The sequence below is a fragment of the Varanus komodoensis genome, unplaced genomic scaffold (genome assembly GCF_004798865.1).
Source record: "Varanus komodoensis strain SLA01 unplaced genomic scaffold, ASM479886v1 scaffold4, whole genome shotgun sequence".
In the NCBI taxonomy this organism is placed as follows: domain Eukaryota; kingdom Metazoa; phylum Chordata; class Lepidosauria; order Squamata; family Varanidae; genus Varanus; species Varanus komodoensis.
Window position 1 is genome coordinate 37,492,403 of NW_025335941.1, and position 63,435 is coordinate 37,555,837.

Here is a 63,435-nt window from a genome sequence, read left to right on the forward strand (position 1 = left end):
TTGATGCGGCCCAGCCTCACCCAGACTCTACTTCCAGCAGCCCCCAGGTAAGTTGAGTCTGAGACCCCTGGTTTAGATTATTTGGCAACCTGGATTCTTTTCAGAGCCACTTTATATGAGAGTTGTTGAAGTAAGCAGCAAAATAACTTCCCATGACATCAAGCAAAACAACCAGCTCTTATTTTGTTTTTTCTAGAGCAAGGGTGAACAAGTTTAAAACAAATAATATGAAGCTTATAGAGATTTGAGGGAAGGCACAGCAATATGTAGGACACAAAAACCTCACTGTTTGAGTTCCCTCTTATCTACAGCTTCAGCAGAAATAATGTGCATATTTTCATGCAGTGCTTTGCAGCTATCTGAACTGGGAACATTTTTATATGAAAATAGAGGTTACTGATAACATAAATCACATTCTTGCATCTGCTGACCATACATGCATGTACAGACTACCTATTGTAAGTTTTATGTCAGTACTTGTGTTCGATATGACCTCTCTTTACTTTTCACTTTCTACAGATAACAAGTATGATTACCTTCCTGCAACTGTGAATGTATGCTCAGAATTGGTTAAGCTAATGCTGTGTCTGATTATGGCACTTTGGGTAACAAGAAAAGGTAAGCTGCTTTGTGAGTTTTCACATTATATTTAGCTGTGGGCTAGTCTTTCTCAGTTTGCTATACATTAGGGCATTTTTGGCATCTCTGAAATGCATCTTCTTTGCATTGTCTTCAGTCTTATTACATGAGATCTGTGTTGATCCAGTGTTACTGCACTGAACATGGTAGTGATTTAACATTTCAGTGGTCTGAAGCATCTCAGTCATAGAATATAAGAGCTGTAGTTCTTCTCTCTGGGCAAAACATTTTTCATCTTTGCAGAGTTTTTTAATGGATATATTTTATGAGACTGCACAAAATTCAAGTGGGTCATAGTACAATAAGCTTATAAATACTTATGTAATGTTCTTCCCAGTTTTGTGTCTGAGATGTCATGTGCCTCTAACATACTAATTCTGCCTATCAGTCTACCATGAAACTACGTATATACTTTAAAGGTCTTACAATGGCCTTTCTATAGTACTTGCTAAGTAATTTTATGCTACCTATCTAATAGCTAACTTATTCACAGTATATCTGTCCTTGTAAAATTGATAATCTTTGAAAGGAGGGGCCAGCAGACACTGGAGCAGATATTTTCCTTTTGCATCTGTTGTTTACCTTTGATTATTCTGATTTCAACTAGATTTGCATTAGCAAAGCTCTTTAAGAAGGTATTTTCCTTGTCCCTGCTGTGGTGAAGAGATATGATTGATAATGTCTTTTTAAGTGCATTCATAATGGCATTAAGGAAGAGCATATAAATGCTTTTTGTTTTAGGAAGTAAAATGCTTGCTAGTCAGTTTCACTAGAATACTTCAAGAATCCAAGAAACTATGAGTTGTAAGGTATAGAAAAAGACTTCTGAGAGTGAAAAGATTTAGGGGAAAAATTGTGATATGGCAACAGAGGTGTGCTAGTCAAAGGAATCTGGAAGGAAAGTCCTCTCAAAAATCCTGTTGGGTGTTCACACATCTTTGGATTGGCTTAAAACAGATCTTTGGCTTCCAATCCTGTTTATGCTGTTAGTGGACACTGAAAAAAATATATACTTAATATTATTCCTTCAGATGCAAAGGGCACAGGAGAGGCAAAAGCACAGTTGGAACACTTTATAAATGTATATTTTTCTTTTGGTTCCTTCAGTTTTTAAAGAAAATAAACTAAACTACATCCCCTTTCATATGTCATTTTGAACCTGCATCTTTTTTTCTGGGATTGGCATGGTTTTTTTTGTTTTTAAATTAAGCCTCTATGGCCGTAAGATAATTCAGAATCCCATCCCTGAGGCTGGACAAACCACTGCAGCCTTGGAACTGGGAATCTTTGCTCCTTTTCCACGATTGCAGCTGTTGTGGAAAGAATGTCAGCAGCATCTCTGAGGTTGGGGTAAAGGGGGCAGAGAGGGGAGGAGGTAGCTTGTGTCCTCTGCAGTCTCCTGCCCTCTGATGCTTCTGCAACTCATACTCTGATGCTTCCATGAAGCCATTGATGGAACCGCTCCTCCATGGATTTCTGTAATTTCCACTAAACCCAGTAGACCCAGTTCATGCTTTGTCTTATGATAAAAGTACCAACATTTCATTGGTTTCAATGCTGTCATTTCACTAACAGAAGTGCTTCCATCTGTAGAATCTGAAGTGGGCCATTTCCTCATGCCACACATCCATGTGCTCTCAAATTCTGCTCTGGAGGTTTCCCATCCCGTTAGATCAGATCATGGGGGCATGTAGAGGAAAGAATAAAGGGAAAAAGTCCAATTTGCTATGGGATTCAGTCCACTGTGACTGTTTCACACAAATGCCTTAATGCCTTAAATGTAAGTAATCACCTTGAACAAGCCCTTGGAGAAATTGTTTTTAAGTTGATCTTAGCAGAGAGAGAGTGCAGATTTTATATTTAACTGTGGCCAAGTCTTATCAGCAATTATTCCTATTAGCGTTTAATCATTTCTTTCTCTGCTCTGTGTATCCCTCGTCTAGGAGGATGTTCTCATAGTGGATTTGGCTGCAGTTCATGGAGGCAGTTGTACAGCTACATTAAGTGGTCAATTCCTGCCTTTCTTTATTTTCTGGATAACCTGATTGTCTTCTATGTGTTGTCCTACCTTGAGCCGGTAAGTAGCACATCAGGAATTAGGAAATTTTCTCTTTTCAGGAGTCTCATGGAGACTGAATGAGATCCCTTCCTGCATAGCCTGTGCCAATTTGTTTATTTGCTACATGTATATCCATTGTTTTCCTTCAAGGAGACCAAGATGGCCAGCTTTTCCTCCCAACAACCTTGTGAGGTAGCTTAGGCTGAGAGTTAGTGATTGGTTCAAAGTTACCTAGTGACATAATGAGTTTCATGACCAAGTCAGGACTTGAACCCAAATTTTCCAATCCAACATTTAACCACTATACCTCACAAGCTCTTTCTGCCAAATTATGGTCACATTGGGAAAGAGTAGATGTTCCTTCTTTTCTGCCTCTGTACCTGTCCAGATGAACTAGTGGTTGTGTTGTATTTTTAGGGGAAATTGGACTGAATTGAATTTAACCAATCCCATGGTTTATAAATCCAAGAATAAACACTGTGCCAGGGCACTCTTCAACTTACAAAGAACTACCCTGTATAGTGCCAACCATCTTAAAAGCAGTATATAAATATTCAAAATATAATAAGTAAGATTAAAATTTATTCTAGACATAATGCAAAACTCTGTTTTAAAATTATCTTAATTAGTGATGTGTGAGGAATCCAGTTTGGGGAACAGAATCCATTGGATTTTCTTAGCTCAACTCCCTAGACCCCAGCTTGCTTTTTCTGCCTTAAATCTGACTTGCACTGAATGTTCACCTGGGTTTCCAGGAGGAAGTGAGTCCAACTCTTGCCTATTAGATTACAAATGTGCAGGTATAGCTGACAAGGCTGGCTTGCCCACTCTGCCCTCTGTGCAAGTGAGTTCTGCTTTTTCATATATGTGATTTTGCTGTATTTAGTGGGAAAGGAATTCAGCACAAAGAAGGAACATGCTGGTATTCATGAACTTGCTCTTGATTCAGCTTGTTTGCTAGGCCAAGGCCAAGTGTAGAAAAGAAAAAATAGGCTTTGGCTATTGATATAAAAATGAAATAAATAAGCATTCCTAAAAGTGCAAGAAAGCCAGATTCCAGGCAGATATTTGCATCACTAATCACAGTACAAATGCTGGCATATATGGGAGAGCGAGGAATGTGTTATCTAGATCACTTGGCCTGACCTGCCTTGACAGAGAGATTCCATCTTTTGATCTTGCATTGCTTGTTCGGTATGTTGTATGTATATTTGCATATTTGTATTCATTTGGTAATGCCATTTCATGTCTGTGTGTTCTTTAAATTGGAATTGCATGGTGCCAGATACTGCCAACTTTGTGATGGAGCCTGATCATTTGTGACATTCACACTTCCACATCTGCAAGACCACACACTGAAGTAACTGAATACTTTTAAGCAACAATCTCTGGCCTGGAAAAAATTCAATAGGCAATATTCAAGAGATATCATTATAGTAAAGATGTGGGATTGTTTTATTGTACAAACTCAGGTACAGCTAGATCTGGCAGAGATGGTTCAGAATCTCATTACAGTGCTGATCTAGAATAGGTAAGTATTTGTATGTGGAAAGAAAAGTCTCCATCTACCAATAGACCAAAGAACTTCTTCACTATCCTCTTGTGAACTCATTGACTTTTACAGGCAGCATAATATTGGCACCTTAAATGATAGTTGGACTGCTTACACAAAGATCTGCATCAATTGAAAGAGGCAGTTGTCCATTCTTGAAGCCTCAAGTGCGTTCAAGGGGACAAGAAACTTGGTTGTACTACCCTTTCTCATGGACTTTTCATGGAAGCGTCTGTGAATGGAAGGTCAGCATTGGATCCATGAATCACACTTTCTACATTTCAGGAAAGGTGTGTGAAGATTATGTTTCTTCTTTCCTTTCTGGAAAAGCGTTGCCAGTTTTCATAGCTTTTCTAGAAAGCCAATTCTGAGCAAACTGCTGGAAAGGATGTTAGACTGCCTCCCCCACTCCGCATGCTGTGTGATAAGTCTGGAACACGCTGTTAGTTGACTTTTCTTTTAGAAGAAGAGTATGTTGGATATCTTATTGCCAGACAGGTACAATTTGGCTTGTACCTTTACGCCTCATCTTTTTTTCCCTAGGCCATGGCAGTGCTGTTCTCAAATTTTGTCATCATAACAACCGCTCTTCTATTCAGGACAGTGCTGAAGTGAGTAGCTTAAAAAGTGTGCTTTCATTTGTAAATTCTTTGTTTCCTCTCGGTAATATTTACCAATTTTTTAACAAAGCAGTTGTAAACAAGTGTCTCAAAGTATTTGAAATAACATTCTTACTCTTTATATTTTAATAAACACATCAGTAATATTGACAGATCATGGTTCATTACCAATCACAGTTGTAGGCAACATGGCTACCGTGGATACAGTCCCGGATACCTTTCTTGGCATCTGCCAAGATGTCCTACCCATCTTCCTTAATTTTTATTTTTTTTATTCATTTTCCTATTAGTAGCTGGCACTGGCATGAAATAGGTTTCTGTTGATGCTGAAAACTCGGAGTTCAAAGGAATTCTTGAGTGTTTCCAAGCTCAGATCACCTCTGTCTAGTCTTCAGTCTTTTGGCCAGGATACTTTCCTTTGCTATGCTCATGGCAGCCCAGGCAGTTTCTGAAACTGCTGAATGCTCCCATGACACATGGGTATAAAGATCACTGAAGTAGGCATAATGTATATCAGTAAATTGTAAGACTGGGCTACAAATAAGCCTACAGAGGAGACCCAGATTCTGCCACCAGCATCACAAAAAGGTTTCAATGCAAGCACTGATAAATTCACCATCTATAGAGTTTTAAATGCAGTTTGTCCCTTTTGCCTTTGAATATTGCATACTTAAAAAGTTTTGTCTTTGCATTTATGTACCATAGTGTTGCTTGGTGTACTGGCAGGTGATCTTTTTATGCCTTAATAAGATAGGTGTTTTTTTCCTGCCATCACTTGTGCTCTTTGCATTAACTTGTTTGATTGCTCCATATTTATATGCGTTTGCTGAAAGAGTCTTTCTTCTCTACACACAGACGACAGCTGTCCTGGGTGCAGTGGGCATCACTCCTGATTTTGTTCCTGTCTATTGTAGCCCTGACGACAGGAACAGGAAGCAACAAGCATAGCTTGACTGTGCATGGATTTCATCATGAGATTATTTTCAGCCATTCTAACAGCTGCCTACAGTACACCAAACTGGAGGAAGAGTGTTGGGGAAGAAAGAACTGCACAACCAGGTGGTTCTTCCCTGGCTTCAGTTGGAATGTCACCACTGCCACAGGGGCCTTGAGAACTGTCCGTCTTGGCCTAGGACACCTGCTCATCCTAGTGCAGTGCTTTATCTCTGCTTTGGCCAACATCTACAACGAGAAGATATTGAAAGAAGGTGGCCAGTTCAGCGAAAACATCTTTGTACAGAATACCAAGCTGTACCTTTTTGGGGCAATGTTTAATGGGCTGATGCTGAGCCTGCGTCCTGAAAATAGGCACCAAATTGAACACTGTGGGTTCTTCTATGGCCACAACATGTTCTCAGTGGCACTTATTTTTGTTACTGCCTTCCTGGGGCTTTCGGTGGCTTTCATCTTGAAGTTCCGAGACAATATGTTCCATGTCTTGACTGCACAGGTCACTACTGTAATCATCACCACAGTGTCTGTCTTTGTTTTTGATTTCAAGCCTTCCCTGGAGTTCTTCTTGGAAGCTCCTGTGGTACTTTTGTCCATATTTATCTACCATTCCAGCAGCCCCCACTGCATGGAATACCCTGCTCAGTGGGAGAGGAGCAAACTCAGTGGAGGTGGATGGGAGCGTTCCAGTGGGGTAAGGCTTTGGAAAGTAGTGGTAATTGCTAGCATCTTTTATATGCTTTCTGTTTTGCTAAAAACCCATTAATGCAATGTACAACCATTTAAAATGACATTCCAAATAAAAATAACTTTTAAAATAGTAGAACAACTACATAGCCTAAAAAGCTAGTTTAAAAAGATATGTCCTCACACACTTTCTAAAAGCTAAAAGGTTGGGAATAAATGATAGTTCTTGGAGGAGCAAATTTAACAGTTTGGGGAGAGACCCAGGAGAAAGCCTTTCCATGCATGCCTGAGAAATGGGCCTCTGTGAGCAACAGGGCCTTCAAAAGAGTCTCTCCTTCTAATCTTAATAAATGGACAGGTTCATAACCAAAGAAACAGTCCCTTAGACAGTCAGGAGGTAAGCCATTTAGGGAGCAACCCAGTGCCCCTGAGACTATATCTAAGGAACCTTAACATATTTCAGATTCTCCAGGCCCAAGGTCAGAGACAGTGCTCCAACTTGGGATTGGGGAATTGGAGAACTCTCCCACAGACACAGACACGCACGCCCCACAGCTGGAATGAAAAACTCTTGACTGCCTTATGAGGATGGGCAAGCAACCTCTGAGAGGGATAAAAGGGGGATTCCTTCCCTCCACTTCCAGCTAGGTGGGCAGAAAAACCCGTCTAGAGAAAAATGCAAAGACAAGAAGTCTCTGCCACTTCTCCCGTTCTGCATAAGATTAGCATAAGCCTCTGATTGTGGCCCTGTGACCCATACCTTGAACTGACCCCAGAAAGCAGCTGGGGTGCAACAGATAAGTGCAATTGAGGACAGATGTAATATGGTCGTGGTCCCAAGCAGTGGCCTAGCTCTTTTCTCCAAAGCATTGCATAGGCTAACAGATTTCATCTTGTCACTGCAACTGCTGTGACATATGCAAGAAGCTTTTGCTACAGTGGTTAAAAGAGCATTCTGCCCCTGACAAATGTGTAGCCCTGCTCTTGCTTCCACAAAGGCTTGTGCCAACTTCACTGAAGTAATTTGCTCATAGGAGCAGCAGCAGTACAGTGACGGGAAGCTGCCCTTGTCAGCTGCTGGAATGCAATACAACAGACCCATAACAGCTCTTCCACTGTTTTCTCTGTAACTCTCTTTCTGCCTTGGAAGAGGCCTGTGCAGCAGACCCCTGTTGTAAGAAGAACAGCCATAGCACATACAAGGCCTTGTAAAAATATTCACCCGCCAGTGTGTTTTTTGTTAATTCTTTACGTAACAGTGTACACGAAGTGATAACAATGCCAATGAAATGCATTTCAGTTCCAGCCTGTAATGCCCCAAAATGTGGAAAAGTCTAAGCAGAGCAGGGGGGTATTTCTACAATTCACTGTAGTAGCCTTTTGACCTTGGTGGCACAACTGCTGGTGTTTTGTAGCAGGGGTATGATTAACTCATGCCACTGGAGTGAAGGATCAAGTTGGTTCCTTGTACCACTGCTGGGAGTGTTCTGTATGGTGTTTGCCCTCCATTTCTGTGTCTTTCTGTTACACTTCTTTCAGTTGTTGAGGCAAAGTGCCTATTCTGCACAGAGCGGCATTCTCTGAAACCACAACTCCTTCCTTGACAGGCAGGGATACTGGGTAGAGAATCTGGTCATTTGAACCCAATACTCTTAATTGCTGTCATTTTGAAACAAAGGATTGGAAACATTTTTCAGTCACAGCAGATTTGGAGAGTTTAGTTTTCATGGTGTTAAAAATATGATGCACTCTGTGAAACACCCAATTTCCCTGCAGTATTTCCAATCCTAGATTCTCAGCCACTCAAGAATTTTAGCATTGCATAGTTGCAACAGATTCTAAAAGTGTGTGAGAGTGTGTGAGAGAATGTTAAGGAGCATTTCACTTCCAAATACAGTCACTGTTAACATTAAAGCATATTTTGTTTAGAATGTAAAACAGCCTTCATATTCCATAGCACTGAGAAAAAACAAAATACACTGGGAGGAAGCACGCAATACATTGCAAAGTTAAGCCCACCTAATGGTTTCACTCATTGGACTTAAGGTTACTTACACAGAGTTGAATTGCTACTTTTTATAGAGTTTAAACACTAGGGGGCACTACTGACAAAGCCACTTTGCTAATAACATTTGCATGCTCTTAAAAGGGGTTACTTTCCCATAGAAGGATGTCATTTCCTAAATTCCTCTATGGACAGGATCTTAGATCTCTGCTAGGTTCTCTTCACAGAAGCAACTCTCCAAAACTTGTGTGGATGGTATAACTTTGTCAAAGACTGCCAAATCAGATACGGCATATCAGTTCATATATTTCATTCCTGTATGCCTAATAGCCCAAGGTCTTGGGGCAGTTTACAAAAAGTATAATGCAAAACAATATAATGTCCTCTGATGCTGGACACAGCGGATTTCTCCCATGCCCCTGGCGAGAGCAGAAGGGGCGAGGGGGAGAGAGGGTGCTGCCACTGCACACCTGCTGCACCTGCCTCTGGAGGAGGCAGAGACTCCCAGCGGGGACCTCGTGAGGGGCCTGGCATGTTGGGTGACACACACCGCACTTGTTGGCCTGTCATCACCGCATTGCTGCAGCCCCCCCTTCCCCTGCCATTATCACATTTTTATTTTTGTTTTGTTGTTCCTACGTATTTTTAAATCTGTAAAGTGCCCGGAGAGCACAATGAACGATAGGGCAGTACAGAAGTGATCCATGAAGGGAAACAGTAATAACATACAAAAAGTTAGGGTTTAAATGCTAAAAAAGTATCCCTACACGTTCTTTTCTTTAAAATTCTTGTGGGGCCATTGCAGAAAGTATGTAATGCAGACTTTCAGTATTCTGTTGCTGAAATCAAGTTCTATATAAAACTTGCAATTGTTGTCAGCTGCCCTGAGTGATGTCTAAGCATCCGGAGGATGGAATATTGTGTGTATGTATAAAATACTGACCAGCTATTTGCCTAAAAGAAGAATGAACAGTCCAGTCCATTTTCAAAGTAAAGGAATAGTAGAGATTTAAGAAAGCTCAATAGGACAAATGGGTAAATACTGTAGGATCTATCCCCCATGGAGGACCAGGTTGTATGATATAAGGATGGGAAGAAGGTAGAAAAGCCCCTGGCAGCATGGCCCATGGTCAGGAATGCTATAAGCTGCTCCGAACACCTGGAGATCTACTTTCTGTTCGACCTTTGTGTACCTTACAAAGAAGATACAGGTTGCCATTGTATTCACACTTGCCTAGGGTTAATTCCCATTGAATGCAATAAGACTTACTTCTGAGTAGAAAAGTATAGCATTGTGTAGTTAGGCTACAATCTCACACACACTTGGCTTGGGAGTAAGATGCATTGAATCGGACTTACTCCTTGGTAGTCATGAGCTATCATCCTCAAGAAAATTAAGTATAGCTGCTTGGTTTTATCATTTTGGCACAATTATGTTGAACTAGCTATTTGTTAACAGCTCAGCTGAGCAGTTGTATGAACTTTACAGAAGAACCTTTCAGAGCAAATAATTAAAATCCTGCAATGGAACATTCCAAGGCAGCTGCTTGAATGTCTCCCATTGTATCATAAAATTTCTACTCTATCTTCCTATGTGAAATTCTGTTAAAGATTTTTAATAAGTGGTTACAAGAAGTTGGCAGTAACAACACATATTTATGGATAATTTGGGCACAATACGTATTTTGAATTCATAATCACCATATAAACTTGGAGCCAACAGCACATACCTGGTACCTGATATTTGTCATGCTCAGGTCCAGGGTTTATTTATTCCACCATCTGATCTGATCCATCCTAAGGGGAATAAGCTTGACTAAGATGAATGAATGATTTTAAAATGGTGCATTTACAGGCTGAAACAGAAAATGTCTTGAAAGAAGAATATTGAAGCATAGTTGCTGTGTTAGCAAAAGGTCTTTGTGCTTTGTAGGGCACATATGAATTATCCATTAAAATCAGTCTGCTTACTCTCTTCCCATTCTATTTGAATCCTGGCCATCAAGCAAATTAAAATACCTTACAGAAAATTTGAAAGATCAATGGGAAAGGTGAATCCCACCACTGAGATGAGGGTATATTAAAATGCACTCTTTTACAAATTGTTGTATAACTCTACAGAACTGAAATATTGTGGACAGAACTGTGTCCATTTTAAGGTCTTAGTATAAATTGAAAGCATATACAAACCTAGACAAATGTTACCTTTTCACTGTCTTTCCCTTCTTATTTTCTGCAGGACGGAGAAGAACTTGAGAGACTCACCAAGCCAGACAGCGATCATGATTCAGAAGAGGAGACTTTATAGGAAGGGTCTGGATGCTTGAAGTTCAGACACAACTTGTGAAAAGAATCAAGGTTTACTGTAAGGGAGGTGGGAGTGTGAAGCATTTTCATAACTTACACTGGTTGAATGTTTCCTTTTTTCACTGTGGGATTTTAATTGTTTTTTCATCGAGTCATGCTATAGAGTATACTGTTTTAAAGGTGATTAGACACAATAATGGAGGATATGGTTATTCATGACTACTACTAGCCATGTTGGCTATATGTTACCCCAGGATCAAAGATAGCATGCCTCTGAATGAATGCCAGTTGCTGCAGAGTAACAGTTGGTAAAGTCTACTGGCCTCAGATCCTGCTTGTGGACTTCTCATACCTATTGGGATGGTGAGGGGAAGTGGAATGTTGGACCAGATATGCCTTCTGCTCTTAAGTACTTGACTTCATTAAGAAGAAGCTTTTCTGCAGCAAGAAGGTACATGGTGTGGACTTCAGAAAGGGGTGAATGCTGAAAGGTAGAATTGGAAGCATCACTTTGGACCATGTGTTAAAACTGCTGATTCTTTCCTACTGTTTGAAGAGACTTGACAGCATTCTAGAGCCCACAAACTGTGTTTTAATTTCTTTATGCCACAAATATTTATGAAGCAATGACATGCATTCATGAGTTGGAAGTGCTTCACAAATAATGCACTATCAAATGAGTCTTTGTGCTGTAGGATACCATGGCCAAGCATGGTTCCTGAATATGAATATCTCTGTGAACATACACTGCTGAAAATGTGCTCCTACATGCACAATTGCATTTTTAGATTTACATGTAAAATGTTTTACAGGAACAGTTTGAAAATGTAATAGATGAAGTAGCCCTCAGTACTGAATGAAATCACAATGTATTAGCTACATCGTTATCCAAAACCTTGCAGATTGTTCATCAAAAGCAAGACTGCTGGAATTGTGGATTGTTCGGCGTTAGGGTATTATAGTAGGTATTACTTCTCCATATACTTGAATGGGAGACACATGAACATCTAATACTTCTTTTACTGGGTCAAAATAATTTTCCTCCCTGTACTTTCAACTCAAAGGAGTCATACAGCTGATGGATCTTTAGAAACACTATGTCCAGTTGTGTACATTTGGTGCCATCATGGTAATAGTTGATTTTTTAAAGGATAGTCAAACAATGACGCTTGTTCTTCTAAAGCCACTTGCTTGCACTTCTCTCTCAGTACCCCTGAGGTCCACATTTCATTATTACTATATAGACATTGATCCATTATGGTGAATTTGCTAATAACTTTAAGCACAACACTCTAAAAATATCCTGTTTAAAAAGAAGCAGTCAGGATCCACCAAGCATAAAGTATTTCACATTCTGCAGAATGTTTTGCAGACCTATGCACTTGTGTGTTTTGGTGGTAGGTTTAAATGGTGGCAAGTGATGCATTCCGAAGGAATTGGTAGTAGTATCCTGTGCTACTTAGTCACCCTTTCATGGCCAATAGACTAATGGCAAGACTAATATAATTCAGACAGAGCTACACACAGTGCCCTTTTCTCAGGGGCTCCACCCTACAGCCAATGCAGTTCAAACCTTAGATTGTGTCCCTGATGAGGACTCCAATTCCAGTTATTGCCCTATGAATGTCAACCTTCTTTAAAACAGTGTTGTGTTCCCTGCAAATTCCTTAACAAAGAGCCTTCACAAAGCATATTGCCTCCTTAGTTTGCCACTTGAAAATAGCAAATTTTGGTGCCTCTCCATGATTGAACTGATTTTGCTGTTAGTGTCTTAGTTTGACTTTTGTCCACTGTTTACTTGCTTTCCTCTTTACTGTGTGTATATATACTGAAACTGTGAAAAGGTGCAGTGCAGCAGCCAAAGGGGTTAAAAGATAGAAGGCAGGACAAAACAATACCACAAGGATCAGTTGTGCAGATGCTACTCTCAAAATTCTAACACTGCATTCAGTCCTTTCTGTCAAGATGATTAGATGAGCTGAATAATGTGTAGCTGAACTGAGGTCCAGTCAATTTTTGACCAGAGAAAATGTAGAAAGAAAATAGCATGAATGGGTTTTGTCTGATACTCTTTTTCACAGTATAATGTGGAAATCTCGGTACTGGTAATGCTGAATTGTCATGTGAGGCTTTCAGTCCTTCAATTATACATTTCCTGCCAGTGTTCCTATTTGCAAAAAGAAGAGCAGAAGTACTGTCAGGCACCTGTCTTGTATAACAATTAGGAGCTGGCATGCACAAACATGCTGGAGCAGCAAGCACTCCAGTAAATGGTACTGGGACAAAACTAAGGTGCTGCTACTAATTGCACATATTCTTGTGTGTGAATGGAAAGTCCCAGTTTCACTGGGTAATATTGGCTCATCTGTTGCACTCCTACAATGTTGGGAACTGTCTTAATGGAATATTCCTTTGAACTTGGCTTATACTTTAACTGTTTCTTCAGAAATGCTATTTGAAACAAGGATGTACTGCTTCAAGTGAAAGAACAGCTTTGGATCAGCTGTGGTTTATGTGGACAATGCATTTAATTGTGCTTTAGCTCCTTGCTGGCTTCTGAAGGAATCCATTCCATTGTTTGCTTATATAACAAAATGTGGGTTTTCTGTTGTTATTCAAGTGCATTTGTTGAACTGTGCCTAACAGTCTACTAGTGCCTGGGGTTAAGAGAAATATGGGACCTGTTTGTGCTTAGTTTGAATTGTTTTACAGTGCAGACTAGTATGTCACAGGGCCAAATAAACCACAGTGTACTAACCAAGGGAATGGAATTTGGATTTGTTGTGCGCATGGCTAAAAGTGCTTTCCAAAGCTAAAACAGAACAGAAATCAAAGACCGATTTTCAAAAACCAGGGATGAGCTGCAGATGTATATGCTGCCAATGCCAATATATGAATGTGGACTCCACATTCAGTGGAACCTTGTGAACCACAGCAAAATTCCTCAACAGTTTCCACAAACAACTTACAAGCTCTTGCTCACCACCTCTATTAACACCTTGGATGTGCTGGAATCTCCCAGGGCAAAGGAAGGGTAAAAGCCTGTGTGATACCTTTCTCAAGGAAATAGACCATGATTTCTTCCTTTGTTTCCATCTAGGGCATAGCCCCATATTTTACAATATTATGTGTGTCAGTACACATGGCATGGTAGCTCATGGGTTAAGCAACCTATGGGCTGTCATGCATGAGCAGGTGCAAGTGCTTCCTGCAGCATGCTTTACTCAGTGATCAATGATCAGCTCCTTCATAGGTTGCTGAGCATGTCATCCAAAGCCAGACTCCTGGATTGTTTAGGGACTAAACAACCCAGTGGTCAACTCAACAACAAACCACAGGTTGTTCATCCCCTACCAATCCAGTGGTCCAGGTTCAGACATGTTTAAAAACTTACACCACTCATGGATTTCTGAGTGAAAGCAGAAGTGACCACAACATGTCCATTCTTTTCTGTTTGTGCATCAAAAGCCCATGGATTGTTTAATCTGTGGTCTGTTTATGTTGTGTGTATATTTGTTTTGTATCATAATTGTTGTATGTAAGGGCAAGACCGTGCAATTCAAGGCAAATACATTTTCTTCATGCTCATACGATGGAAGAGGCAATTGCAGAGCTCATGGGTAAGTAAAAGAGGGCTGCTTTATACTTCCTGCATCCATTTCTCACCTGCAAATATCTGCATGGCTGTTTGATTATACATAGGTTTTGTGGAATGACTTTCCCCCACCCCCATGCTGGAAGAAGGCTACAGGGAAAAACAAGTGGGGGGGGGGCGCACTGTCTGAAGAGAATTAGGAGCTGTGGGAAAGCTTAAACATTCTCCTGTCTGCCAATCCTCCCCTTCCTCTAATCCTGCATATTTAGGAAATACCTCTGTGCCAGTATAACATGTAGTTCGGCTTTGGGATAGAAAGAACTTTGTTTTGCTTGGCTCTTCTGGAATGTAGTGAGAAATTACTTGCAAATGGAGATCCCAGATGCTTATTTTCATTAGTGCAGAATAGCCTGTTTAACTATGGAAATGCGTAGTATCAAAACCCCCCTCAACAATCCCACCCATAGTGTCAAAACTGGAATTACTACTGTAGTGCTAATCACATTTAGTGAATTCTGCATGCAATGTGTGTTTTGATTGCTTTGGTCTCCTTACTTGGGCCAATTGTCCTCGCTAGCATGATGTTTCTTGGAAGCATTTGCGAGAGACCATTAGTTTCATAGCACATTTCAGTTCAGGAAGCAAAAAGGAGGGAAACCTTTACTTAAGCATTCCCTGAGAATTTCCTCCTATAAAACATCTACACATATAAATCTGCCTAACACATTTTGCAGGTTAACACTGAACAATTTTAGTGAGACTTTGAAACCATAGATACTTTTTCCCTGACATGTGGATTGTGCATGTGAAAAATGGTCTCTCCCACACATTCTTAGCAGCTGAAAATAACACATTTTCCATTTTGTTTTGGCATTTACTAATGCTGTATGAAAAGTTTGAACCTTGTGTTTTACTGATGGTTCACTGAGACTGAAAATTAGAGGATTCAATAAATACGTGTGGGTGGATTGAGCTAAAACACTAACAAATTGGTTTTGGTACAGCAGATATGGCCACAGGCAAGAATTGGTAACTGTAATGCTGCAGAAGGAAACTGGCTGTGTATGCAGGCCATCTGCAGATCTAACAGTTTCTGAACTGCATGTAACCAGTAGGGGCCATTCCCCTTTTTTGCATAGAACAGTTGACATGGGAAGCAGTTGCCTGCAATCCTCAGTTCCTGCCAAGTAGGTGGTTGTTCTGATCATGACAGGCTGCAGTAGTGGCCTTAGGCTTCTAGCGCAACTCAAGTTAAAGAGCCAGTATAACCTAAACCGGGTCAGAAGAAGTTTTAACATTCTTTCCTTACTAATACATAGTTTGTAAATTAACAAGGGATGGGTCACTGAATGGGAGGGGTGGAATACTTTCCTGCTTACAAGTATAGAAATTCTCCAAAGATTCTTGCTCCTGCACCCTTATACACCAGTAGGTTGCGTTCAAGGAATGTCAGAACAGTACAAGGAGGGGCAGGGTGTGTGCAGAACTATTAAACATGCCAAGTACCCTGTGAGGTATGATTCCAAGGGTCTTTTTTTCTTGTTGATGTGTTAGAGCTGGCCCTTGGTTACTTGGCTGGAGATAGAAGCACACCTGAAGATGAACCTACCAACCCCCCCTCTCCCCCAATGTGGAAGTCTAAGTGACTGCAGGAGATCCTGCTATAATGGTGCATATTCCCAAATGTTAGCAACGCTGGTGAAATGAAACACATTTTCCTTTAGAACTGAGGAGCTGGATAATGTGATCCATGCTCTTATTTCCCAGAAAAGAGGCTGTTCCCAGGGTCAGCCCAAGACATTTTTTCTGCTTGAAGCAAAGCCCAAATAACTTTGGACTTGTGTGAATCAGACACCATTTCTGCCTTCATCATTTTCCTCTTTTGGTGCTGCTGGCAGCAAATCACTGCTTTCATTTCAGACAGAATGAACAAATGGCCTGCTGGACTTGCTGCTGCTGTTTATATAGCATTGGAGGGCACAGCACATATTCTTCATTCCTTAGAGGTAGGAGCAACAAGCAGAAGGAGGGTAAACTCCTGGGATGAGAGTCTGAACCTCGGGTCCAGATCCAGCCTTCTGGGGATCTCTGGAAGGCCCTGTCTTTTTTCCTTGGTCCTTTTTCCCTTTCCTCCTGCCACCAATCCTTTGTGATTTCCTGCCTCTTGTGCAGTCTTTTTCCCCATTTTGAAAGGTTGAATTGGCAGAAAGACCTTTAAATTAAAATGTATAGTTGTTGAGGATTAATGAGCCCTGCCCTCAGCCACTGGAACACAGCCTTTCAGAGATTCTCCCTCCATAAATGAAGTTGGTCCTTGGGCTGAAAGTATTTCTCAACCCCTGATCTATAGAATAAATGATATAACTATTTTGCATGCAGAATAGTTACAGGAACATTCAGTGTGCTCTCACAAAGGGCAGAGTACTTATCCATTTGGACAAGTACTGTCCATCCAGACTATCAGTGGCTTTCCAGGAAGTCCAGCAAAGGGTTTTCCCATCAGTTGCTGTCTCAAATCCTTTTCACTGGAGATGCAAGCCCGGGATTGAACCTGGGACTTTATGCGTGCCAAACAAGAACTCTACAATTCCGCTATGGACATACTCCTGCTCCTCTCTCATTTCTTACCATTGGCTGTGCCAGCCAGGACTGGTGGCAGTTGTAGGCTAAACACCTGGAGGACCACAATTTGCCTCACCCTCCAGATACCAGACTTTCCATAATAAGAGTATCTTACTAAAAATTTTTTAACAAGCTAACAAGATAGTCCTCAGGAGACATTTATAAAAGGAATCTCTTCTAGTATAAGAGACAGACCTGGTAATGTAGCTGAGATTAAGCTTAAAACCAAAACAAAGAGAACTTTGGCTGTTTTTTCTTTCTTTCTTTTTGCTAATTTATTGTGGGCCTTTCACAGCTTCCATAAAGAGCTCTGAGGAAGCACTAATTCTCCTAACCAAAGCAGGAAGGTGAATCGCAGGATGAGATTCTGCCGCCTCAGGAAGTGTTGTTTGCCCCTGCTACACTGTTCCATCGGTCCATTCCTGAACTGAAAGTCTTCATGCTTCCACAGAGAGAAAAAATAATAACTAGTGCTAAAGTAGCCATGTGGTTGCACTGAGACTCTTCCATTGCATTGTTTAATTTTTTAGCCATGTAGGTTTTGCTTATTGGCCATTTATGCATTATAATCATTCTGCCATATTAAGCAGATCATTTTGGATGATTAAGTTTTTGAAATAATCTGTTTGTACTGATTTTTCTGAAAGGATCTCTTCTGTATTCCTTCCTCAAAAGCTACTTTTTGAGAGATACATTTTCTAATATGATACAACATTTTTCTTCAGCAAAAAAGAAAAGAAAATTCACAACTTTCCAATAAATATTTTCCCCTTAGGGTGGAGGAAAAAGCACTTATATGCATGTTAGTGTCTATTGTACTGCTTCTAGCCTGTCTACAGTACACTGTTCATTGCTGGAGTGGGGAAAGGGTGTCCTGTACATACATACCCTCAGATTAAAGGGGTTCTGAAATATAAAGGAGTCTTTTATTCCAGAAGGCTTCATTGATACTAGCTTGCTCTATTTCACTTCATGTATAAAGAAGGCCAACGTCCAATACTTGAATGAACACAGGAAGGAATATGTTCATATGGCCATAAAGAAGGTTTCCAAGTCTGGCCTGTTGTGGCCTGAATGGTTATTAAGATGTAAGCTGAGTGAAGGCACAGGTTAAGTTGCTAATTTCAATAGGGGTATCCATGGTGATAACTTTCATGGTGACGGTAATCATCTTGGTAACCATCCTGATACCCTTGGTGATAACCATGGTATCCATACCCTGCATATTCATCTTCTGGGCATCGCATGCCAAGAGACTGCTGAATGGCCATCTCTTGTCGTCGAAGTTGCATTGAGTCAATCAAATCATATACGATCACCATGGACCACATTGGGGAAGGGTACCAAGATTTGACGTTCCCATCTTTCCCAACCAAGAGCATGGAGAAATATTCAGGGCTGATCTGGAAATAATTACGGATGTCTTTCACCAGATGAGCAGGTAGCTCTTCTCTGTCCACACTGGAGCTCCCTAGAGAAAGTGAGAATTATGAATAATATCAGCATCTGATTATTTATCATTTATTGTCTTTGTATGCCACCCCATAGATCAGGGACTCTACATATTTGCAATAGCATACTCTATTATAAACTTGCAAGCTGTTCTGCTCCAAAAGTACTTTTAACTTAGTGTAGTTCTGTAGCACAGTCACCTCCCCAAATGAACTTTAAGTGTGAAACTTTACGGTAAGTAAGAACAGTATAGCCTTTCCAATACACCTTTGAATCAGATACTCCTGAGTTCCTATTCTTGGATATCCATAGGAATGGAATACTTGGATATCCAAGGAATACTTCTATAGGAATGGCATCTATAAGAAATACTTCCTTTCTCTTTTCTCTTGTTCATGTGTTTATCATTCAGCTCTCTTTGTTCTGTTGAATTATGTACACCTCATTGAATTTTTCCAAATACTTTTTTATGAGTTGTAAAAAAGAGCTCATTTCCCCACTTTTACTACTTATATTACTCTGGGTTATTTTCTACTTGTATATAAGGGGAAATATTGCAGCAGGAGCATTTTTACATTTTTTTAAATCCAGTTGTCATTTTTTAATTTAAAATCACAGCTGGATTATCAATGCCCTCCAGAGACATAGCTGATTAAGCCTTTTTGTTATTTATTCTTCTGATTTCTGGAGATTTTCTAAGGCAACTTAGTCTACGATCTGGTAGTATAGTCTTTTCCAACCTGCTGTCCTCCATATGGGTTGAATTACTCCTCCCTGGCCATGTTGGCTGGAGATGACAGAAGTTTTCGTCCAACACATTTGGAAAATGCCAGGTTGGGAAATACTGTGGTAGTGCATAGTTACCTAGGAATGTTCCATCAAACTCTATGGGACTTATGTCCAAATTTATACAGGATTATGCTGTTAATCATGTTAGATAAATGAAGGAGTGTCAAGAGAGAGGATGATACTAAATATAGAACATTCCAAAGTAAGTTTAAAGAGCTGCAGTAGGGCCATATTTTTGATACTTATGCTTGTCCATTAAGTAGGATTATGGGATGTTCTGGGGTAGACCATCACTAGGGGTCTAATCCTGTCCAGGTTTAGGCAGAAATATAGTCCTGCAATTCTCAGCATTCTGCAGCTCGCATGGGGAATGCTGGGACTCATAGGATTCTTTCTGTCTAAATTGTCACAACATTATACCTTTAATAACTCAAATCTAACTACTCAATACCACTTGTTCCATATACCATGAAGTGTCTGGGATATGATGTGCTGTGGCCTCACGTATGGCTACCAATTTTCTTCTATGGGCTCAGTTCTAGCTTACCTCAAAAATCATTGCTAACCATTATTTCAGATATAAATTTACAACTGATATATTTGGTCTACTTAAAGAATATTGATCCACTGTGCAGAAATACCGCTCAGCAAGAAAGAGACAGATGAGTTCCATGATTTGCAGCTGAAACCCAGAAAGAATTTCTCACCATTGATTGGGTATAGTTCCAGTACTCCACCTATCTCCTCTCCCAGCCCTAGCAGCTTGAGGACAGTAATATGACGCAGACCTGTAAAAGAAGAATAAAGTCAAACACTGAGTTATGGCAGGCTTTTTCCATTAAATGAAAGGCAAGCATTGCTGTAATGCAAATGATAATACATGTTAAAAATGACCTTCCAACTATATAAGCATACAATATAGAGTTGATATGCATTTTAAAGAAATTAACAGATCTACTTATCATCAAAGCATAGTGCTGGAACACATTAAGATCATAAGAAGAGCTATGCTGGATCTGGCCATGGTCCATGTAGCCGAGCATTCTGTTCATGCAGTAGCCAACAAGCTGCCCATGGGAAAGCCAAAAGCAAGATGAAATTGTACCCTCCTGCTCACGTTCCCCAGCAACAAATGCACAGATGATAGCATACCGCCTCTGATATCATAGCAGAGGTACCATATAACTATCAGGACTAGTAGCCATTGACAGTCTTCTCCAACGATTTGTCCAACCCCTTTCTAAAGCTGTCCAAATTGTTTGGCCAGGCTACATCATGTGGAAGTGAATTCCATGGCTTAATTATGCTCTTCCTTTGGGGGAAAATTGGGGAGTTTCTAGATTTTGTTACGGTTCTCTTACCTTTTCGCTTAACCTTCATAATTCCAACACTAATACTAAACATGGAAATAATTATTTCCCAGGAGTCAAATATAAGGCACTTAGATTGCAATCCCATTCATGCTGAAAGAGGAAAAGACCTATAACTCCAAGCATTTGCCAGCCAGCTGTGGTGGCTTGGGAATGCTGGGAGCTGTCACACCTTTTACATCTATTTGTGCATAGGACTGCACCCACACAAGTCTGTCAATTCAAGCGAGCTTCAGTTGGCCTCACCCCTTTACCTTCTGCTCCACCCACCACTGGCATGTGGCTCCTGAGACTGAAACTGAGTTTTGCCCTTGGCAAAAGAAAATTGCCCCAGCTGCCTTCAATGGAGAGCATAGAATCTGTTTCTTGCTGTCTACACTTGCAAGCTGTCCTAGATAAAGTGGTCCTCAGCCTTTCTCCTTAGAGGTTAAAGGGTTTGCTTTTGAATTAGTAAAATAATGCATGTGGATGTGGATAGTTAGATGCACTAAGCCTGGCCCATAAGCTTGATTCATGTGAATGCACAGGAACTTTTGCTTGTCCTCTACAAGAAGAGCAGGTGGCTACAAAACAATGGAATGGTGGTTTATTTCATACCAAAATTGCAAGCTTGTCCTGTAAGGGCTGCAAGCTGCTGTGAATATGCCCAGTCTTCATCATTGGGAGCTGATATCACTAGCAGCCGCCTCCTCCATCGGAATCTGGTGGAAAAAAAAGAATATGTGCTAAGAAAAAGCAGAAGGCAATACCCATCTTTCAGTCAGGATAGTCTTCTGACTAAAGTGGCTTCTGATAGTTTTCCAAAATGAAGAACACCAGTTCTGCATAATATTTGCATAAGCATACTTATATGTACAGGTGTACATTTCAAAACCATAACTAATTTAAACCGAAATAAAATGCCAGTGTAGCTGAGAAGACTGAACAGGAGACCTGTGCATTGTTTGCTGTCCAGATTTTACCTGTTGGTAGGCAATTTCAAGGACCCTGCTGGCTCTCCTTCCTTATGATTCTTTGTCGAAACTAGGCTGGGACTGGGCAGTCCATCAAATCAAATATATGACTATTCCTCTGTCAGAGCTCCAAAACAAAGGATTGTTCCCTGTAAAGTAAGAAACCTGGCCACTCTGCTGTTAGGTTATATCGTATACATTAAGCATCATATGAGAAGATGAAACAATGAAAGCCAATGAAAGAAGAAAATGCCAGATGTTTGCTGCAGCTGTTCTGAGAAGCTGTCATAACAGATGTTATATGTAGCACTGTTCCAATGTTTGTATCCAGACTCCTTTATCCTTTTCCATAGCTTACTTCGAGGTATATGAAAAACCAGGCAAAAGATTGAGGATTATGGGTAGCAAAGTGGTCTAGAGGTTTTCCCTAAATTGCTTCCCACAGAAACTTAAAGACTACTTTACTACAACTACTTCTTGAGGACCAGCTAGGTACATTCTGAATGGAGTTTATTTGCTTTAAGTAAGCACAAATGTCCAATGAGTAAGCAAAGTCACCCAGCATTGGATAGAGCTGAAGAAGTAGTATAGTTCAACAACTGTGGCCTGGAAACATTTGGCTTCTTTAGACATGTTATAAAATGATCCAAGTCCAAGATTTGTTTTGAGTCTTGCTAATCTTCTGAGTTTTATGATATGCCGCTGCTACAACAGTGCTCAGACCTGTGCTAAATGTTTTGTCAAATCCCCAGTCCACTAAAAATAAAGTAAAAACATTTTAAACTGAGTTTAATACTGATGGTGTTAAAGGAAATGAGAGTTAAGTTCATTGGTTAAGGCAGGTTGTGGGAAGGTTGTGTGTAAGGAAGCAATAGTTCTCAAATCCTTTTAAAAATACTATTTTAGTTTTCAAGTTTTCCTGTTTTGCTGCAAAAAGTCCAGATTTCTCAAGACAGGCAGAACTAATGCGAATGATTTTTTTTCTCCATTTGAGCCTTTTCTCCTTCCCTTTGAGATCACTTTCTCTTTGCATTATTCAGGGAAGTGTGTAGGTGGGGACACATTTGAACAAATGAGATTGGAAAGCCAAAATGAAAGGTTATTTTATACTTTCAAAACAAATTCCTATTCCCATAGAATAATCTAAACTAACTTGGTTTAGAGAAATGTGCACCGAGCTACATGGGTGCTTTTGTAACAGGAAATGATCTCTTAAATGGCTACAGATGTTTTTGTCTTACAGACAGTGCCCCTGCTCTCCTGTTCATGTCAGCTCTCCTGAATTTTTTATTTCTTCCTGAAAGCGGGAAGGGAAGCTTCAGTGCCTCTCTGCTTATCTTTCTGCTTAACAGCTAATTTTCCTCCATCCTGTCATATCTCATAGAATCAAATGGAGATAAACAGAGCACAAAAGTGACCTCCGCTTCCCTGTGCGTCTTCAGTCTCTTCCAGCCTTCTTTGTCTGACAGGGAAAACTGCAAGGTAGTGATAGCTCCAGCTTTGATAGGACTCTTCAGTAGGCTCCAGCCGTAATAGGATCCTTCGGTAAGATACTTGTCCCTAAGATACTCAATTGTGAGTTCTCTTGCCCACTTGCTTGTCCTCTTCTTCTGGACCATACCTGCACAGCCACCAAAAGTGCCAGCTGCTGCTTTCTGCCCTTCCCTTCAGTGCTTTCTCCCTCAAAGAGCGCAGGCAAACAAGGAGGAGCAACAGAAGGCCAGGAAGTGGTAGGGGTGGCCACTAGTGCCCCAACTGAGGAATGCGTCCCTTTATTCAGAGGAAATTCTTCTATTTGAAGGGAGTTTCCCATACAGAACAGTCCTCTGGCACCCTGTGTTTGAACAGATGCCACGCACAAGCCTGGTATTACAATAAAGAACGATTAGAAGAAGCTGTGCCTTAAAGCTGTCCATCAACAGCACCTGTGCAGCAAACTGAGCAAGACACACCAGTCACCTGGTCACATTCTTCTGCACTGTTGAGATGTTTGGTTGTTGTTGTTAGTCACAAAGTCGTGTCCAACCCATCGCGACCCCATGGACAACATTCCCCCAGGCCTTCCTGTCCTCCACCATCCCCTGGAGTCCACTTAAGCTCACACTGACTGCTTCAGTGACTCCATCTAGCCACCTCATTCTCTGTCGTCCCCTCTTCTTTTGCCATCTGTTGTTCCCAGCATTAGGCTCTTCTCCAGGGAGTCCTTCCTTCTCATTAGGTGGCCAAAGTATGTATGGTATTTCTATTTAAATTAGATGTGTGGTATTTCTATTTAAATTAGAACAAGTATATCTATTTGTGTGTGTGTGTGTGTGTGTGTTTGTGTGTCAATTTACATATAAAAGCCTATGCAACTATTATGCAAATAAACACCTTCTTTTGTTTACTTTGTATGATTCAGAAGTGGAGGCCTTAATGCTGATGCCCAATACCAGCCTTGCCTCAATAGGTGCAGCTCAGCTACATGTATTAGTTTTTCAAAAAGTGAGTCTTAGCCAGGCCTTGAGCATGTAGCACAGAGGGTTGATTTTAGGACCTCTTAAGTTACCTACTCTTGTTTTATTAAGCTATGCATCCATTTGGGAACAGGCTGAATTAAACAAATGACAAACTGCTTAGCCAAACCTGAGCTCCCACTTAATGTACTCAAACCATTTGGCAATAATCAGAAATACTGTTTTCTTTTACATCTTAAATAATTATTGTAAGAATTGCTGCAATACATTTTTACCATACCATACCCCTGCCTAGCTCCTTGTTACATCCCTTTAGTATTCAAGTAGGCAGAGTGCTGTAACTACTAATGCCGCCTTCTCCAACCTGCTGCAGTTGAGATGTGTTGGCCTACAACTCCAATAATTTCAAGGCAGGATGACCATTAAATGTGTAAAACAGCTTTATGTTTAACAATTTGCCCTATAGCCAGAGCCAACAAAGGCTTCCAAGAAGGTAAGTGTATGGAAGTCCACATAGGCAACTCAGCAGATTGGTGGAGAAGGAACAGATATCTTGATCCCCCTTCTGCCAAGCTGCTTGGTTTCCATATTGGTCATGGAGAAAACATGTCCCTCAGCTGTTTCCCTTTCTCTGCCAGCCTGTGTAGGAAAAGAAAGCTGTTTTTACTAGCCCAAGAAAAGGCTATTTTCTTCAGTGTCATGCTGACCACTTAGGAGGTAGTTTCTTCTCTGCTCCACTGCCAACATGGACATACAGACTATTAGTCTCTTATCAGGCTATTCAATTAAAAAAACAACCTGCAGGCTTGTTAACTTTTGTGGGCTTCTTTACGAGGCTGATGTACAGGGACTATGCAGCAGACTTGAACTTAATGCTAGGGTTCCCAAGGACAGGGAACAGGTGCTATAGCATCCCCCACTTTTTTTTTAAATAAGACTGGCTGCCAAAGCATTTTCATGGGAAAAAGTTGTTTAAAAAACTGCACTTGGGGACAAGACCGCAGTTGGGTCAAAGCCTGCTTCCCATTCTTGAAAGAGAGTGGCTTGGCTTTCACCAACCAGCACCCCGTTGATTATAACAGACAAGACCTCTCAGAACACACAGACTAATAAAATGACAGGCATCTGTCTACCAGTTTTTAACATCCTATAGAACAGAGACAGGGAAATTTGTGGGCAGTAAAAGCTGGTCATTTCAATACTAGTCAGGGCTTTAGTCTGACTTATAAGGAGCTATCCATGGTGCTTAGTCCTAGCCTATAGATTGGTTCAGCATGATGGATAGCTCCTTAGAAGTTCTGACTGTAGCCTGTAGTGGCTATGCCACTCCACTGACATTTGGGCCATCAGATGTTCTTGGTCTTCCATTCTGATAACTCCTGAGCATTGGCCATGGTGGTGGGTCTGATGGAAGTTGCAGTCCAAGCAAAGGTTCCCATAATGTAGTTTGAGGAGGTGAGATTAGACCTGCTTCTCCACTTTGGGACAGGGCACGCTTAGAATGATGCACTGTGGAGTTGGTAAGGGATGGACCTTCTCATCCCTCTTTTTCTGCCTCATCTAACATAATATTTATTAATTACTTTGTCTTAAAATGAAAGCATTGATAGTTGACGTCCAAGGAAAGGGTTGATCTAGTTTTGGCTAAATGGAGACAGTTTAGTTGCCTGCCCAGAGAGTTCTTAACACTGTTCCCTTTGCTGGAGCTAAGGAAAGCTATGAAGCTATCATACAAGCGATGAACAATCAGCATCATTATTTTAAATGGTTTGCACTCAAAGCAGTGACTAAGATACACTGCTGCTCCCCGCTGTTTCATTCATTCAAGGGGAGAGGTAATTATGGAAAACAAAGTAGAACTGCCAATACTGGAAGAGCAGGGAGGCCTTTGTTTCCACTGATGCTGATTTGGCAGTGGAGGGATACCATTATTATTAAATTACATTTTGAGGAATTTCCATTTAGACATTCAATTTCTTTTCCTCATTCTGTGTTTTATTTAAACTATTAGGGATTACTAGTAGAGGCAAACAATATTATGTGGTTCCCCCTTTATAGAAAGACAGACCCATTGTTGTATAGATCAGACATTTGTCTCTCAGTCATAGGTCTTTCTAAGACTCAGGAGGAACACTTCTGTCAATGTCAGTTCCTCATCTTTTTTTCCAGCTTTGAATTTTATCATCCTTCTTCTGCATCATTTGTTAGTTCCTTGAAAATTCAAGTTTACATGAAAATTTGTGCACATTTCTCCTAATATGTGCATTCCTGTACTCCATTTTGCCTAATGTAAAGAATTTTGTTATTTTATTTCACAAATATATGCATCCCCAAATATATGCACCAGTGTGCAAACTTTACCCTAATATACTCATGTGCATACACAGTTCTTACTGAAGAGATAACACTGCAAAATTCAGAAAAGTGTGAATATCTAACCATAACCATGTTTTGATTTGCATATTGGTTCAGAAACTAGGAATGTGCATTAAAATGCAAACTGAAAAAAATCCGTCTACCTTCCTTATTTAAAATTGCCATTAGACGAACACAACAAGATAGAACTGATTCCTCTTCATGCCACAAGCTGAGGAATCCCAGTAGAATGGAGCAACTGCTCTTATCAAGTCAAGTTTGAATAATTGGACAAATCAGATTTAAATAATGGGACAACTTGTGGAGCACAAATCTGATGTATGTGAACAAGTTTCCCCCATTAGCAGACACTCAGTCCAACAATGTCTTCGCTAGCGCAGGGACCTACACTCTACTTGCCTCCGGGTGTTTTGTTTTTTTTTTTCCTCCCAGAAAATGTGTACCTGCTTCTAGAATAGACTTCCTGAACTTCTAGAATAGACTTCCAATGACCACATTGTTAGGAAATGTTGGGAGGTGTATTCCAACACATTGCAAGGCACCGGCTAGTGAAGCTGTCCGAGGCATTCTGTATTGCTGCCTCTACATCCTCTGCCTCCCCAGAGAAGGTTGCCACTATGTTTAAGGACCACTGGTCAAAGGACACTTTCTTTGATCTCATCTGCGGTGCATACAGACACCTCACTATGTCTAAGTCAAATGTTTGGATTGCCTTTTCACCCTAAATTTAGATTGCAAGGAGAGAAAACCAAGAGTGGATTTTTGGGTGAAGAACTTTTAAACTTGGTTTTAACAAAATCAAACATTCTTGGGTCAAGCATGTGCTCAGAGGCATGCTGTTCCTTAATTTTAATTGTATGTCTAAGCATCTGAACACCCTTTTTGCACTTGGCTGCCTATTGCAGACCTCAGGATTCTTGCAAAGGAACAAACCGCATCACACAACCTTGAAGTGTACGCAAACCTTTTTCTAAGTCCTGGCTTGCACATATTTGGGATTAAGGGGCAAATTCTCTTTTTTAGGAATGAACTGCTGAAAATGCTGCAAACATTTGACCAGAATAATCAGCCAATGGAAACAGGTACTCAAAACAAGTGCTAATTTTTAAACCACTTTACATTATTAAGAAGTGCTCTAGCATAGCTTAAGAGCTTTGGGAAATACCTAGACAAAAAGTTTTCCAGGGATTGTTTCTTGTCATCCTTGCAGACAATGCCTTCACGTTTCTGCTTTTCCATATCTTTGATACGTGATTGGAAGGTATCAATCAAATCGAACACAGACTTCATTGCTATGGGCACTTCATAGTATTGCTGTAAAAGGAAGTGTTGAGAAGGAGTTTCACTGCAAACAAATTGCTTGGCATCTGCATTCTGACTGCATATTAATAGTGAAGCCACGTACTGTATATATTGACAGAATAAAACTGAGCGGTCCCAGAGTATGGACTAGAGGTGTATGTTGCAAAGGTTGTGGCTAAAACTAAGCAGGATTAGGCCTGGACAGTGTCTGAATAGGAGAACATACAGGAATTCCGTGCTTGTCACCTTAATTTCCGTGATAGGAGAAAGTTGGAATATAAACATCAGAAATAAATAAAGCCATGCTCATGTGGCCAAAGAGGACACTTCATAGTAACCTTCTCCACTTTGGGGTCCTCTAGTTGTTTTAGATCTCAGTTCTGAGTAGACACAGCTAGTGGTTAGGAATCCTGAGCACAACAGTCCAAAACATCTAGAGCCTCCAAGTTGGAGAAGACTGATTTATAGGACCATTCAGGATATCTCGGTGCTATGACCTGTGACTATGCTATCCACTGAAGTTTCTCATTCCTTATCATGGTCACTTGGTTCCCAACCCATTTGCTTGTCCAAGTGCTAGCACGATTTTTTGCTCCTCACTGTCATGAAATGAGCTTTACTCACACAGCTATCCCTCTTTTCTGGCCTCCCCACTTCAGTGCAGCTCATTATTCCAGTAATTGTGCTGATTGCTTCTTCCTACCTTGGCTCGCATATCCAAGTCTGTCAGCACCATGAAGAAATCATTGTATGTCATCCCGTATTCTTTCCTCAGTTCACTGATGAGTTGTTGGTCCACAAGGTCTGCATCCTCCACCACCTTCATTGGCTTCTCGTTGTCTTAGAAGAAACAAAATGGGCTAAGTCCTGAGCAAACCTCAATCAACTTCTTTGAATGACGGGGAGGAGATGGAAATGCAAAAAGTGTCCTCCAGTCTTCTGTTCTACCAAGATTATCACACTGATTGTCACCTGTGCAACACATATGACAACTCCACAAGCAAGAATTGGAGCATTAATTGTAGTAAGCTACTATCAGGAAAAACTGAAGTGGATATAACAGATGAGAGGCCAATGGGATCTCTGGTGGCATCAAGACAGAAATAGATTATTTGACCCAGGCTGCGCAAATAATATCAGAGTTGGGGGAGAGTCTGTAGCAGAAGAACCACCACTTCCTAATTCTAGCTAGCCTCATGCCAGTAACAGGGTGGGGGCAGCTTGGCTTTTTACCTTTTTTATCCTTCTTGCTCATTTCTGTTAAATTTTCTCTCTTCTTGGTTCTGATAGGAAAAGAACCTGCACCGAGGCTGGTGTCGTTTCCTATCCACCCACCCCTTTCTGGGATCCAAGCCATGTTCCTTTTTGCCATTACCACAAGCAGACAGCTGTAGTGGTAAAGTCCACTGCCATCCAGGGCAGACTTCCTCAGATGCCACCTATAGTGAGGGAGTCCTGCAATATTCTAAGGCTTCCTGGGGACCATAAGATTACACCTTAAGTCACTATTTAGACATTAATCAAGGGTGTGCAATCCAATGGTGTATCTTTTTCACAGCCTTAGGGGGTGGGTTTCTGAATTTAGAATAATTTTAATAGCTTTTACAACTGTAAAACTATAAAAAGCTAGGCAATTCAAATCACTTTTGCAAGGATTCTATGCAAGCTAAAACCAAGAAGCCCAGTTCAGAAACAAAAAAACACAACTTTTGAGAAAATTGGAGAGAGATTACTGTCAGGTTTAGTGTATATGATATGTGTGTATGCATGCTAAATTCCCAGATGTATTTAAAGCTCCCACTGTTTCCTAATTAGAGTTGGTACATCCAAGCTTTAAATTAATTGGGGCCATGTATGTGTGTTTGTTTTCACTTAGACACACATGAAGTTCTTGCCCCTGAATGGAATCTCAAGAAACTATTTATCCTAATGAGCAGTCCTCATTAGTCACTCACAGTACTTAAAAATGAATTCCCTTTTGTAAGAAGGAAAATCCATAAAGAAGCCCAAACCAAATGTAAGGAACTATTAGAAAATGTTTGTGTGGACATTTTTCTAATGAAGAAAGGCAGTATCTCTGTGTTTAATCAAGCTAGATGAATGTTCTCTAAAAGTATTCATTTGTGCTTCATATCTAAGGACATAAACTGTGCCATTGTATCATGTAATTCAATGTAAATAGCACAATTTAAAGCATGCAAATCCTTGTCATATCTGAAGAATTCTGAACTATTCAGATAAATGAGGTTGTAGTTTTAACAAGATCAGTATTTAAGTCTCACCGGAGAGGACCTTGAAGCTGTTATGACATCCACTGTTTATTATTGGTTTAGAACCAGACATAGTCATATGAAAAGTAGAAGTCACTGAGAAGTAAAATTGCATGACGGGAAAGGGACACATTTTGTTTTTGGCTGATTCCTTTTTCTGCCCTGCTGCCCCCTGAAACTATGCTTTTGGAGGACTGTGGGACTGCTAACTGCCTAGTCTGTAAAATAATCTGAACATGTGAGATCAACCCTTCCATGAGCAGAGTGATGTGGACAAGTCAGTCAGTAGATTTGTGCTGTCATGAAAGGGCAGCAAATTATTGTTTGATTATTATTATATTCTATTTTTCTTCCAAAGAAATGGGAGACCTTCTTCTAGGGAAATGGGATTTCCAGCCTCCGATCAAAATAACATGCCTTGCCTGAGATACCAAACTTGGTGGGGGACACAATATATCATTTCCTGTTTTGTCTGGGGTATAGAAATACTGTGGACTTGCTCTGTGAACACTAATCATTTACGTATAATCACAGACGCCTCCTTCATGAATGAGTGGGTAAAAATAATCACACAGGTGCCATTCATGCAAGGTTCCAAGATCTAGGGTCTATGGATGTAGAGGTCTATTTATGAAACTCTCCACTCAAATCTCCATGCTAACACGTCAGTAGGGAGGGCAAGGCCAGAAGGAGCTGAGCATCACTGGGGATGTGGCTAAAGGCACCATCCCCTTTTACATCATTATCATGTAAGAACATTACAGTTACATAATGATCTTTGTACAGATGATTGCAGCTGAGAGACAAATCACCTTTTGACCCTTGCAGTAACCTAGCTGCACTTATCTATTTTCTACTGTTTCATTGGACTGATCAACTAGCACAGAGACACCTCTGGATTTGAATGTGGTATCTTGGTAAAGTGGAGGGCTACCAGAGTCAGCCATGCAGTTACAAAGAATGGGCAGAAAACCACAGAAAAAGTATTCTTTCAAATGTTTTTACCCTTAGTTACCTGGTTCATTTGCCCTAAAAGAAAGAAAAGAAGTTTCTTTAAAAAAAATTAAAAACCAACCTAGTTGGAAGTGGTCAATCTTCATGCGGCTGTTGTTTGTGGTGCCAAAGATGGTGATGACTGAAATTTTTCTAGTTGCCATTTTGCAAAAGCTCTCCAGATATTCGTCTCTCTGTTGCACATACATTGTATTGTCTGCCTTCGGTGCTGTGATCAGCTAGCAAGATATGGGAACAAGTTTTTGATCATTTGAATCAAGTATTCATCTCAAATCTCAAACAGATCTTACACAGCTTCCACAATAGCTATTTCTTGCTGTATGCGAAGCCCTGGGTTACACAGTAGATTTGCCATGCAGTTCCAAACCTCCTGGATGAATTCACACTCTCCTGTCTATAAAAGGTTCATCTCAGTATGTAAGTGAGAGCTAATTACACAGGCCTGGATCCAAAAATCCTTCTGAGCAAGCAAAAGGCACTCCCACTTGTGCATGTGTGTTGCTGGTTTCTTCCTTTTTGGTTGCACTCTGCACAAACCTGGATTAAGGGTCCCTTCACTATTAAAACTACTGTTTAGTAGAGAACAAACGACTGTCCATGGATCAAAATAAATCGGTAACCACCAACTGCAATGGGATCCAGTGTTGGCTCCAGGTTATTGAGGACTCTGGGGCAAGACATTCCCATGACCTGCCTGCTGCAGCAAGCTTTTCAGTGCCATTGTCAGCACCAGCTATTCTTGCTTCTTGACCTGTTTTCCATTATTGATCCCACCGGAAAGGCAGGGAGCCAATGAGCATCTAGGCAGAGACATTGGCTGTTTCTCCTTACCACCACCACTCTTGCAGTCTAGGTCACGGCAAACGGCAGGCAGGTTACAAAGGGGCTCTTCTCAATGAGTCCTTGCTGGCATGTGGGCCCTTAGGTATCCAACAATGCCTATTCTTGGATCTTTGAATCCAAGCCATACTGGGCTTCTGTGACCCTAGTAATCAATAGCTGTCACTAAGGACAACAAATTTCCCTGAGTGGTTTCACATGACATGAGATGCCATTGTGAAATCTCACTGTTATGGGTCTTTTGTGTCATCCAGTTCCAGAGTTCCTGCATGGTAGGATTAGTTTTGTGAAACCACAGAGAGAATCAGCAATCTGTTCTAAGGTTTCCATGGTTCAATGAGGCTTCTCCAATCACCTGGGTGCAGGATCACCAGTTTATCATTCTTTGTATGGAAACACCAGAGTCCCCTGGCAAGAGCAGCTGCAGAAGTGGCTGCTTCTAGCCTTCAATCTCTACTGCCCTTAGCACCCTAGCAAAAGATGTGTCATTGCTTGCTTTATTCCTATTGGTTGAGTGATGTGTCTATCTGCCTGTTTACTTTTGGAAATGAGACAGTGTGAAAATATTCTGAGAGAAAAGCGGGGATTGTGGAAGAACTGTTTCTTTTCATTTACTAAAAATCTCTGTGGTGGCTGAGAAGCATTGCAGACATGCAGGTACACTTGGAAAGAGAGAGGAGCAACCTGCCACCTGCCTGCCTCAGGATCACAATGGACCCATCAGGAGGAGGTTGCTGAGGTCCATAGGCAAGAATACAGAGAGGATGGGGATTTCCCTTGCAGGGGTAGCTGGGATGTGTGGTGGGGCCAGGATAGAACAGGGAGCATGGAAGCTGTACTGCCAGGGCAACTACATGATTGTCTAACCAGCAGGTTTGGGCAAAAGTCCACACACCATGGAAATAGTACAGGGTTTTCAGCCATGTCATGTGAACCTAGCCCCTATGTGGATCCCATGGCAAATATAGTATCTAGCTCAACCTGATAATTTCTATAGAAGAGTTATGACTAACAACTGAGTAATGGCTTAAGTGTACTGCAAGCAGGAATAGGGTGTGTTATGGATGGCTGTAAGGAAAACAATGAAAGTTACAAAAAGAAGTACCTTCAGGGGCATCAGCCCAAGACAAATAAACAACACAAGGCCCAATGGCCCATATCCCGCCAACTAATATTTTCTCAACAGACCTATATCCATTGTGGAATAAGGTATCTGGACAGGACAGACCTCCGAGTGGAAAACAGCCACTGATTAAAATTTGCCATTGTATGGTAAGAACCATACAAACAGAAAGTTTTCATGTCAGTAATGACTAGCTTTCACTTCTCATGTGGCAGCAAAGCAAAGCATTTTCCTCTTATTTATATAGGACTGGGTCAGATTGTAGTGCCTTGCCAGAAACTTGTCTGTTGATTGAGAAGGCATTCAGGCATGATGAGTCTGAGGCAAGGGTCTGAGTAATGCCTGAGAGGTCCATTTAATTATCATTCCTAAAGCAATTATAACATGGCCAAGCAGAGGTCAGTTTCCAGAAGGTAAACCATGTCCAGACACAAACAGAAGAGATGAACAAAAGGAACAGACAGGGTTGAGGCAGCTGGAACCGGCTGAGTAGCAGGGGTGATGCTGAGTCACAGAGAATCTTAGGTCAAAACACCGAAAGTCCAAACCTTCTTGGCTGACCAAGGACATATCTAGGTCTTCCAGCCAATCAAAGATACAAGCTGGTAAATAATGGCCAGCTTGTGACAATGGAACACTGTTCATGAAACATATTTCATGACTCCATGACAGCCTAGTGATGTGAGACAGAAGCTTCTAGCCCCCAGGCCTGGACAAACAAATTCTGACCTCAGGACTGCCAACACTTCATACTCAAAGCTCTGCCTCAGCGAGAAGTGAAAGAAATTACAGTTATTATCTATTCTTACATTCTGTCTTTCCTTCAGGTATTTTGGGACAGTTCTCATGGTTCCTCTGTCTCTTTTATCCTTGGAGCAGCCCGGTGAGGTAGGATAGGCTGAGAAAGCATGACTCCCAGGGTCAGCCCAAGACATTTTACTGCCTTCCTCCCCATATCATGCACAGAAACAGGCCATACTGGCAGCTGACTCCTCCTCCAACACTTTCAGTGGGACCTCATCCTTTACAGCACTGACAGCTGTGGGGTAGTGGGGGGATTGCAAAGCAAATGAAGTGTGACCCATACAGCTCTGTCCTCTGGCACTTTTTATCACTATCCGTTCCCACATCTGTTGCCTGAAGAAGTCATTTCACTCTGCCTAACATTAGGGCTGGTGACTGCCCATGATCACATGCTGAGTGATGTGGTTGAACAGGGATTTCAATTCAAGTCCATCAAGCAACCCAAGAAAACATTTTGATAAGACTCACTATTCTTACAGTGCTTACACTACTGCTCGAAAATACTGTTGCATTACCATTACTAACCAAATACTGTTGGTTAAGCAAGTTGTCCTTTCTTTCTAAAGCTTTTTGTAGGGCTAGTGCCTGATAAGGTTAATAAGGTTCTCATTAATTATCATTGATGGTGGGTGGTAATTTCAGTCTCCTCACATTTGTTTCATAGCCCATAGTAACTATGCTATCTGAATACATACAGTTTGGATCTCCATAAAAATGGGTTGCTAGCTGGTTGGCCAAGAGGTTTCTGCTCAGCTTGGCCAAGGTTGCTTGAGAACTATACTACTTGCCTGATGCCCATGTACTCAACCTGCATGTTTGTAAATAAATACTTTATTATGTAAGGTACCAGGGCACTCATCTTACAAGGACAGTGGCCACAAGCTTCTACTCGCATTCATGGAAGTGATGAATGCAAAAAGGTGTCTGAGAATTTAAAATTATATTTTATATTTAGTCAATCTATAACCTACCATCTCTTTAAGGAGTGCTGGGCAACATATAGTTTTTGTCCTGCATCCTTATAATCCTGTAATGTAGGTAAGGCTGAGAAAGAACACGAGTACAGCAATTGGCATATTCTCTGGAGACCCATTGAAATGAATGGGCCTTAAGTAGCTTAACAATACATAGAACTTAAAATTCTTTGCGCATGCCAAATGCCCAGATTCCACTGCCCCACAATCTACTATGTAACGATTTAAGTCTAGTTCATGTTTCTTACAGGGATAAGACCTTATTGGTCTATAGACAGATCTAGGTATCCAAATATACTGGGTGTTTCACTCATCTAATTTGCATATTACAGTGATAATTGGTTTGTTTTCTCAAAAATTGCTGGGGATGAGCAAAGTAACGAGTCTATTGCTTCCCATGTGCTCATTATTTGACAACCCAAGAATGCCTGCTGCTGTGTTCTTCAGTGATGTGCAAATCTAAAAACTGTTTATTAAATAACTTGGAGTTAACAACAAACCCTGAGTAATTCTTGAGCTAGCTCTGGATTGCCTAACCTATGAACAGCACAAGTTCTACATTTGCACATCACTAAATAACCAAGGATGGGGTGTACCTGGGTTACATTAAAAGCGGAAATGACAAGCAATTGGCTTGTGCTCTCTACTCATCCCCACACTTCCTGGGCTACATAACCCAGGAATTGCTGCCATGACATGTGAATCAGTTTCCATTTCTACTGTTGTAACAGCCCTCACACAAATGAACTGAAATACGTAAAACAAATGGGAGGGGAGGAAGTAAGAATCTGAATCAACAATATATTACAAATGCTTTTCAGTTTCAGATTACAAAGGCAATTGGATAACAATGGTAATTTTGATCCATTTTGCTAACCTCATGGTCAAACTAGTTATGGCAGACTTCCCCCATTTTTAATCCAGGTCAATTCAGACACTAGAAGTTCTAATTCTAATCATGGCTGTGGGGCCAGGAGAAGGAAAGTGAACCCTTTTTGTTGCCTCTGCTCTGTTTTCCCATTCCCAATCTGCATTGTTTCTTTCACTCACTTAGAGCACTTTTGCTCTGTGTGGGTGAAACATACAGCCACTTACATGTTTTGCCTCTTATATATCCATGGAACATCTGACCACAGATCTGCTATCTTGTCTAGCTGTACACACCCTCTTCTAAAATTGCAGCTTTAAAATAACCTTTCTGAAATAAGGTATGTTTTGTTGCTGTTTAGGTTATTGCAGGGAGTTAATTTTAGAACACCTTATATACACATCCTGACTGTGTCCTCTATGAGTATGAATAGAAGGTTCCATCAAGCTTTCTGACTGTACTCCTTCCACACCACAGGGTAGTGAACAAAAGCAATGTAATTGAGCCAAAATAGATGGGCCCAAAGCAAAGCCACAGAGGCCCAAACTGTAGGTGGAAATCAGAGCCAGTGCAAAGGCCAGAGTTTAGAGCTGGCCCCTGCAACTTCCATGCCTTTAACTGGATCCTGATCTACAGATGTTGTCAAGAGGGCTCCAAAAACATCCTGTTGATTTCAGGCTGATGCTAAAGGCACAGGAAGATGCCAGGCCATTTTTTCCTAGTAATTTGGCAACTCTTCTCACTATTAGTAGAGAACTTCACATGGGTCTGAATCATCAACAACTTCTCCCCCCTCACACACAAATAGTGAGACTTTACATTTTTATTCAAGATCTGATTCACAGGAACAGAGGAAGCTGCCTTATACAGTGATACCCTTGGTCCATCTAACCCAGTCTTGTTGACATTGACTGGTGGCTTCTCTAAAGGTTTCAGGGAGGGATTTTTCCAGTCATACCTGGTAATTTTGAGATTGGAAGTGCTTCCAATATTCTTCTGCTTGTAGAATATTCACTCTACTGATCAGTAGCCTTGAGATTAGTGAAACATCAGTGTTTGAAAATTGATTTGGAAAGTGTCTTTCTAAGTAGAAACAGAGTTGCCACCTAAATTCCCAAAAGAAGGTTTGAATCTTTGACAGCTTGCTGAAAAAAAGCTGTCAAAGATAGAAATGTCATGAAAGGTTGCACCTCTTCAACATCTGCCATTCATACTGCTGTTAGAGTTCCTTGAATGGAAGAGAATAGTGCTGAAACAGCTAGATGCTTCATGCCTGAGGGAACCTGCAGGCAGCTGGTTTAGCCACTGTGTGAACAGAGCGCTGGACTGGATGGACAGTTGGTCTGACCCAGCATGACCTTTCTTATGTGCTTATGCTCTGTTCTTAAGTGTATGCTTGGTGTGTAGGATGGCCAACTTTACAGAGGAAAATTCTCTATCAGTGGTTTTCAACCTTTCCACAGCTTGGGACTGGCGAAAACAGGAAAATCACTTCAGGTACTGCTGAGGCAGAAAAAAGCACCATACACATAATACAGCATTCTGGGTATTAGTTTCCAAACACAATATCCACCCCCTCCCCCCCAAAAAAAATCTCTAAAACAACCAGAAACTGAGCCAAAACATTGCCAGCAAAAGAACAAAATACTAAAATCAGTGCAGTGTGGCTCCCAGCCAGCTCCCACCAAACCATCTCTCCTCTCTCTGCCCCCCTGACAGCACCAGCGCATCCCCCATGAACACAATGTCAACCTAGGAAGAGGCGGTGGAGCACAACCAGACCTCGCACTGTTCCATGGTGAGTGGGATGTGCCCCTGCCCCAGAGACTGGCAGGACATTTTGCATGGACTGGTGCGTTTCTACAGACCAGTGGTTGAAAACCACTGCTCTGTTTGATGGGCTCAGAGCTAGCACAACTATTAGGTAGACTGAGGCTGTTGCTTCAAGCAGCAGGTATGAGGTGGAAAGGATCAGTGGTGACGTGCTGGAGGACGATGCAGTGTGTGCCACATGGTCTACAGACCCTAGGCTACACTTACTACTCTTAAGTTTAATGGAAAATGCTGTCTTGTCTCCAGTATTCAGTGGCTGGTCTGGTCAGAGGAGTGTAATGCTGCCATTTTGTATTTTACCTCAGACAGCAAAATGGCTTGGGCAAACCCTAAATGGTCTTTAAAGCTGGAGAACTTTAAGGACTGCTGGTCAAGAACTGCTTTAAAGTTGGAGAGCTGTAAGATATTTCTACCCTTAAAGGTGGCTTAAATGTTTAGAAAATACATATATTTATATTTGTGGGCAGATGGGGGCCTTGAAGTAGCCCATCAACAGTTAGTAATACCTAGACAGCAGAGTCAGTTTGTCCAAATGTCACCTGGTGCCAGTCTTTCCTCATACAGTGAGACATATTATATTTATATTTAACAACAGTTATTATTTCTAAATTTGCAATTATATTGTTTCTTCATTCACCCTTTCTGTCCTTCTTTTTTACATTCTTTTATAGTAAAGGGGTGCTGGGGGTGGGGGATTATAAAAGAGAGAAATGAAATTGAGTGAAGAAACCAGTAATTATATCCCCACGGGGGATCAGAAGTAATTAAGGAGTAATTAATCAGTAATTACTCCAGCCACAAGAACATGACTTAATAAAACATAATTAATTTGTAAAGAGCAAACTCTTCATTAAAGGCATAATAACCTTTAGAACCTTCCAAGAAAATTTTGCCTGTCCCTGTCTTTCATTAAAAAAGGTTCCTCCACAAATCAAATTAGAAGAAACATGAAAGACAAGTCAGGAAACACTGGAAGGTGAAGATTTTCAACAGTGTTGCCTGGCTTCTTGGCATAAAGTTAGTGAATTAAAGATAGTAATTTTGGAGAAAAGGGCTAGTGTGAAAGCAACCTCACAATCCATCTTTGTGGTTGGTAATTTTCTTGAAAACTGCCTTCTTCAGACATGCAGCTATGATGCTGGTTTGCGGCTTTTTATGGGGAAAGGGCTACATTTAACACTCACAAGTTTGGTATCAAAGCAAGCAGGCAGACGCTGTGGCAGATGGGATACAAGGCAGGGGGGTCAAGGAAGCGATTCCTTCCCTTTCCTAAGATCCAAGCAGTTAGAAAAGAAAAGGTGTACTGTTCCCACTTATGTATATGACTGAGTTTGGGATTCTCATGTCTCTCCTGGGCCATCCTAAATAGATGTTCACCTGAGAAAAGCTGCGTTTGGTTCCTTAGGCAAATGCAGGCCACTAAATGTGCGTTGGAATTCAGAACTTTCACTTCATCCCTACTTATGACTGATCAGCAATGTTGGATTTAGATGGTTTTAGTCAGAAAATAGACAAATTCATTCTATCTGCTTTTATTTATTTTTTTAAAGAGGAAGCTGTAATGCAATTTGGTGTGAGTGCCATGGAAAGAATAGTCAGTATATTGTAAAATTATTAAAGGCTGGGTAACATGTTAGTGTACAATTGTATTCATGTTTAGATGAAAGAAGTCCTCCAATTCCTAGCATGACCTGTAAGATTGTGTCCTTAATGAAGTAAGGATCATTGTTGTTTGAGAGCCTATCTTGCAACCTCTTTTCCCTTCCCATGGTAGCTCTTAGAGATCAACTGCTACTACCCCAGTGACCAAGGATCATGAACATGCAGGCACACATTAAAGGGACATGCACACACAGAGCTCCCTCTGAGCTTAGTTGAAATCCTCCTACTAGCTGGGGTCAAAGAAAATATAAAAATCATGCTCTGGTTGCTTGCTTTGGCTGGTATAGTTCAAAAGAGGGCTCTGTAAACATAGGGCCTCAATAGAAATTTAACTTGCAAATAGACTGTAAGGGATGGATATTCCTGCATAATCTACTTACCAGAAGTCTTCGTTTCCCTTCAAAGAAATCCAAAAGGTTCGTCACAGATTTCCTGGAGGCCTGTGTAAAAGATTTGGCATTCGTTTTCAGGATTCCCTCATTCTCTGTTTTGCTTCCTTTCTTGTTTTTCTTGTTACGCTCTTTCTCTTGCTTGTTTTTCTTTTCAGCTTTATCCTTCTTGGCTTGCTTCTCATTTTTCTTGTCAACTCGCACTTTCTTCTTCTTTTCAGATTTATCTAAGCGCTCGTGTTTCTTGGGATCTTTCCCTTTCTTTGGTGGGATATTCCCCACAGGGTCACCTTCCTCTAAATGAGGAACAGCAGGATGCCCTGAGTCATATTTATCTTCATATTCATTGCTCAATATTTTGTCTTGGGCTTTCTTTTTCGGTGGCTTGCTTTTAGCAGGTTTGTGTTGACCGATTGTGACACTGGGCTCCCTAGTGTTATAGTCCTTTCTGTCCGTGCGGTTGTCTCTATATCTGCCAGCACTTGCCCTAGTGTAGTGTTCTGGGGTGGCTGTTGGTATCTCTGTGTAGGTATCATAATTAATGACTTTGCTGGGTCTCCTACTAGCTGTCTGTTGCCTGTGCGTGTGTCCCGGATGCCTTTCTCTGCGGTTCTCTTTCCATGCAGGAGAGGAGAAATTCTCTGTTGCCCGAGCGGTGGTTGCCTCAGGCACTGTGGGAAGCAACGTGTGTGGTTTTGTGGTCCAGGATCTCTGGGTAATAGGAAGAGTTGTGGTAGTTGTTACAGGTCTATTTGCTATTGTCGTTATTCTGGTGACTGGCCTGAGAGTCGTGGTTGTGGGAGGAAAGGTAGTGGCTCTAGTTGCAGGAGCGGGAGGTGGTGGCACTGTAGTTGTTACAACTTTCTTCGCAATTTTAACCCTGGTTGGCTGCACATTGCTTTTCCTGGTTTCTTCTTTCCTTGGTACCAACGGGTTATGTCCACCACCTGGTGTTGCTCTGGTAGTACTACCATTGTTGCCTTCCTCAACCACCTGGCCCTCTGCTCCTGCTGCTTTGCATTTCTGGATGAAGCCCTTTTGCCTTATCTTCTCAATCTTCCTAATGGGGCTCTGGTCAATGATTTCATAGATGGCTTCTAGCCTTACTGGGTAGGGGTACCTTTCCTCTACTTGCAGTGTCTTCTTCAGCAGCACCATGCCAAATTTCCCTTTCTCCAGCTTCAGAAAACTCATGAGTTTGGGAATAAGGCTGGGATCTAGAGGCTGCTCTAGAATTTTTCCCTCAGGGGTGATCCTCCTGACTTTCCCACCTTCTTCACCTGCCTCATGGAACAAGACAATCTGGTGAACGTGCCTCTCTGCAAGTTCACAGTAGACATCATTCTTCAGCAAGCTCAGCATGAGCCGGTAATAACCATCAGAAGCATGAGGAGCAGAGATGATCCAGACTCTGTTCTTTCCAGCAAAGCTGGCCAGAATATTGGGAGAACTAGGCCCAGATGGGAAGCGCACTGTGCGTGATCGAAATGTAGTGGATGTCCCTTCATCCTTAATCATATCTGGCTTAGGCCTTATCATTTGTCCTCGTTTGGTGCCACTGTTCTTTGTCAGGACATGAGACATACCTTCTGGGGGAGCTGCTTGTGGACCTTTCTGCTCCAAAAAATCTCTTTTGACAAGGGGACGTTGGCGAAACCTCCCAGAAGGACTTAGAAGCCTGTGTGATGCCTTGGTTCTCCTTGTCTGTGAAGCTGATCTGCTAGTACTGCCCTGGTAGGCTAGGGATGCTTTTCTGACTGTTGGACTCCCTCTGTCAGCTTGCCTTAATGGTTTTTCCAAAGCACACACTATCCATGCTGCCCACAGCACAGTTATGCTCACCACTGGTGCCCAGTTCATTGTGGGGTTTACTTTAGAAACAAGAAAAGAGAAGAAAAGTGTTAAGGATGATGCTGGGTATTCATATAGCTTCAAGCAGGGTGCACAGACTAAAGGTCTATTCTGTAGGCACACATGCACACACATGTGTGTGTATGTGCACACACAGGCTGTTTTACTAGAACCCCAGTGCCAACAAACCAGAACCAGGTGCAATAGACATAGAGCACAGGGTGTTTCTGAGCACATTCTGAGCCTAAAATTTTGCTTTCAGTATCAGAGCTCACAGTGTTTCACACAAAAGTCCATTTCTGATTTTCTCCAAACTCACATCATTTCAGCAGCCTAACTTTAATGCGGTTGCCATTGATAAACCACTGAGAGCCCCAAAGCATTGCCAATCTACTGTAAATCTCCCAGATATCCACCAATAGTTCCTGATTTACCTTCTGCCCACTCCTGAATTACAGATGCCCAACACTCATCCTTGAATCTTCTCCACAGGATTCCCCACCCCCACTCCTGGGCTGATAGAAATACTTTCAACCTCCTTCTGAAAATCTGCTGATCAACAACAGTCTAAATTTGCCTGTCTTTCTGCTTTAGGAGAGAAGTCTGTGTAAATTGCCCAGAGGACTTTGACTATTGGGGAGACATAGAAAAGTAATTAGTAACTCTGGTATCATGCAAATGCATGCAATCTCGATTGCAACAGATGAAATAATGATTATGAAATGCGATTCTCCAAAAAAGGTACCGGGAGCTACACTCTTCAGTGACAAAGGAACCTGACGAGATTGACAAAGCCAGGACTCTGGTGCTCTCACGGACTGGAAACTTTGTTGGGGTAACACAGCCTTAAACCAAAGGACTGAAGCCACCGTCAATGGACAGCTGGGATTTATTGAAACAGGAAAGCCAAAAGGACTATATAATCTACACGTCTCTCTCTCTCTCTCTCTCTCTCTCTCTCTCTCTCTCTCTCTCTCTCTCACACACACACACACACACACACACACACACACACACGGCACAGCAGCAGCAAAGCAGTGTGCAACTTACGCTTTGCAGCAAACTTCTTCCAGAAGTGTCTCTCCCTCAGATCCTTTCTTCAGTCTGAGAACTTTTCCATGTAGATCTGCTTCAGGCAGCCTAGCGGTTTTTCTGCTACAAAGCACACTCCAGGGAACGTCCGATTCACTAGGCTCGCTTTCTTTCTTTCTTTCTTTCTCTCCTTCCTTCTCTCTTTCTTTCTTTACCAAGCCGGCAACGACAGGGTCTTTCCTAGAGGATGTTTGCTCTTCTCCATCTAGCCGCTGCTTTCCCTCTTTTCAGGAGCAGCCACAGAGAAGCATATCTCGCCGAAGTTTCTAGCTGCTGCTCTGAGCTTTCTTTCTCTTTTAAAGTTCCATGATCCTTCCCATCAGTCCCGGCCTCCTCCGTGGAGTCGAACTCCTTTGTCTCCCGAGAGCCAAAGCATCGGGACTAATAGATTTTCCAGGCAGAATTCCGCACCCCCACCCCAATCAAACGTGATCTCAAGGAAAGTTTCTCCTCACCTTGCTCTCTCCTTTCTTAGTCTTCTCTCCTACCCCCTTTTCCTCCCCCCACTTTTTTTTTTTTTTTTTTTTTGGTCTCTTCCCAGAAATGTCAAGATAACTCCAGCCCAGCTCCAGTCCAACCGTAAACAACTGCAGCACTGGAAATGTGTGTAAGGGAGCAGGGTCAGTAACCAGATCAGAAGAACATCACCTCCGCATTCCACTGGCACACCCTTTTGAGGACGTTTCTTAAGAGCCTTCTGAACATTAGGCATCCTCATGGGTGGCTTTTTGGAAAGGGACAGTGAAGACCTTAACTACTTCAGCACCTCCGGCTGTCTTACCAACTCACCCGCAACGTTCCTTTCACATTTTAAAAGTGGACACACAGTTTGAAGGAAACTTTAGGTAAACTTGGGCTTGGGTGAGGGCCAGTGCCTGAAGAGAGCATCAAAAAGCGACTGAACTCTCCCCTCATAGGCCATACCCAAGGCGAACCACAGTTTTTTGACATTTGAGGAACAAAATCCCCAAAACACCTCTGTCCTGCCTAGCAACAGAATGCGACATATATTAGATCCCCATCTTTTTCTTGCAAGGAATCCAAGGCAGCTTACATAATTCTCCTTTCCATTTTTATCCTCACAACAAAATGTGAAATAGTATAGATGGAGAATCAGTGACTAGCCCAAAGTCACTCTGTGAGCTTTATGGTAAAGTGAGGACCAGATCTGGACAGGGTCCAGAATTAGAATAGACCTTCTGAAATCAACAGGACAAGTTAGAACTAAGTTAAGACCTGTTGATTTCATACTGCCCCTCACCTATGTTCCAAATCATACCTTTCCTTCAAGGAGCTTAAGGTGGCATACAGGGCTTCTCCCTCTGTTTTTTAAATCACAGCACCACTGTGAGGTAGGTTACACACCCCATCCTTAGCGCAACCCTATCCAGAACAGGGCTAACATCACTTACCCAAAAGGTTGAACTGCCTACCAATAGGACCTCCCTTTTGTCTGGATTAAGTCTCAATTTGTTAGTCCTCGTCCAGCCCATTACCCCAGCCAGGCAGCAATTTATTTATTTAAAACATTTCTATGCCGCCCCCATCGCAACAAAGCCTCGGGGCGGCTCACAAAAAAATACAAAAAAACATACATAAACAATAACAATATAACAATTTAAAAGGGAAAAAAAACATTTAAAACCCCCGGTGCATTCTCGGCTAATTTAAAATCCTAATAAATACAATAATTTAGCAATTAAAATAAGTTTTAAATAAAAAGGTCTTAGCCTGGCGCTGAAAAACAAATAATGACGGCACCAGGAGGACCTCTCTGGGGAATTAAGGACAGCCACTGCCTCACCTGGATTAGATGTAAAAGAGAGGTAGAGCTGGGTGTCATCAGTGTACTGATCACTCTGCATCCCAAACCTCTGGATGACCTGCCTATGGGGGCACCCCCGCCCCCAGCTTACCATGCCCAACCTACCCCATCATAAGCTAACATAATCCCTAGCCCAGCCCAGCCCCAACCAGCCCCAAATGGCCCCAAACAGCTTCACATAATTAATTCACATAATTAATTAATACCAGAAATAGACAAGTGTGATCTCGTGTATACAATGTGTGGCCATTCTCCTTCAGTGGAAAAAAATACAACTGTACCAAAGCATTCAGGAATGCCCTGCATTAAGAATGCACTACAAATGGAAAACCTCCCATTGTTTTAGATTTTATGATGCTTTTTACACATCCAAGATTTAAAACTGCACTCAATTTGAGAGTTGGCCATTATAAAAAGAATTTCCTCTGTTTCTTTTTTCCCTCGGTTCTGTTGCTTTAGCATCTCCCACTGCTCCTCCCCACTTTCTCTGTTTCTTTCTTTCTTTTTAATTGGCAAGTTACACGGAAAAAGCCCACACATTCCTGATGTTTTCACTTAACATGAGCTGAGATGCTGTTTTCAAGGATGGCTCACACTCCACCAGTTCACATAAAGATTTATTCTGTAAAATGTGATGATTCCTATTTAATTAGCACAATGCAGTCTAGACAACAGATTTGTAGGACACAGTGCTGTTATTAAGTAAGTTATTTCTTATATTTATGTCCCACTTGTCCTCTGTGGAGTTCATGGTCATATACCATCTTCCCATGTTTCTCTACAACAACCCTGTGAGGTAGACCAGACTAGAAGGTAGTGACTGCCTCAGAATCAACCAGTGAGTCTCATGGCTGTGTGGAAATTTGAAGCTTGGTTTCCCCTGAGCTAGCCTGTGTCTTTAACCCCTACACCAGACTGGTTTTCAATAAGTTAGTAACAAATAGGTAGATAAGGCTGTTCCCGTTTAAACTGCTGTAGCACGTGGTATACAGGACTGTCGTTGCCCCTGGAGAATATTCTGCCAACACAGGCAGCTCTCAGACAATACATTATTTGTCAAGGAGTTCATGCATGAGGAAAAATATGTCAAAGAGATCTAAAGTTACAAAATCCTGCAGAGTGGGGTTAGAATGGGAAAGGTGGATCTCACTGGTAACCAAAGTGGATGACTTTTGGCCGAGAGTAGAAAAAGTGTTGTGAACTGCTATACTATAACCACACCAATTGTTTAGCTCAACACAATTGTTTAGTTCAATGTACAACACAGACCTAGAATAATGACCAAGCATTGCCATGCAGGATGAATGTGCAATATTTGGGGTATTATTTGAATTTTTGTTGACAAGAGCATTGAAGAACTTCATCTGAAACTGACTGCTAAACTCAAAGCAGCAATTCTTGGGTTAAACAACCCAGGCATTGGCATGGTCACATGGAAGCAAGTAAACAACCATGTCGCCTTCTGTCTGTTTGCCTGTCTTCACTTATAAACAAGCAAGGAACACCCTGTTCCTGGATTGTTGCTACATTGGAATCTGGCCTTTTGGTTGTCTAGGGTTAAACAACCGAGAGTTTAACCTTAAACCAGAATGCCAAGTTTGCATGTCTCAACATCCCAGGAATTAGGAATCCCTGATTGTTTCAGAAAGCAGAAGGGGCAGGTGAATAAGAACCTGCACTCTTGCTAGCTCATGCTCAGAACCAACCCATCATTTGTTAAGATGTGGGCCAGAGATGTCTTTTGGGCAAAGGAGGTCTGACTTGTAAGGAAAAAATCTGTACCATCATTCATATATGCCCTCCCGCCCCTTGAGATCAGCAACGGATGCCCTTCTCCGGGAACCCTCTGTGAATGATATTAGGAGGGTGAGTACCCAGAGGAGGGCTTTCTCTGGGATGGCGCCCCATCTATGGAATGCGCTCCCCAGAGAGGTCTGCCTGGCGCCGTCGTTATTTGTTTTTTGGCGCCAGGCTAAGACCTTTTTATTTAGAACTTATTTTAATTGTTAAATTATTGAATTAATTAGGATTTTAAAATATTTAGCTGAGAATGCACCGGGGTTTTTAAATTTTTTTTAATTGTTATATTATTATTATTTATGTATGTTTTTATGTATTCTTTGTGAGCCGCCCTGAGTCTTTGTGGAGATGGGGGCGGCATAGAAATGTTTTAAATAAATAAATTCAAAGGTTATCCTCATTTCTGGAAAACAATTATCTTTATAAGCCTTTATTATGAATGGCATAGTGACAGCTCTGGCCCTTCTCTAACATTCAATTTAAATTGTTAATCTAACTCTCTTTGGACCATACAGTTTTGAATGGAAGCATTCTCTTAATGTTGGGAATACGCAAGATAATATCAACATTATTATTTCGAAACAGGAGTACATGGGAAGTGGGGGACAGATCAGGATTTTTTCAAGGCAGTTTCATTGTATGCAATTAACACATTTGATGTTTTTAACCCAAAGTGCATGATTTGGTAAAAAACAAAGTCTGGCTTAACTTCTTCATTAATAAGTTACAAGTCAATAAAACAAATACAATGCATGTGAATATAGTACTTTTTTCAAGTATAACTGTCTACCCTTTCAATTTGGCATCTGAATGTTGAAGAGCAGGGTAGGCCCATACAGACATACCTGAAGAAACAAGTCCTGTTACAAGGATGTCACCAGTTAAAGAGACAAGGCAAGGAACAAGAGAGAATAAAAGCAGGCACAGAGGATGTGGGAAGGACGGTGTGCCCGTGGGCAGGCAGAACAGACTGGAAGAGAGCCTCAGCATGTGCAGAGCTGCATGCCTGATAGGCACATAGTTGGATAGGGCTTTGCTGCAATCTTGTAAGTTCATACAGAGGAGCCAGAGCTGTCTCCACAGAGAAGCAGGCTGAAGAAGGCAACATGGTTGCTTGCCTGCTCCCAGGAATAGCTGTTTGTGCTAACAAGGTCAGATTTAGCTAAAGTTCTGGTCGGGAAAAGTTCTGTTTCTTAACAAGAGAATAGCTAAAATATGGCAAACTTGTCTTGCTTGGCAAGGCCTGGTCATTATTCTAGGCCTATGTTCCTGCCAACACCCTGCTCTCAGCTCTTGTTTTTTTTCTGGTCAGCATTCCTGTATTTGCTGGCATGTTTGCTGTTTACACATGGACACAGTCCTTCCTTGGTGTCTGTTTGTAAGCTTGATGCCAACTAAAGAGGAAAAAATGTCTCTTGCCAGAGCTGCTCAACACCATAAGCTGAATCTGGTATCTGTAAAGGAGAAATGACTGCATAAATATTTATCTGGGCAACAAGAAAAGTGAGATTGAGAACATGGCCAAAACTGAGAACATGGCCAAAACTTGCATAAAATAGGAGTACTAAACAAGCTGTTGTTGGTGGTAGTGGTTTTGTTTTGTTTTCTGCTGAGCTGGTGCCCACCTGCCTAAGTTAAAGGGAATGGGGCAATGACCCTTCCAGGAGGTCCTGGGCCACCAGCAAGTGGTCCACAATGTCAACCTCTTAAGGCTAGGCTAGCATAAACAAAAATGATACTTTATTATTCATTGCATCATATCCTCAAATAATTCTGGTTATATTCTTATGACTCAGCATTATACTGACAGAGCTGCCACCTTTTAAATTAACCATAAAATAGACATTTGTAACATGGACTGCTTTATGGAGTTGAGGCTTCATTTATTTCTATTTATATAATCCATGTATATTCTGATTATCATATTTAAAATATATCTACACTGTATTTCTATAATATCTAAAAAGCTGTTTCTCAGATAAATTCAGTTTGAACAAATTCAATGTACTCATCCTTTCAGAGGTGAGGAGGGTTTTTAAACCACCCTCCCCAATCTGAGAAGGACACCCTTAAAAAGTGGAAGAAACCATACATATAAATTTGTTGCCTGCATCTTTAGACTAACGGGAGGTATTTTCATAATGATGTACAAAGGACATACTATAGACCACAGAGGTCTGGATTTCATTCTGTGTCACAGCATACAGATAAAAAGTTCTTTCTGCCAAAGAAAATGTAGTCAAGGAAGAATTTATTAATAAATTGCTGTGTTCTTGGATTGCATATTTGTAAAGCCTTGCATTTTAAGTGAGTGTTCAGCAGGGATGCATGCTAGCTCTCCAGGATTTCTTGATTTGTATGAAGGGTTGTAATCTGGTGGACTGAACAGTCTCTGCTTCATTCTTCAAAAAAGTGGGAACCAAAAATTGTGACTCAGGTATCATATTAATAATGCTGTATTTCATTTCTGAAAGGTATAATGCCTTTCCTTCCTCCTCAGGGTATCACCACATAACAACCTGGCCATGTGATACTTCCTGAAAAATTTCCACATAGTAAATAGGTTTGCATGACCAAGCTTATAAGCCATGGTGAGTTGCCTGTCACATGAAGCCAGGATGGGTTTGTCAAGGTGGTTTGTTTAGGGGTATAAGCCATCCTGAAAACCCATGGCTCCCTGTTGAGTTTGACACACAATGGGGTGGGTTTATGTGCTCTCCAAAACCATCATGGGTTATATCTAACTACAAGTGAGCCACTTGGCAAGAGAGGCTGCCCCAAAAGTGTCCAAGCAGCACTTGGGGGTGGCAAGCCCAGACTTCCTCCCATTGCCACAAGCCATTTGGCTCTCTGCAGCTCAACCTTTCCCGTTACATTTTTTGGGCAGAAAATTGTCAAGCCAGCTTTCATGATCCCCATGTGAACATCTATAACGCACCCCTCAGAGCAGCCGCTATCGTACATTGGGGAAGTTGCCCTTGGTGGTTAAAAATGTTCCAATCATGCACACAAATAATTGTACTCATTTCCTTTTTTTAATGTGCAGCGCCAGATTGGCACAAATCTGACAAAGTGAGTTGTTGCAGGGGGTCCCTCGGTACCTACTGGTCAAGGGAGTGCCTGCTGCACAAATCCAGTGGGGGTAGAGATCCTGTATAGTGCTTCACCCAGGCTGACAGTTTCTGACCTGTTAGACCTTGCAAAACCCTAAGAACTCACCCCAATCCTTTTTTTGCACCATAATCCTTGGGTTTTCTTTGGTCTCTCTATTGGTTCCTCAGTTCTGAAACTCCCCCCTGTTGACAGCATTGGGTGTTCTCTCAAGACTAGAGAGGATTGTCAGTGATGAGAGTGTTCTTGTTGCCATATTTCAAAGTCATGTCAAAGTAAAAGCTTAGGCCCTCAGGCCTCTTTAACTGGCAATTATATTTCACCATATGCTTCAAAGTTTTTGAAGTAAGATTCTGAAGGGCTCAGCAACTTATTTTTTTGCCCTATATACCTTGACCTAAATATGAGATGGATTTATTCCATAAAAGAAGTCATGGCTTGAGCTTACAAGAGCTCAGCAGAGCTATCAAGGACAGGAATTTTGGAGGGTATTCATCCATAAGGTTGTAATAAGTTGAAGATGACTTGATGGCACATAACAATATGATTGAAGATGACTTGATGGCACATAACAATAACAATCTGAACATTCGTCAGCCAAAATAGAACATTATAACCACTTCCAAGTCCCATTTTAAAAGTGAAACTCTGAGTTTGACAGGTCAAGCAAACTGTCAAACCTTAATGGGAATCCCCCTGTCCCCCGACACATATTTTTCATCTCCCCAAGGTCCTCTCACATTTCATGTATGCAAATAATTGTACATGTGAAAAAGTGAAGCAACCCTTAGCATACATGCACACCCAAGAAAAAAACTTGAGGATTTGATTGAAAAGAGTCCTTCCCAGAATTCCATAGGACCATAGTCCTTTTTTTTAAATGCTGGAAAAGTAGACTTTGAAAAGTATTACTGTGAAATCTCTTTTAACCACCCAATAAATTTGGTGTCATTAAACCTGGTCACTTCACTATTCACTCCAACTCCAGATCATTTATGCACAGGCTGAAAAGCATTAGTTCTAAAATAATATAGATTTTTGTTTAACTCCATTGTTTACATCCCTTAACTGGAAGAATTTACTATTTATTCCTATTTTCTGCTTTCCATTCTTTAACAGGTTACTGATCCATAAGGATCTCTCCATTTAGTCCATCACTGTTAGGTTTGCTCAGGTATTTTTACAGATGGACTTTGTCAAAAGCCTTGTTGAAGTCTAAATATGCAATGTCTTCTCAATCACCCATGTCAATGTATTTATTGACATTCTCAAAAAAATCTAAAAGGTTAGAGAAACTTTTGTGGAAGCCATGTTGATTCTTCAGCATGGCTTGTCCTTCTACATATTTACTAATTTTAAATTAATTAATTTAATAACTATTTCAACCAATGTCCTTAAAACAGGATACCTGATATGTAATTTCATGGATCCACCTGGATCTCTTTTCAAAAAATAATGCTATGTGGATCATTGTCAAGTCCTCTGGTATGGAGGTTGATCTTTGAGAATTAATTCAGCTTTTCCTCAAACTCCTTAGCTTCCCTTTAGTATTCCTTTAACTCCATTATTACCCCATGATCCAACTGCCTGTTTAGCTGGTTTCTTGCTTCTGATATTGTTAAATCATTCTTTACTGTTGACTTTTATGCTGTTAGTGGATTGCTCCTCAAAATATTTTTTGCACCTTCATACTGTGCTTGCATACCCCTTGTGCAAGATTATACTCACTTTTGCTTTCCTTATTTAGGCTGCCAATTTCTGAAGGGAGCCTTCTTTTCTCCAGCAGTTTCCTTGGCACTACTCATTAACCATACTGGTGGTGACATCTTGAACTTGGAGCTACCTTTCCTAAACTGTGGTATACTTTCTATGAGCTTCCAATATTGTGGTTTTGAACAGCTTCCAAGCATTTTGAAGGGCTTTAACTCTCTTGACTCCCTCTTTAAACTTCCTTTTACTAGTTCCCTCATTTTGGACAAGTTTCCTCTTTTTGAAATCAAATGTTGGCTGTCCTTGTTAACTTTCTGCTTAAATATATATATTAAACCTGATAGAATTGGAGTCATTGTTTCCAAATGGTTCAAAAACATTTGCATCTTGTAGTAGGTTCTGTGTGACACTATGATTAAATCCAGGGTCACCTCCTCACTGGCTGGTTCCATGACCGACCGTTCTAGGACACAGTCTTTTGGGACATAAGAATTATTGTGTCTGGAACATGTGTTTACTCAGTCAATGTGGAAGAGTTGAAGCCATCCATTATCGCAGCGGTTCCACAGCCGTTCAGAGGCTTCCTTGATTTCATTTTCTTTCCCAAGATCACCCTGCACTTTCCTATCCAATGGCAAAACCATGCTTCTAGTACCAAATTAGTCTGATATTTTCCTGCCACAGTACTTCTGTGCAGGCTTTCCCCTTTCAACCATTGTAGACTGTTTGAGTGTACGTCTTCTTCTCTGAGCAACACTTCCTCTAATATACCCTCCTCAATCTCTCATATACAGTTTACATTCAGAGATGACAGTATTATCCCACTGGCTCTCTCCATTCCACCATGCTTTTGTCATGGCACTATATCTATGTTCACTTTTAAGACCAATTCTCCCATCTCAGCTTGAAGATTTCTAGCACATGCACAAAAAAACTATCCTTGGTGTTCCTCCCTAGATGTCTCTGCCCGTTCTGGCATCCACATCTTCTGTTATGGCCGTTTGGCCTCTTTAAATGGCTATCTTATTTCACCATATGTTTATGGCTTTTCCTCCCCTTCTACATTTGGGCAGTCAAAAACATTTTCAGCTTTATGTCCTGTGGATGATTTAACCCAAACTGGATGCTTCCCAGCTCCTGTTGGCTTTCCCCCAAGGCTCTGCCACTTTTTTTCCTCCACAAGCAGTCTGTTTCCATTTTGAATTGAGTGGAGAATTCTTTGGAGGGAAGTGAGGAGCTTAAATTCATTGATCCAGATTTCATGGCAGTGAAAGATTTAACTGCCAGGCAAAAGTTCCATGATGGAGGCAGTGCTAGCAATATTGAACCACCAGTGGCCCAACCCACTCCAGACTCTCCTAATTCTGCACCCCAAGGGTGACATCAGTGCCTGTGAACAATGGGTCCTCTTAACGGCCTGGATCGAAACAGCCGACCACATACCTGCTCCCTCTGTTCTGTCTTCTGTGCCTATCACTGAACACAGCTGCAGTGCTCCTTTTTTTGTCTCAGAGGCACAGTAGCTGCTTGAAACTTCAGTGCTTCTTGGAACAGCAATAGCTAAAACTCCCTCTCTCTATTTCCTCTAACTGGCAGAATCAAGAAGAGAGGTGAAGTGGGGATGGATGGGTTCTTGCCCTTCTACAGATGTCATGGATGTTAAGCATTCAGCACTTTTCTCAACCAGTACGCAAAGCCCATCCTTCCAAGTCAGTTCTAATCTTTTAAATATGCTTTGTCTGTCCTCACTCTAATTACTTTGGTGAAGAAACAGAAAAACTAGTCAGAGGGACCAAGTGCTCAAGTGTGCACCTTTTGAGAACTTTGGTTCATATTCTTCATGTCTGGGTGCTATTATCTTTTTGCTTCCATTCAGTTCAGCAGAGATTATTTGGGTGCTCTCCAGTAAAACCTGACATTTTAATACAATTTATTTATATTCTGTTCACTGAGGGCCAGCAGTGGGTGAAACAAACTGCAAATCTGTTGTACATTTTCTCATGTATGAAATGGGGACATAAAATTAAAAAACATAACTACAAAGAACTTTTTCAGGGAATATGGAAACATAGCTGGAATTCACTGGAAATTCACAGCATCTCAGGGGCAAAATAGACATCATGGTCAAGACCTATATATTAGAATTGAGTTGCCTGAGAACCTCTTAGGATGAGCTGCCTCTGACACATAGGCCATATCTGTATGACACTGAATTTTCCCCACAGAATAAATTGTGCAGGGAGGTTAAGCCTTGTAAGTGTTTCTTGGCTTATTTCCATCAACACTTGCCTGAGTGCAAAAGGAAGTATGAACTAATATACAGAGTGAGAGCAGGCAGGCAAATCTCCAAGGGTTATGGAGGAGGCACAAATCATTTCTATATTTATAATGAGCAATTTGGACCATTGTTTGTCTGGGGCAGTGTCAACATTGCCCAACGGTAAAGCCAGAAGGACTCTGAACAGTGGCATTGATTAATTAATTGCTCATTACTCTGTTATTGCCTATGCAAGCAGCTTCCCAGCATTCACTGGTACAGTTGGAAAGCTAAATCAGAGTCCTCTAATCAGACAGAGCCTTCTTCAAGTGTTCATGTGAAAATACTGTGGGCCATCTTCACTTGTTACTGGATCAGTAGGAATGCATGTATATTGCACACATGCAAGGTGCAACATGAGACAGTGCAATACATTGATTGATTGCTCACTCGCTCCATATGCCAGTCACAGAAATGGAGTGGGAACTCGGTCACTATGGATCAGACAAAGACTATGCATGTTGTGAAACAATAACTGAAAAAAAAAAGATATATATCACCTAATAAACACAAATCTGTTTATTTCTGGTCTTTGTCAGTTTAACACATATTCAATCATTTCATTATATTTCATCATTTCAAAAATCTACATGGAAAATCACATTTATTTTCATATGTGATTTACCCTGATGTATTACTATTATTACATTGCATTTATAGCCCACCGTTTTTCCTCTTACAAGAAACCCAAGTCGTCTTAGACAATCCTCCTCCTCTCTGTTCTGGCACCACAGTAAGGTAAGCTAGGCTGAGAGTCAATGACTGGCCCAAAGTCACCCAGGGAGCTTCACAGGCTAGTGAGGACTAAAACCCAGCTCTCCTGAGTCCAAATGCAGCACTCTAAACACTACACAGAACTGGCTTTATATGCAACTTTCCTGAATGCATTTTGCACTTAGATTAGGAGCCAAGAACTGCTTGGCAAAATTTGGAGAAGAGTGCATTTCAAAGGAGAACCATGTGCCACTCTGCATATTAGTCAGGTAAGCACAAATTCTAAATTTACTTAAAATGTAGAACCAATGAAATTCTCCCCCCTCCCTGTTATCACCCCACATGTTACAGGACACATTGCAGGTATATGCAATGCACCCAATAATTCAAGGATGGAAGAAGCACAAGAGTTACTGGATGTATGCTCATACATTTATATGAAGAACAGGCTTCATAAAAGGATGTTCTCCTACTTGGGTAAAATCATGGACTTTTAATGTAGACATCGCCTATGGCAAATTTACACTTGATGGCAAATTTCTCAGGGTCAAATTGCTGAAATACAGCCTCCAGCATGACATAGACAGTTATTGTTATTGAAGAGAGCAGAGGAAATTCCAAGTGACTGATAACATTTTCCCTACTTTCAGCACAAAATGAGGAAGTGGAGCCAGCCATCAAGGCCCCTGCAGCATTACTTACTGCAAAGGATATGTCCATATTGTCATTGCTAAAGGATTCAAGGGAAGATTGCACAAAAGAAAAATTCCACTGGTAAGCACTCTGCAGGATCCAGTGGGATCCTATGGATAAGACCTTAAAAACATGTCTGTAAAGTTTGACATATACAAACTATGTTTACATTACTAGCTAAATGTGTTTAACATTTGGAAGCCCTCTAGTACAGTATCAGGGAATTAACTACATAATAGAAATGATAGGAACTTTGAGGAGATGCTAAAAAAAACCCAGCAGCCAGATTTAAAGATGTGGATTCGGCTTATTTTGTAAAGAGCTGGACAAATCGTTAAATGACTTGGGGAACTGATTTATGAGGAGAAATGAAACGAATTAAATATGCTTAGTTTGGCTCCTTGACAAGTAAGTGAGAGATGTGGTCTAAATCTAAGAAGGTAGATGATTTTTTTAATAGGTTGAGCCAAAGTTTACTGGAAAGAAACTAAATGAAGGCGAACTTACATTTCCAAGAACTAGGTGGGCTTCCTTGTCAGTGAAGCGTTCCAGCAGAGGTGCAGAAACTCTTTTAACATGCAAGCCAATCCTATTTCATAGACACTCTCAGGGGCCACAGTTCACTGTTTGGTGCAGATACCCACATATTTTAGCTTTCGCTGTTAGTAACTAAACCTTGGGTAAGGCATAGGTACCATTCATTTGGAAGAAAAAAGTACACAGAAACTAGAAAACCACTGTATGATCAGTGGTTGGGGCAAAGGAACATGGCCTGGGGAATGCTGGAGGCTGAATTAGGATCCTGGACCTGAGTTTCTGCACACTTGACTTATGAAGTATGACTTTGGATAGGATAGAGATATGGATAGGATAGGCCCTCTTGGCAGAATTTATGAGAAGCATTCTTGGCAAAGGCGTTCCCCATTCCTGGATGGAGGCACTAAGACCAGATGACCTTACAGTACTCTGTCAGGTACATTTTACTCTGTCTGATGCATCTGTCATGTACAGGCTCAAGCTTCCCTGATTAGCAAATTGTGATTCTGTCTAACTGGCTACTATTGTGCAGCATAACTGGAGTAGTGGTTTGAGTGTTGGACTGGGACTCATGAAATCTGGGTTCTAGTTCTCAGCTATAAAACCCACTGGGTGACTTTGGGCTAGTCACTGACTCTTGGCCTAACTTAAATCACAGGGTTGCTATGAGGATAAAATGGAGAGACAGACTGTGTAAGCTTTTTTGGATTCCTTACAAGAGGCAAAAAGGTGGCATGTAAATGTAGTACATAAACATTTACTGAAAAATGCTTCTTTCTGTGTTCAACAGGACTTATTCCCAGATATGTGTATGTAGGATTGCAGTCATAATATTGTTGCTTTAATGCAACACCACTCATACATAGGACATGTACTCATAAGATAAAGTCGCTATGAGAGGTCTTATTTTGATTTAACATTAAGAGTTACATAATAGAAAAAGAACAGCAAAAACAATTGTCAAGAAGTTGTAATGTCTTCAGTATTATACACATAACCCCAAAAGTGTGGCTTTTCTGCCAAACAAAAATTTGCCACAGTCTCTATCTCCCTATCTGGGGAAATGCATTATTATTCCCTACAGATTTCATTTTTGATACTGTCACTTTTTTGTACTTTGCTTTTCCTTTAAAGTGATAATAAAAACCTTCTGTTTGAAAAGCAGTAATTTCAGAGCAGAACCAGGAAAGCTCCTAATATCCTGTGGCAAGATTGTAGCTCAATTCTACTCTTTTCCAAAAGCACTTACATTTCTCGTTTTCTCTCCTAGTTCTTTTATACTGGCAAAGAATGGCTTTACTAATGCAAAAGGGCTTTTCTGATCCATCTCACAAAATAAATGGATAATTAGATAAATGCAGTCCTTTGCTGTTGCATTTGCGAGGGGTATATGTTAAAAAGGCATCAAGCATTAAATAGCTTTTTTAACTGGGAAAATGCCAAACTTATAAATGCAGATTACAGACTGATTATTTATCACCCAATATACTGCACTTTTGAAATAAATCCATAGAAGGGATTTGCTGCTTTTTCCCCTTTTCTAAACTTAAGAGACAGATATCTCATAAGACATTAATATTTAAAAAGTCACCTTTTCTAAAACACCACAGAGAGCTAACAGATTTAAACCTCAAAAGGGAAATGTTACACTAAGAAGACATTGGGTCTTATAAATCTTCGCTGAGTCAAAAAGAAAAGGAAGTTGGTCCATAAGAAAAATTCCTGTTGGCTGATACTGTTAGCCCCAAATTAAACATCACAAAATAGCAAGGGTCCTGCGACACAAATCAGGACCTCCTTGTGTACAATAACCACACTAGCCCTTTCGACAGATTTGACTTTCTGTTTACTGACTTTCTGGTTCCTGTTATTAGGTGACATACTTGATGGAGTAGTTCTGAAAGGATTACTATCTTACTGCTATGGAGGTGTGTAGACAGGCACAAGAGAGGAGCCAGAAAGATGATTTTAGGACACAAAATGCCCTACCACTTCCAGCATGCTCCAGACACTTGGAGTTATAGTCTTTTTTCCCTCTAAATTTGCTTAGGATTGCTCCTTAAAGTTTAACAGTCAGTGGACAAACTTGCTAACAACCGCATCTACTGTTAAAGGAAATTACAGGTAACTGACCAAGAATGTGTAGGAAATAGCTGGAGATACCTTTATTTATTTATTTAAAACATTTCTATGCCGCCCCCATCTCAACAAAGCCTCGGGGCGGCTCACAAAGAATACATAAATACATACATAAATAATGATAATATTTACCTTTGAAAGGTAAAAGCTACCAACTAAAACTAAAGAATATTCAGTCTAGGTGTTCATATGTTAGAGCCGCCAACAGGAGTCCTGCTTTTACATGTTAGTGTGCTGAGAGTTGTAGGACTTTTTAATGTCTAAACATGCATAGGATTGCACCCTTTGAGCCCCTTTTGTGCTATCATTAAGTGGGGAACGTAGCAGAAAAAAATGGAATGTGTCTTATGAACAGTGCGGACTTTTGATTTCTAGTGAAGGAAAAATGAGGAAAGACCACTTTAATTTCACATATGAAAACTCCCTGATGGTATTTCAGACATCACATTCACTTGGCAGAGGATGACTACAGTCTCTTCAACCTGCCTCTTCTCTAGCTCATCTGTGTTCCAGTTTTTGTGGTCTTCTAAGGCTGTATATTTATTGCTTGAGTGTTGCCATGCTTGGTTATTTCCTGGATATCATTTCATTCTTAGACAATCTCCTGTGGTGCATCATACATTGTCTGCGAGAAAATTAATTAACTGTGCACTGTGTCCTTAAATGCAGCTCAGACTCCACAGTTCCCACTTCTTTGGACTGTGAGAAATCCTCCTACTGGCCTGGTTAAGACCCCTACCAGTGAGTTGTGTAAGAACACTTCAATAACTGTTTTATGAAGTAGGAACAGCTTGACTCCCATCCCAAGTTATGCACCACTGATTGTTTAGCAGTGATTCAGAAAATTAGATGATTGTGAATGAGCTGGGCAGACAGTCTGTTTTTACATTGCTCCTCTTTTGCCTAGAGGAGGAGGCTGAAAGTGCCTGCTTTCATTTAAGAATAAACTGCATCCATGTTACATACAAACTTTGGAAACTATGGTTCATGCTGATGGAAGAGTTAAGAAACTAGGATATTAAACCACCATTTCCAAGGTCTGTATGTAACAGACAACTGTGGTTTGCACTACAGCAGAAATTTTCCCTCACCTCCTTTTATGCATGAAGTAGCAGGAAAAAAAACCAAGGTTGAGTAAGCAAGTCTGAGGCTGTGACTTCTTGACAATCATGTTAAGTATGGGTTAGGTAATTGTCTGAACCAATGCCAATGACACGGTGTTCACTGTTAATCTGGTTTGAAGGAACAACTTGTCTCATGTCATTGCAAGCGTGGAACAGTTACAGTGGTGGAGCATATGGCTCATATGCAGAAGATTTTAGGTAGTTGGTGGTGTGGGCCAAAGACTTTGCCAAGCTACTGACAATCAAAGTAGGCAATTGGCGTAGGAAGAGAAACTGTGTGGTCTAGTACAAAGCAGTGTCCAGCGTCCCATCTTTAGGCTTTACATTCTACCCATTCAGGACTAGTTGTATATCATGTGAAACTGCACAGCCATTGAGAATGCAGCCAAAGTTAATATTTCTATTCTGTGAAAGAGAGAGAAGTTACTGACTTGTAAGCTGTGGGCAAAAATGCTTTCAAGGCATAGCTGAATGATGGGTAGCAACTGCATGAGTACAATTGGTGGTAAATCAGTGTGGAGGGCTTTGCTGTGTGGACAGAGCAGCTAAGGCCTAAGGGAGACTGCAGTCCTGGAGTTGCAGGTTGTGCTTGCATGCACTTGCTTGTACAGTAGCTTATCAGCTTGATTCTATAGCAGGAGAGCACATCCTGCAGCTTGGAGGCTGCAAAGGGCCCGAATGTGCCTTGTCCCCACACTGCTAAGTTTCCTCCTACTGATTTCCTGCTAATTGAACTGCTCTATTTGCAGCAGCCACTGCTTCTGCCACATCCAATTGCTAGTTTTTCTCTGCCCGTCCCCAAACAACCCCAATACAGTTTGTATGCATGAGTCTGTTTGTCCATGTCTGCACATGTGCATGTGGGTCCCAAACCCCAAGCCAGCATCACATGTGGCTCCATGACTGAAAAGATTGTGCATCCCTGCCCTACAGAATTAGCTAGGGAAAGGCAATCTGGTGCTCTTCAGATGTTTTTTTTAGACTGCAGTTGTCATAATCTAGGACCACTGTATCCCAAAACATATAGAAGGTACCATGTTGCCTAGCCTGCTATAAGCCACATCTGCAAACTATTGTGGTGCAGTGTTCGGCGCTTGGTGCCATTTAAGTCAAGTTCTGATCATATTTCTGATTTGAAAGATCAGCATCACATTTTGTATCCAGATTGCATTTATTTGCACTTCAGAAAGAGGATTCATCATGTTTTGGATGAGCACAAGCTTGTCATATACCACGTTATCCTGTTTAGAGAGGACTCTTCAGCCACCACTCCTCCCAGTCAATTGTAGCAGAATAAAACCCCTGAGTACAGGTATGATGTCTTGATATAGTCATGGCCTACCCCTTTATTCCCCCCCTCCCCCGCTTTGCTGTTTCACCTGGCAGAATCAAAGTAAATGTGCAAGAACCCAAAGTACTGGCAGGTAATGAAAAGAGTTAGAGTTTACAGTCTCTTAATTATGAATCATTTAAGAATTAGACATTTCTCCTATTGATTCCTCCTCAGAAGCATAAATAAGCACCCAGGAAATGGTGGGGAACGTGAACGTTGCAGCACTCAGTTCTCAGGCCAGGTGTTTCCTGCCTGAGCATCCCTAGCACTTGTCTAGATTACCATCCACATCCCAACCTTATTCTCCTTCCAGACTCTAAAACATGTACTGTCTAGTGATATCAAGTGTTTGCAGAGTGGACAATGTAGTTCCATCCCAATGGGACTGTCACTTATAAGGAAATTTAATTTAATTTAAACATTTCTATGCTGTCCTATGCAAAGAGCCTCAGGATGGCTTACAAAGAGTAAGGGTACAATAAGTATAGGTAAGGGTATAATAGAGAAACATAAGGTTATTTGAAGAGGGTGAAAACCAGCACCACATTAGCTGGCAGAGTTCAACAAAGCCGACAAAAAATCCCCCGCATGCACCTAAGAGAAAAGCAGTGAATGGAGCACCATAAACACCCTGCTAAGGAGTCTGAAGGGGAAGGAGCGAGTGGAGGGCAAGCCTCCAAACTAGTGGAAACTGCTTCTAAGGGGTCAGCAATGAAGTATCTGCACGAAGTTGCCAAAAATGCAGCTCTCAAAGATCTCCATTCTAGTCTTTCCCCAGAGCATCCCTCTGAACTGATGTAATCTTTTCCTGTTTCTTTGCTCGCTGCTCTGTGGTCACAGTTACAAGCAATTTTATGTTACATGAAAGTTTTGTGAGTAATAATGATAACGAAACCTTCTGGTAAAGTCTGTGCAGGGTATTTTTCTTCCCCTCAACACCAAAGCAGTGGTACTTTATCCACTTCCTGCTAAACACAAGCTACCATTGATTACTACCACATCCAGGCACTTAGTCACCCTGCTGTCTTCTAACACTGTTAACTCTCCTTACAGCAGAAAAGACAAAGAGTACAATTAGTCTTCACCCCTTACCTTGGCAAGCCTTTTTGGCCACCCTTTCTCCTTCTTTCCACTTATCCTGGCCATTGCCAAATGAAACCAAACAACTAGACCAAGGACTAGAGAGAGAAGCAAAGGCAGCTATTTGGGACATAACAGGAAAAAGGCTTTATTAGGTTGACTCAAAGTCACAGTACAGACTGCAGGTTTCTGAGTTTGTCAGAACTATTCATCCAGCAAGGATAAATAAAGCAAAAACGAGGAGCAGAGGGGTGAGAGCTGCTTGCCATGGAGTCTGCATTTTATTAAGCCTTAACATGAATGTGAGAAAAGGCTGCAGATTTTTAAATGAAGCTCTGTCTAGGGTTGAGTTTGTTTCAGGTTGTGGCTAGAATTTCCCCAAGGGCTGCTGAAATGCAGAAACAAAAAGGCAGTGACTGATGCCCCATTTCTGGGAACAGAAAATCCAGCTGTGTTACTCAGAACCATTTCCTTCCTTAGATGAAGCATACAGATTCCTGGTAGGTGAGAAACTTAAGGAGCTGTCATAGGAAAGAGTAACTATCCTTTACATTGTCACTTTGCGAACTTGAACATCTTGTGCAAGGGTCACATTCTGTTTCAGTAATAATAACAATCACCTACGCCTAATCAGAGCATATTGGCTTCTTTTCAGCTTTCTATGCTATTTTTAAATGGCTGTTGAGATGGAGCAGAAGCACATGGTTCATTGCTGCACTGCCCTTATTTTTGGGCATTGTCCCTACTTTGGGGATGCAGTGTTCACAGAAGAAACGAGTGGGAATCACTAGATATGCCCTTCCTTAGGTGTTATCTTTTAGGTATTATTAGTAGATGGCCAGATCAGTTTGTTTCAGACCCACTGCAGCTTCCCATGTGTTTTCTATGACTGTCCCATCACAAAATATGCACCTCTGAATGCTGCTGCTCTCAAACTATACATTTCTCAATAGATTTAATCCTAAAATACAGATTTTTTATGTGTACTTAGGCACTTTTTAAAGCCTAAAACTGCATCACAAAATTTAAAAATCAAAATCTGAAGGAAAACTGTCTTTGAACTTGCACTTAGGTCCAGGAAGCATCAATAAGGCAGGTTTTCTTTGAAATGTGACCAAACAAAATCTGAGTGTACATTTTTGCGGGCTGCAAAACTGGTATTCCCTGACAAAGCAAATTCACTATCCCATCACCACCTTGCAGGCGCTTAATAGAATGTATAGGAAAGCAGAGAATACAGAGGGGGGTAAACCTATGAAAATGATCCATCTTTCCTCCTCCAATGAAAACCAAAGAAGAAGCCTCAGTAAAACAGCAGTTGAAGCTCCTTAAGAAGAAAAGGCCTTAGGCTGAAGCCTCCTGCAATGCTCACTCTCACCCCAAGCCTAGTGGTGGAGCAGATGGAGGTTAGAGTTCAGTTTGTATACAGATTTGGCTATGCAAGAAGAGAACCGCTTCAAGAATGTAAAGCCTTTGTTTTCTTTTTTTGGGGCACAGACCAGAGGGGTGTGTACCAGTCTTGGGAGCCCTATATGCCTGTTGTTTCCCCAGATGAAATACAACTGCTGGGAGGCACAGTTTTTCCACCTGCGGGCAATCAAGGAAAACACTGCTCCCACATCACTGCAGTATACACAACTTGGACAAGTGACAGTAGTTCCAAAGTTCCTCTTGGGCCACAGTGGAGAGGTGGCAGCAGCACGGGCTTTGCAAAAAATGAACTGATTTGGTTCAGATTTGGAGCAGGGAGGGAAGCCAAGATGTGTTTGGTCACACGGGACTCTCAGGCACTGACTGACGGAGCATGGGGAAATAGTGGGAGAACACTCTGCGGTAAGTGTGATTGTCTGCTGGGTGCATCATGGGTTGCTTCTCAAAGACCTTACCCTGTGCGTCTTATTCATTTTGGTAATGTCCATATTCTGTCTCAGCGCTTACCTATAACATTCAGTGGCATTCTCAACTCTCAGAAAAGTGCAGCATTTTCTTCCTAGAGAGTTCTACAGCTATTTTGTTATCCTTTTAAAATCAGTTTTAAGAAAATTCCTAGGATTCTTTAGACCTACTCTTAGCCCTTCTGTTGATACTTTTTGTTTGAAAGATCTTACTGTCCTTTGACTTTTGCGGTTATTTTGATTTTAAAATGTATACTGAAATTTGTTTTGTATTTTTCTTTAAGGTAAACCATCTTGGGACTTTCTGTTGAAAGTGTATAAATTTTCTAAATAAATAAACTTATTTTTATGTTTGTTTATTTAGCTGAGGACATTGTGCTAGTGTGCCTGCATCTAACAGGATCCAAAAAATTAAGGGCAAACTGCTGGACTTCTTTTGCATTACATCTTTTAGCACACTCATTTTTAGCAATCTTGTGCTCATAGTTGCATGGCAATATACATTAGGCTTTGCTAATCCCTTTCTCTGTTTAATTCTGATATCACCTCACTTAAAATAACTTATTAGTGAATTTTATATGTTCAGTTGGCTCCTCTGTTATTTTTGCTGGCTGCTCTTCTGGCCTCAGCAATTTTTTTTCTTTCAAGAAGAAGGGATGGGGGAAGCTTTTGCATAGTTGTTGTTCAGTTTATTGCTTTATA

The 63,435-nt window shown here is 41.1% G+C and overlaps 2 protein-coding genes across 2 annotated transcripts; one reads left to right on the forward strand and one right to left on the reverse strand.

The window, feature by feature from the left end:
* The first annotated feature begins 2,648 nt into the window (after nt 1–2,648).
* Nucleotides 2,649–13,577, forward strand: SLC35A5 (solute carrier family 35 member A5). Its single transcript, XM_044441923.1, has 5 exons — nt 2,649–2,716; nt 4,323–4,540; nt 4,794–4,861; nt 5,726–6,515; nt 10,753–13,577. Exons 2-5 carry the CDS (start codon nt 4,346–4,348, stop codon nt 10,819–10,821), a joined length of 1,122 nt encoding a protein of 373 aa, XP_044297858.1. The 5' UTR covers nt 2,649–2,716; nt 4,323–4,345; the 3' UTR covers nt 10,822–13,577.
* A 4,162-nt stretch (nt 13,578–17,739) lies between these two features.
* CCDC80 (coiled-coil domain containing 80) lies at nt 17,740–42,944 on the reverse strand. The gene is made up of 8 exons (XM_044441921.1): nt 42,414–42,944; nt 39,504–41,383; nt 31,081–31,237; nt 28,439–28,575; nt 27,599–27,747; nt 21,246–21,349; nt 19,986–20,066; nt 17,740–18,508 (listed from the first exon to the last, which is right to left on the reverse strand). The coding sequence occupies exons 2-8, from the start codon at nt 41,370–41,372 to the stop codon at nt 18,162–18,164; spliced, it is 2,844 nt and encodes a 947-aa protein (XP_044297856.1). The 5' UTR covers nt 41,373–41,383; nt 42,414–42,944; the 3' UTR covers nt 17,740–18,161.
* Between the last annotated feature and the right edge of the window lie 20,491 nt (nt 42,945–63,435).

Bases quoted from the DNA above. Each gene is read 5' to 3' on its own strand.
- SLC35A5 (XM_044441923.1), top strand. From the start codon at position 4,346: ATGATAGTTGGACTGCTTACACAAAGATCTGCATCAATTGAAAGAGGC. The intron at 4,862-5,725 runs GTGAGTAGCTTA...CTCTACACACAG, and splicing joins CTATTCAGGACAGTGCTGAA to ACGACAGCTGTCCTGGGTGC. The intron at 6,516-10,752 runs GTAAGGCTTTGG...TATTTTCTGCAG, and splicing joins GATGGGAGCGTTCCAGTGGG to GACGGAGAAGAACTTGAGAG.
- CCDC80 (XM_044441921.1), bottom strand. From the start codon at position 41,372: ATGAACTGGGCACCAGTGGTGAGCATAACTGTGCTGTGGGCAGCATGG. The intron at 28,576-31,080 runs GTTGGTTTTTAA...GTTTCTTCTAAG, and splicing joins GATTGACCACTTCCAACTAG to ACAACGAGAAGCCAATGAAG. The intron at 20,067-21,245 runs GTATGAAATAAA...CTTCTTTTACAG, and splicing joins AGGACAAGCTTGCAATTTTG to GTCTGCGTCATATTACTGTC.